Below are 72,089 nucleotides of genomic sequence, written 5' to 3'. Positions count from 1 at the left end.
GTGTCCTACTCTTGTACATTTGAAATTGGTAAGTTGTGATGTTGTGGATAAAACAAAGACCAACTAAGGCCAATTGTGTGAAGTGTTTGTCTTGATAAAGAATCTGCACTATCTCTTGAATATTTGGCAAGATAGTCTTATATGTCAAGAGGATAGTGGGAGTCTTAAAGATCCAAAAAAGAATTTCAAGAACTAATCAAGAATAAAACCTGAGGTTCTTCACTAGCAGACGACTTGAGGTTTATAACCTATCGTGTTGACATATTCTGTGCCCATTCCAGTTAAAGTTGGCTTTGCATAGGAGTTCTGAAAGTTCTCAATTGGTTGCATAACAACTTGGAAGCAATGGCAGGCCCTGTACTGCCAGGTGGCAAGAAGTTAAGATTGCATAAGTTCAGTCCATATGAGTTTGGATTTGTCATTATCCTTGTCTTGTGATTATGGTTTTGACGATTCACATGGATAAGAACACATACACCATAAAATCTAAGGGTCATAAGGTTTCTCTCCGATTCATGAAAATGATGGTGAGGAAACACTTCCACCAAGTAGATTTGAAGCAGATGGCAAAAGGTCTAAACAATTGAGACTATGATTACGACATCCCTTTTCATAGTTCTGAAATTGTTTAGACACACATGCATGCTATCTAAGGAAAGGTGTATGATTTTGATAAAGTTTTATCAAAGCATCTCGTATCAGAAATCTGAACTTTGGTAAGAAAGTCAATAAAGTATTGATTTCTAGAAGTCCAGCTGATTTCTGAGTACATGTCAAAGCTAGTGGGAGCATAAGTGTTATGCTAATAATCATCATGTTAGTGGGAGCATGATAATTATTGTTAGTGTTGCAAGTTAGCAATGTTAATTATAGAAAACAAAAGTTTCAATTCGTGAGGCTGCAGGGATTGAAAAAGTTGTTTTGCTATAATTAAGGGAGAGGATATACTTCATTTCAGTTCTAAAGGCTTAGATTGAGACCTTAATCATCTTTAGTCAAGAATATATATATGAATTTCATGTTGGATTGGTTCAACTTAAGGAAATTCTATATATTGCGTTCTCAAAATTCGATTATGATTACGACATCCCTCTTCATAGTCAAATTTTGAAAACATGGCAAATAAAAATATTGTAGCAAAAGACTGGTCTAGAATCATGTCTTTATGTGAGACATCATGAATCGTGTACCATTTGCTTTGGGTACAGGATCGATTGCATGTGCTATAATATTTGTCATTTCTAAATTTTTGCAAATGCCCAGAGGCATTACGAAGGGAAAAGGTCTAGAATTGGATATGACTAAAATGATTAAGAAATTGTCGAGGACAATCTGAGGTTTACCAAAGATTGGTTGTTCAGGGACAGTTGGAAGTATAGTGCTAATTTTGGAAGGACCATATTGACATATTCTGAAAAGAGGCATCTCTTATTCAGAAGTGATAGTCAAAATGAGAATATGGAGTTGTCTCCATAGGTGGAAGTTATCTGTGTAAGATTAGAAAACTTAATGCAAGAAGCATGTCCAAAGTAATGTACTTTGAATATGAGACTTAGTTTCCATGGAGTTGATCTCCATTGGAATACCTTATAATGACTGTTGACAAGTATTTGTGACTTTGTTCATATTCATTACAGGAGGGTCAGTGCATATAAGTTTAAAATCTAAACAGATTTCGATAAATGATAGGAATTTGAAATTCTCACATTTTTCGATAAGGATTTGGGAGTGTGAAATTAGAATCATTGAAATTATGTTCAATTGGTTTATTTCACAAAGTAAGGATCATAGACAAACATAGAGTGCATACTTGGTGTATGGCAAAGCTATTGTTTAAGAAAAACATAGTGTACATGCTTGGAGCATGGGACAACTAGTGTTTTTAATTCAAGTATAAAGTTGATAAAACCGAAACAATGAATAATGAGTAATCAGTATGGTGATAAATAAAAGTGTTTATTTATATTCATAGGGTTTGATACCATATTTGATTCATTTATTTTTGTGTTTCACTTTGCATGTTTTGACTTCCAGAATAACTAAGTCGCTCTTCCTGAATGATTAAGTTATTCAAACCATCCACAGTCGGTCATATGTTGGAAGTAGATATGATCAAGACTGTCATGGGTTGGTTTGTAGAGGTCGAAGTTGGTGGACAAAGTGGTGCTACAACACTCATGAGTGCTCATAAGTTCTGAGTATTGGATTCAACCCGCGCTCATTTGAATCACTTCATGGATTTTATCACGAGTGATCATGAGACGATAATATCTTATATTCTTCAAACCTAGAGATATGAGTTGTTACTATGAGTTGGTTATACATTGATTGCACGAAAACGCATTTGGTAACTCGATGTTATAAAACATGCCTTTTTGTATGATTCAACAAGTAGTAGAACAAGCCATATGAGTCGAAGTTTATCCATTCCTTTTACCTTCGGGATAAAAGCGATATCTGTGGGCCCCTCGATGATTTAGCGATGACACATGTGAGTGCTTGGCCAAGTCAGGACTAATTTCATTTGTTCAATCAGTCAGTCATCATAAATCGAAAATCGGGAAACAACAAATGGACAGAGAGAATGATTATAATTCATGTCTCAGTCCATATGATATCTAGAATGGAGGAATATATGATCCCTTATCTAATGGACGCGTCATTGATTTGTTCAGAGTTCGACAGCGGCTTTAAGAGCTACGATTGCTAGTCGGGTTATGAAGTCGTACTTGCAATAATAGTTTTAGACTTATCCAAGTGGGAGACTGTTGGATTAGATGTCTAAGCCCATAACTATTATTGGTATGTACTTGACCCGACAGTAGCATGGTCCATTTGGGTTGCATATCATCAGGACAATTTGTTAGGATGGACTTTTGAGAGAAGGTTATTTATGGTTTATTAATATATTATAAGTTATAATATATTAATATGAAATCGTATGTTTTAATTAGTATCGATCAAGAATTAATTTGGAATTTATTTAGTGATCAAAAGAGACTAATTAAATCTATGGGGACTAATTATGATAATTAGTTATATTTATATGTGTTGGGCTTATGATCCATGTTGGACCAAGTTTATGTATGGATACATAAAGAGTTGGGCCACATGAACCATGGATCATAAAACCCATGGGTATGGATTATGGGTTATACCCATGACCCTTGGAATCCTACATATAAATAGGTTACTCCACAGCCAAAATCACCACTTCTTTTCTTAGAGAAATATGGAGGTGTTTTGGTGCATGGAATTCTCTCTCAAGAGCCACCTTTGTCCTAGGTGTGTTGTGATTCCATTTGAGGCATTTCATACTATTGGTGCTAAGCTCTTAAGGCCAAATACATCAAGACTTCAAGTCACATAAAATGTATGTTTCCCTAACTAGTATATTATATGGTTTATGTCAAATGCATGCTAGTTATAGGTTTAATGCCTTGGAAACCATTTGCATGTATAATACAGAAAACATAGATCCAAGGTATTTAGGGTTGTATGTGCACCATAGGATGTTGTAGTATACTAAAACCCAACATGAAGAACTTTAAATGGTCCAATAAACCTTGGACTCAACTTTCCCCTCTTACCAAATCTTATAAGTCCCTTCCACGGTGAGACTTTAAGTAAAACCGAATCTCCAACTTCAAATGATATCGGTTGTCTTTTCTTGTCAGCATAGCTCTTTTGACGATCTTGAGCAGCTAACATCCTTTCCCTAATTACTTTCAACTTTTCAGCAGTCTGATGGACTATTTCAGGTCCCATAAATTGCTTTTCCCCAGCTTCCTGCCAACATGACGGCGTTCGACACTTTTCTCCATACAAAGCGTGATAAGGTGCCATCTTGATGCTCGAGTGGAAACTATTATTATAGGAAAGTTCTACCAAAGGTAAATGTTCATCCCAGTTACCTTGGAATTCCAGGGTACATGCTCTCTGCATATCCTCCAGTGTTTGAATCGTTCGTTCGCTCTGACCATCGGTTTGTGGATGGTAAGCTGTACTTAAACACAACTTGGTACCCAATTCATCTTGTAGACTCCTCCAAAACCTTGAGGTAAAACGACTGTCACGATCTGATACAATCATTAACGGAACACCGTGAAGCCTCACAATTTCCTTCATGTAAGAGTTCGCAAGTTTATCCATAGACCATTTCTCGTTGGCTGCTATAAAATGCGCACTCTTAGTGAAGCGATCAACGACCACCCAAATCATGTCGTGACCGTTCCTTGTTCTGGGCAGTTTAGTCACAAAATCCATGGTGATGTCTTCCCATTTACCCATGGGTACATGCAAAGGTTCTAAACTTCCATACGATTTCTGATGTTGTGCCTGAACCCTAGCACATGTTACACACTCGGCCACATACTTAGCAACATCGAGCTTCATCGTCGGCTACCAGTAATAGGGTTTTAGATCCCTATACATTTTTGTACTGCCAGGATGAATCGAGTACATGGTCTTGTGAGCTTCTTCCATCAGAAGATCTCTTACTCCTCCCGTCTTAGGTACCCAAATCCTATCTTGGAATACCTTCAACCCTTGGTTGTTTGTACCGAATACTAACGTTTTGCCCAAACGTTCTTCCTTTCGGTCATTTTTCTCTAAAGCTTCCTCTTGAGCTTTCTTTATACTTTCCACAATTGTCGAGACAACTTCAATTCTCAACGCTCTTGGCCTTTTCTTTTCAAGGTTTACCTTCCGACTGAGAGCATCAACAACAACATTTGCTTTACAGGGTGGTAAAGTATCTCACAGTCGTAGTCCTTGAGTAACTCTAGCCAGCGTCGTTGCCTCATGTTCAATTCCTTCTGATTAAAGAGATATTGAAGACTCTTATTATCAGTGAAAAGTTTGCATTTAGTGCCATAAAGATAGTGCCTCCATATCTTTAAGGCGAATACTACCGCTCCCAACTCCAGATCATGAGTGGGGTAGTTATTTTCATGCTCTTTCAATTGCCTCGATGCATACGCTATCACTTTATCCCTTTGGGTCAGAACACAACCTAACCCAACTCCAGATGCATCGCTATAAACTGCGAAGTCATCAACTCCTTCAGGTAACGAAAGAATCGATGCTTCACACAATTTCTTCTTTAACTTCTCAAAAGCTTCCTTATGCTTCTCATTCCAAGTATAAGTAGCTCCTTTGTGGGTCAAAGCTGTTAATGGAGTAGCGATCGAAGAAAAGCCTTGGATAAACCTTCGGTAATATCCAGCTAATCCTAAAAAGCTTCGTATCTCTGTAGGACTTTTCGGTTGTTCCTACTTCATCACAGCTTCAATCTTCGCTGGATCAACCATTATCCCTTCTTGGTTAACCACATGACCCAAAAATTGGACCTCTTGAATTCAAAATTCACATTTGGAGAACTTTGCATACATCTTCTCCTTTTTCAGAACTTCTAGCACTTCACGCAGATGCTTGTCCTGCTCCTACTTGCTTTTTGAATAAATCAAAATATCATCTATGAACATTATCACAGATTTATCTAGGTATGGTTTACAAACCCTGTTCATCAAATCCATGAAAGCTGCTGGAGCATTGGTTAGTCCAAACGACATAACCAAGAACTCACAGTGTCCATATCTTGTTCTGAACGCAGTCTTCTCAATATCCTGCTCTCTTACCTTTAGCTGATGATATCCTGACCTCAGATCGATCTTCGAGAAATAGCTTGAACCTTGCAACTGATCAAACAAGTCATCAATCCTTGGCAATGGGTACTTGTTCTTTATTGTTGCCTTATTTAGCTCTCTGTAATCAATGCACATTCTCATGCTCCCGTCTTTCTTCTTTACAAATAACACCGGAGCTCCCCAGGGTGATGAACTAGGTCGAATAAAACCTTTGTCCAATAACTCTTGAAGTTGTGTCATAAGCTCTTTCATCTCTGTTGGTGCTAATCGATACAGTGCTTTTGCTATTGGCGTCGTTCCTGGTAACAAGTCGATACAGAATTCTACTTGTCGATTAGGGGGCAATCCGGGAAGATCTTCGGGAAAGACTTCCGGATAGTCACACACCACCGAAATATTCTGCACCTCCTTCTTTTCCTTCTTAGCATCGATAACGAATGCTAGATATGATGTACATCCCTTGACCAAACACTTTCTGGCTTTCATTAGGGAAATGATTCGAGAGTTTACTCTGCGTTTGTCTCCATACACCATAAACGACTCTTTCCCTGGCGGGTTTACTTTTACTATCTTCTTCCTACACAATATTTCGACATCATTGGCGCTAAGCCAATCCATTCCTAAAACTATGTCGAATCCATTTAACTTGATAGGCAATAATTCCTCGTGGAACTCATTCCCATTCAAGTCAATGAAGATGTTTTTCATACGATGGCTAACAGGTATAAACTTGCCACTAGCAACCTCGACTATTAAAGCATTAACTAGTCTATCTACAGGCAAAGCTAGTTTTCTACCAAATTCATGTGAAATAAAGGAGTAATTGGCTCCAGAATCAAACAAAATTTGGGCAGACAATTCGTTTACGAGAAAGGTACCTGAAGCGACATCAGGTTCTTCTTTCGCAGCTTCAAGTGTCATCTGAAAGGCTCTCGCCTTCGGCTTTGGTGGAATATTGGGCTTTACTGCATCCTTCTTCTTCGGGCAATCCTTCAAAATATGCCCTTCTTCATTGCACCCAAAACAAACGTTCTTATTGAAGGTGCATTCATTGTCATAATGCCCAGGCTTTCCACATTTGTAACAAGTGACTTCCACGCTGCATTTCCCAGCATGTTTCTTCTTACACTTGTCACACCACTTGGCTTCGGCTCCTCCTCCGAATTTCCTCGAACCAGTCTTCGAGAACTTGTTCTTTTTATTGGAATCTGAAGTTCCTTCAAACTTTTGCTTTTCACCAACTTCAACCTTGCTGGCGGCTCTCCCCTTAATCATATCTTCAACAGACTTGGCAGCCCAGACAGCTGCCTCCAAAGTAAGTGCCTGACGTACTGGCACCGCATACTCCCATGGAAGTCCCTTTGCGTACCTGTCAATTTTGGTCAGCTCATCTGGGACAATACGCAAAGCAAACTCCATTTTGTCTGTGAAGTTATTTGTGTACTCATCAACGGTCATACTTCCCTTCTTCAACGTCAGAAATTGGTTTTCTAGCTCTAGCACATTTTGGGCCGAGCAGTACTTGCGCTTGAAGTGCACCAAGAACTCTGCCCAAGTCAGTTGCAGTGGCTCATTAGGGCTTAAGGTTTTCCCCAGAGTGTTCCACCAACGAGAAGCACTTCCTCTGAACTGACGCACTGCAAATGTGGTTTGTAGCTTGCCTTGGCAACCACATGTCATGAAAGCCAATTCTGTTTCCGAGATCCAATCCATTACTCCGACGGGATCTTCTTTTCCAGTGAAGGTCGATGGCTTGCAAGTCATAAAGTCTTTATACTTGCACCCATTTCTCTCCACTCTATCCTCGTGGTTATTTCTCCCAACCACAACCGGTTCACTGTCACACCCCAAAACCGGAACGACTGAAACGTTCTGGGGCGGAGGACGTCATGTACAATATCATAACAATGCATAATAGTAAACAAGCAACAACTTCCATTGCATTAATAGAATAATTTTAATACAAAGCGTGTTCTGTATAGTTTATAAGACACCAAAAAATGAATCAAAATAAAAGATGAGTCTTGAATGTGCTCCATCTTCTCAAAAGCTTCATCGGTACCTGTCTACTGATGACCTGAGAATACAAGTTATTTTGAAGGAGTTTATCAACATTAAAGCTGGTGAGTTCATAAGTATTTAGTGTCATTGTTTGTATGAAAATGTTTGTAAGTTTGAAGAAAATGTTTGTAAGTTTTCAATGTAAATGTTTGTAGTGAATAATTGTATCTCCTAGAAAATCCTATATTTTCTACTAAAAGTGGCCTTCTACCAAGGCATCAATGTTCTGTATGTTTGTTTCATGTAAAAGTGTGTATTTTCCTAAGTATGACTATTATTAACTAAATATAGTTTAAACATTTATGGATATGTGAGAAGATCACAAAGTAAATGTAATAGGGAAAATAATGTTTTACCTCAGCAGTAACACTGCTGGCTATAAAGCGATAAAATTCAGACTCCAGGTAGTATTAAATGTACAATACCCCTCGGGGAGTCTAAAGTAGTCTTTAATCTTTAGTTGGTTAATTAAAGGCTTAAATGTGAACTCGTATGTAACCATGCTGATCGACGACTGAATAATTGATGACCCTCCGGTGTCATATGTAGTGAGGTGACATTTTGTCACCCCTTGGCCTTATCGGTTGGGACTGTAGCTAGTAGTCGGGGTGTGGGAGTGTCTGTCCCGTATAGATCTATACACACAATGCCCGCTCTCCCTCCAGGAGACTCTGGTTACAAAATGATACAACACGGTCTTGTTATATCCGAAAATAGTGTGTCACATTCTAGTTATCATATTCTAATGTTTGTATAGTAAGTCATAGCGTAGTAATGTTCTCTCTGTACTAGTGTATAGTATATTCTCTTGTATAGTGACTAGTATGTATTGTATTTCGTTATAGTATGTTAGTAATGACTTGTAAATATACTGACTCTTGTATGCTTCTTTGTACTAGTAATAGTGAGTAGTAATCTCTTAAACTATACGTATTATAGTTTACTAGTAATGTTGTTTGTATGCCTTTGCTACCCAAAGGTACTGAACCGAAGTAAAAGCTTTTATATCTAAACACATATATATGATATATAACTAAGGTTTCAACGACATTTGGACAAATAACAGGCTACTCTAAGTCCACAACCAAACAAGGAACAGGACATAAAGTGAGCTATCAGTCCTAAGTCCTGCAAATCTTACTTATATAAATATATCTGTATAGACATGAGTTTGACAATAATATAAGTTTAAAAGAGTTTGATAAGGATTTAGCATTTAAAAGAGTTTAATAAAATGTTTGAAGTGTTTGAAATCCATAAGTTTGATAACAATTTGAAAGTAATAGAAAATCTTTCTGTTCGTTCTAGTTATTAATCACATGTGATTAATATAATAACTAGAATGTTTCAACTTGTATTCCCCCCCCCCCCCATAAAAGCATTTAAAATCGTTTCAAAGGTTGATTAAGGGGTATGAACTCACCTGTAGTGAGTGGTTTGGATGGAAGTGCTGGATAGGATGCTAAGTGTCAAGTGAGGACTTAAGTACACACAGATCCTATTTAACATATAGTGACACATATATGTATCTAATTAGTGATTGAACAACTAATTAAGCAAGTATAAACACCCTAGGACATGGAAAACACTTTGATTCAAGTGCTAGAAGTGCAAAGGGTTGTATCTAAGGGTTGTAGGGCCTCACATTGGAGTTTAAGGCCCATGGGTTCATGACCCAAAGTGTTTACGGCCCATGGGTTTACGGCCCAATGAGTTTACGGCCGTAAACTCATGGTATCTTGTACCATTTTGTGTGTTTAAGGTCCTATGTTCTTCCTTGAGGTGTTCTAGACTTAGATCCAAGGCTTAGGAAGGAGTTGTGGCAACATTGCACCACTAACTAGGGTTTACGGCCAAGGGAGATTGCCTTGGCCGTAAACATCCTTTTGTTCCAGATTTCTTGATGTTAAAAAGGTGTTTAACAACTGATTCAAGTATACAACAAGTTAAGGATAGTGTACTTACGTTTTGAAGGCAAATGGGGGTGTTTTCGGCCCAAAACACTTAAGTGTTCTTGGTGTTCTTGAGGATCTTGAAGATCTAGACTCAAAAGATGAGATTTGTGGATGAATTCAAGAGTGAATCAAGAAGAAGAGATGTGTTAACACATTGATGGAAGGATTTACTTACATTTTTAAAGATTGGGAGCAAAAGTCTCAAGATCCTTGTGAGAGAATTCCGAGTTCTTGGGCTTGGAATGGTGAAAATGAAGGAAAAATGACTAAGGCCCATATATATAACATGGTGTTTACGGCCACCATGGGTTTACGGCCGTAAACTCATTGGTCCTGGCCGTAAACACCTCTTTAGAGGGTTTATGGTTTGCTTGATAGTTTACAACTCCAATGGACACTTCCTATCACTCATTCTTTGGATATACTAGGGTCGGAATGCTCAAATAGACTCAAAATAGTGCTAGAAGTTAGCAGGAACAAGTCTAACTTTGATTGGATTGAATGGTTTGTAAAAGATTGAAATTTTGGGTTGTCACATCATCCCCCCGTTAGAGGGAATTTCGTCCCGAAATTAGAGTTTAAGCAACTAAGTTATTACAAATAACTAAGAGAAAAGATGAGGATATTTCAATCTCATTTGATCCTCGCGCTCCCAAGTGAATTCCGGTCCTCGCTTGGCGTTCCAACGAACCTTCACTATTGGGATACGACTTTGCTTCGTTTGCTTGACCTTTCGGTCCATGATCTCTACAGGTTCTTCCACGAAATTGAGGCTCTCGTTGATCTCGATCTCGTCGAGTGGGATTACAAGAGTCTCGTCGGATAGGCACTTTTTCAAGTTCGAGACATGGAAAGTAGGATGTACGTTACTAAGCTTGTGGGGTAGGTTGAATTTGTAAGCTACAGGGCCGATTCTAGCGAGAATCTCGAAAGGCCCTATGTATCTTGGATTTAGCTTTCCACACTTTCCGAAACGTATCAAGCCCTTCTAGGGTGAGACTTTCAAAAGGACTCGGTCCTCCACCTGGAATTCCAAAGGTTTCCTTCGTTTGTCTGCGTAGCTTTTCTGTCGGTCTCTAGAGGCTTTCAATCGTTCACGAATCTGAACGATCTTCTCTGTCGTTTCCCGAATGATCTCCGGACCCATGAGAGTGCTGTCAGGAACTCGTCCTTTAGCTAACTGAGTGTCACCCACCTCAGCCCAGCACAGAGTGGATCTGCACTTCCGGCCATAGAGGGCTTCAAATGGAGCAGCCTTTATGCTCGTGTGATAACTGTTGTTGTAGGAAAACTCAACAAGGGGTAAATGAGTATCACATGCCTTCCCAAAGTCGATCATACAGGCTCGCAACATATCTTCCAAGGTTTGGATAGTTCTCTCACTTTGTCCGTCGGTCTGTGGATGGTAGGTTGTACTCATGTCCAGCCTCGTTCCTAAGGAGCTTTGTAGTGACTGCCAGAACCTCGAAGTGAATATACTATCTCTATCGGAGATAATAGATATAGGAACACCATGCAGTCGTACGATCTCCCTAATGTATGTTCTTGTGAGCTTCTCCATCTTGTCGGTCTCTTTGATGGGTAGGAAGTGCGCGGACTTGGTCAATCTGTCGACGATGACCCAAATGGTATCAAGTCCATCCGTTGTCTTGGGTAACTTGGTTATGAAGTCCATTGTGATCCGCTCCCACTTCCACTCTGGTATCTCTGGTTGCTGTAGTAGACCTGAGGGTTTCTGGTATTCGACCTTGACCTTGGCACAAGTAAGGCATTTACTCACGAAGGTAGCAATCTCTGCTTTCATGTTAGGCCACCAGTATAACTTTTTAAGATCCAGATACATCTTATCTGAACCTGGGTGGACAGAATAACAAGTGTTGTGCGCTTCGGTCATGACCAAGTCTCTGAAGCCACCGTGTCTCGGTGTCCAGATCCGGTCCATGAGATATAAAGCTCCTCCACCCTTGACTTCCAAGTTCTTATCCATCCCTCGCAGGGATTCACCCGCCACATTTTCAGGGTTCAGGGCTTCGAGCTGAGCCTCCTTAATTTGTATGGACAGATGCAAATGGATAGTCATAGTTAATGACTTGACTCTTCGACCAGAATATTTTTTCCGACTTAGGGCGTCTGCTACTACGTTGGCTTTACCCGGATGATAACGAATTTTGCATTTGTAGTCATTGAGTAGTTCGACCCACCATCGTTGTCTCATATTGAGCTCCTTCTGGTTGAATATATGTTGTAGGCTTTTGTGGTCTGTAAAGATAGTGCTTTTCGTACCATACAGGTAGTGTCTCCAGATCTTCTGTAAGGTCCTAAAATGGATCTTTACCAATGATCAAGCAATCAAACAATCACAAGTAATCAGAATATGAGTAAAAGAAGAAGAGAAATCAAGCTTGCACACATTTATTGCTGAAAAACGTCTGGTACAACTCGATATTACTTGACCGTGAACTCTGTGGCATCAACAACCAATAATGCCCTAGACAACCTCTATATATAGTGGACTTGGGCCGGAAACTGGGTTTACGGCCGTAAACAGGCTTACGACCGTAAACTCACTCCAGGGCCGTAAACTCACTAACAACCTACTAAACCACAATAAAGACTCAAAAGAACTATTACAATGAAAGCCTAGACCAAACCACTAACTGGACCCTTCAATCTCCCCCTTGGTTTGGTGCTAGCTTGGACTTAGTCTTTATCAACCACCAGCACGTCTGACTTCCCCATAGCTACATACCACATTTCTTTTCTGATAATTTCAGCAACCATGGCAGTGTACTCTTTAGCAGCAGACTCAAAGATGTCTTCAACAACCTTGATCTGATGCAGACTCAGCTGATGAATATCCCATTTTCCAAACTGAAGTAAATCTCTTTTGTCATATAGACGAATGCATCCATTTTCAAGCTTTATGACAGCAGAGGCTGTAGTTTCATCAAACACCCAGTAAAGCATGGACTTTAAAGATCCATCTGGATGATTCTGAAGAATAGGAATCTGCTTTACTTGATCGGTAGCAGGCCACATCACAGATCGAAGATGTTGATTAGTTTTAGGATCAATTACACTTGGGTATACTTTAATAATTGACTCTGTAGTCTTCATTGAAGGAAAACCCTTAAGCACTTGATCTTCCAAGAAATGCTTGAATTGTGTAGCCTTGGAATTTTGAGAAGGATTCGCAAAAGGAGCCTTTGATAACTCTGAAAGATCAATCCTGATCCAGGAATGAAAATCATGGGCATCTTTATATAATTCTGTGTTGCCACTTTTTCGTCTCACGATCCACATATTTAAAGTGTCGTGAAATCCCCATGAGATGATCCCTGATCTATCACCATATACATCCCTAAAGAGATTCTCTCCAAGATCTGTAACAGTAATGTTAGGCTGATCCCCAGGAGCATTCTGATCAGAGCTCCTTTTGAACAACAGCTGTCTCTTCTCATCAGATTTAGCCAGTTTGGCACGTTTCAAGGCCACAACATTCGGAGCTTGTGCTGGTTCTTTATCAAAACGATCTACAACTCGGGTTGTTCCTACAGGTGGTGGAACTATGGGAGCAGCTTGATTAGGAATATAGATCCTTGGTTCATCGACAGACGACTTAAATTTGTCACAAAATTCTTCTTCCAGCTTCTTCTTTAAGTCATAGTAACTGGCAGTCAACAGACCAAAGTGAGTCTGAAGATCAGTGATCTGCGTAGTCTTCAGAGCTTTGTCTTCTAGAAGATCAGCAACTTGAATGTTGAGCTTGGTGTTTTCAGTCTGAAGATCAGTAACCCGGATATCAAGCTCTATATTCTTCTGATTTAGTACATTGATCTCCTTCTGTAGTCCAAGAATAGTAGGATTCTCTTCTCCTGAGCTGCCTTCCCCAAAAGATATTCGTTTACCACGGGAGGGAGGCGTTGAGAATTGTTCTTCAGCCAAATGCATGGCTAGCCTCACTGAAGCAGCATCATGATCGAGCCTGGGAGGAGAAAATCCTGTGGGGAAAGAAGAACCACCAGCTTCATAAGTGGTGCTAGGACCTTCACTGAGAGATTCTGATGAGACAATAGCAGGAGTGGTTATCGGTGGAGTTGAAAAGCCTTGAAGTGTACCAGGAACAAGAATTCCCTGTCTTGGGTCAAGTCTTCTTCTTTTCATGGGAGGTTGAGAGGTCTGTGTTGTTGTGCGATCACTCTCAAGTGGCTCAGATGTAGGAGAAACAAAATCAAGGGGAGGAATCCCTGACACTGTCACCATAAGAGTTGCTGTTTTAGCCACTTGTTTGGTAGTAGGAGGCGTAGATTCAAAAACGTCTTCAGTTTCCCGTATCTCCGTTGCTGGATGAGCAATATCATTGATATTGTCAAGCAGTGAGTTGAGATTCTCACTTGACAAGAAATCTTCATTACTTCCAAAATTCAGTGGAATTTCATCCTTGTCGAAGCCAGAAAGATCAAGATCTTCGTACAAATTAGTCTCAGTCCCACTCTTTGAAGAATCCTCATTATAATCACTTTGAACTGGAACTGATGTCAGCTCATGTTCCCCTGCCACATGAGCATTTGGAGTTACTGTCTCTTCTCTTTCTTCATGATCTGACACTGTCATGACATTATCTTCTGAAATCACCCTCTCTGAAGAAGTAGGCTCAGAAGATACTTTATCAGAAGATCCATGCGACTCGGATGATACGTTTAGCTCAGCAAATTTTCCAAACTTCACAAGCGGATACAGTCCTTGGAAAATGACCTTTCCCTTGCGATTCTGCTTTATAAGCCCAACAGTATGGGGACCTAATGATTTCATATCAAGGGTATCTCCCTCCTTGATCATCTCCGGAAATTGTATATTGATGAACATTTGGATAAACCTAGGATACATCAAGAAAGTATCCCGGGTTGTTGCGTTGATGTTCACCACGAACTCGTCTAAAATAAACTTTGAGAAATTGAAGTCTATTCCGGCAGCAAGAGAAGCAAAGGCTCCAGTGTTCCTTACATAAATCTCGTCAGCTCCAGACCTTCTCCCAGAAATACACCTCACAAATACATGAGCCAAGAATCTCCAGTATGGTGGCAGAAGCTTTTTCACAGTGGGAGGAAAGATGCCTTCGTAACCCATCTTTTTAAGAACCTTCTGGGCATCTTCAATCCCAATCTCAGTAGGAAAGTCAGATCGGCCATCAATCAGCAACGCTTCTCTGATGAATTGTTCAGTAATAGCAATCTTGCAACCTTTCACAATAGCTTCAACAGTAACTGTTCAGTCATCATCTGTCTTCAGTTTGGCAATCCTCCAAAATTCCCTGATGATATTCTGATAAACCACGGGATTCACAGTAATAGCGGACGCCAAGCAGCAATTTCTCAGCCTGTGGATCATTGACCCGAATTCTCCATGAACAGCAGGAGGATCAGCCAGTACGATAGCCAAGTTGTGTATGTCAGCGAACTTCAAACTTGCCATTTGATCTGCACTAAACAAGCCAAGTAAGAAAACAAAAATATTTGAACAAATAATGTTTTAAGTTTTCTTAATTAATCCATTTAATTTTGGCCTAAAAAAATTTGTTTTGACCAAACGGGAGTTTACGGTCAACTAAGGGTTTACGGCCGTAAACCCATGGTCGTAAATGGAGTTTACGGCCGTAAGCTCATTGGCCGTAAGCTCTTGAAATCCATTTTTCTACGATTGAAACCCTAAGATTCGTCGATTTCATGGTCAAAACACATATATACGATCGGAGGCTGAGTTTACGGCCGTAAGCTCATTGGCCGTAAGCTCCGGCCGTAAACGCCGAAAGAGGTTTTTCTTCGATTAAGGCCTCAAAATCCGTCGATTTGATGAACAGAACACATTCCCATGGTCGTTTTTGTCATACCTTTGAGATGAACCGAGCAATTTCACAAAAACACGAGAATTTTTTTTCGAGAGGAGAGAGAGTTTGCGGCTGGAATTAGAAAAAGTGAAGAGTGAAAAGAATTTCCGGCTGTAAACCCTTCTTTTATACCCTATGCGATTTTACCTGTCTTCCACACAGTATAAGGCACAGTCCAAATCCCAAATAATTTTCAAAAATAAAACTTTTTGAGGATTTTAAAAATAAAAATAAAATTAAAATAAACTAAAAATAAAAATAAAATAATTTCTAAAATTTAAGAATTTAAAATTTTAAATTTTGACAATTATAAAAATAAAATAAAATAAAATAAAAAATAAAAATAAAAATAAAAATAAAAATGAGATAAAATAAATGCAGACTAAAATTTATCTCAAAAATCACTGAAAATAATTTTGTGACACTGGTATCAAAGTTGTTAGACAACCTTAATCCACATGTCGGTACCTTTGTCTTCACGTCTTTGTCTGGTCGATCGTCAGTATTGTGGTCCACTTAAACACGGAAATTTTATGATATATTTGGACAAGCTAAGAAAGACAAGACATTTTGATCCTTTATTCTTAGATAGAATTTTCTAGGGACCATTTAGCTGAGTACGACCATGGATATTGATGTCCACCTAAATTGAGCAGCGAGATCTACAGACAATCTGTAAGTGTTCAATTTTAATTGTACTAGAACATGTTTCCCGCTTCCTGATATGCTCTAGTAATTAAGGACTTCCAGAATACTCCTTACATCGGGTGAGCAGACAATTAATAAGAGAGAAGATAGATTTAGAATGCATATGCTATACACCCAGGTCGGATCTTTTCCAATCACGCAGAGGGTGAACATATGACTAACTGAAGTTTTAGAGGGATTGAGAAGAAGAATGATGCATATACTGTGTACCAGGTCGGATTGTAAGTCACGCAAAGGATACAGTATATGGCTAACAGATAGAAAGAATTGCATAGATAAAAGATGCATAGAGATAGAGTTGCATATGTTACAGTCCAGGTCGGATCTCTCGATCACGTAGAGGAAGCAACATATGACTAACAGACAGAGAGAAAGAAAATAATCTTCTACAGACCTAACTTATCGGAATTCCCCAGTCACCCCATCAATACCGGAATTAAGGACAAAATCCGCACACCGAGGAAAAGTTAATCCACAGTTCTAGATACGAGTTCTTTAAATGTGACCAGTAAATTCCCATGTATATCTCCCTGCTCAACCTATCCAAGCGTCGTATTGTCAGGCTAAACGAATTTAACAAGGTCAAGATCTGTCAAGTCTATGAATTCCTTAAGTTCAAATCTGCATACTCAAGTCCATCTAGAATCTTTCGTGCCTATCAGCGCATCGAACACAGAGCATAGACATTTTAATTTTTGGTACGTTACGCAGACTCAGATTGCCTGTCATCACTTGATAATATCACTTCCTGTCACAACACCTACAAGCAAAACTGTCAGCAACAATATTTTTTAATTTTTCTGATTTTTTAATGTTTTTGGATTTTTTTGAATATTTTCTGAAAAAAATAAAACAGAAACAAAATGTTTTTGAATTTTTTTTTTAATTTTTCAATTTTTGTTTGGTTTTCGTTTATTTCTCCCCCTAAATTTGTGCACGGGTGAGAATGAAATAAAAATGCGCAAATTTAAACTAATTTAAAACAAAAATTAATCCTCAAAACGAATCATTTTCAAAAATCCCACAAGCACATCGAATCGAGCTTTGTTAAAAGGCTTGGTAAACAGATTCACCACATTATTAGCAGAAGGAACTTGTTCCAGCCGGATGAGCGAGCGCTCATAACAGTCTCTGATAAAATGAATTTTGATATCAATGTGCTTGGTTTTGGAATGTTGGATAGGATTTTTAGTAATTTGAATCGCGGCCTCATTATCACAGTAAATGGGGGTTTCTAGATAATTCAAACCGTAATCAAACAGCTGATGTTGGATCCAGATAACTTGAGAACAACAAGCAGATGCAGCAACATATTCCGCTTCTGCTGTTGAGGTTGAGACGGTATGCTGTTTCTTGCACTGCCATGACACCAGCCTATCTCCAAGGAATTGACACCCTCCTGATGTAGATTTCCTGTCAAGCTCACAGCCTCCATAATTACTGTCAGCAAAAGCATATAAATCAAATTCGGAATTTTTCGGATACCAAAGACCCAATTTTGGGCTGCCTTTGATATACCGAAAAATCCTTTTGACAGCAATAAGATGAGTTAGTTTAGGATTAGCCTGATAACGTGCGCATTGACAAACTGCAAACATGATGTCGGACGACTTGCAGTAAGATACATCAATGATCCGATCATCGATCTGTAGTGTGTCTGATCTACAGATTCGCCATCAATATCTGGATTCAGCAGGGGTCTTTCGGCCATTGGTGTCGATGCAGGTTTTGCGTCTTGAAACTCGAACTTCTCAAGAATATCCTCCACATACTTAGCTTGATGGAGCAGGATTCCGGTTGAATTTTGTTTGACCTGAAGCCCCAGAAACATGGTCATTTCTCCTAACAAACTCATCTCAAACCTCTTTTTCATCACGCCTTCAAACTCTTTGCATAGCTGTGTTTTAACTCGGGAGCAAAGTTGACATTCTCAAAACTTAGCACTCCATTTGTAACGGTTCCTCTCTAAGTGATCTTGTCACCTTCTCTGCCTGCAAAGGAAACATATCCCCCATTAAAAGATTGAATGTTGCTCAATTGGGAGATGTCTCCTGTCATATGCCGGGAGCAGCCGCTGTCGACGTACCAAGGGCGGACGACATTCCTCCGCAACTGTCCCTGCAAAATGAGCGGAATCATTTAGATTTAGGAACCCAGGTCATCACTGTCTTGGGTTGCCTTTTCACTTTGTATGATTGATCTTTCAAAGTTTTCAATTTTGAATCCTCATTTCTAATCTTTTCAGAGGATGCTGATGATTGATTGGAAGTTGATTTGGGCATCCAATGATATTTAGGTTTTCTAACAGTAACGGGTGGTTTTGAAATATGTTTCTTATCAGTTTGTGCTGAGCATCTGGATGTTCTACCAGAAGTGGTTGAAGATCCAGAACTGCTCTTTGACGAAACCGATCTTGGCGGAGGCTTGTTCGGTTTTGGCAGACTCTTTGGAACTTTGTTCTGAAAACCATTTTTGTTCTTTTGAAAAACTGCCCTTTTTGTAATTTGACCATCCTTCCAATCATCATCCTGAGAACGAGTTCTTGAGGACTTTCTAATTAAAGACCTTCCTTTAGATTTGTTCTCTCCTCTTGGCGACATATAGTTCACAAAAATCCTATTTTGACGATTCCTAGCTATATGACCACCAATACCACAACTAAAACAAATCTGTTTATTATTATTGGAACTGGTACTGCATTTCTCAGATTTATTTTCTTTAATGACACTCTTACTCTTCTCACAAGAACATGTATGAGAAACAGGTTGTGAGATAAGTGAGGGTGCATCAGATGGTGTGACTTGTGGAATTGATGTGTTTTCATTAGAAGCATCACAAATATCAGGATCATCAAATAATTCATCAAATATGTCAAAGAAATTTAATTCAGCAGAAGCAGATGCGGAAGTATCACAAAAACCATTGTCATTTTTAACATCAGAAACACAAGATTTTTCATAGGAAACAAAAACATCAGGTTCAGACTCAGTTTTATTATCAGAAACAGATCCTTCAACTTCGTGCTTTGACTGATCTAAGGATTGATCTGCAGGGGAAGTAGAAACGTTAGTATTTTCAACATTAATAAATCTTCCTGAAACAAAACCAGATGGCTTCCCATAAACCATGAATGGTTCGTTGGCAATCTCCTCTTTAGACAAGGGTTGATACTGATATGTATGATTAAAAGGAGGAGGTACATTATCGTATCCTAGACCCTTTTGCTGGTTTCGTTTGAACTGCAGGAAATGGTCAATCATGTTGGCAACTACCTCGCTTGATACATCAAATCTTCTAATATCAAAATTTGCAGTTTCAAATTGTCTCTTTAATGTATCAAGCTCAGTAATTAACTCATCATTCTGTCTCTTGATGTAATCATAATTTTCACATTTTTCACTGTAGTCCTGCTGAATTCTCTTAAAGTCCTTTATCTTTGTTTCTAATTGGGCCTTTAGGGGTTTTTGTCCTTTTCTAAGTTGGTAGCCCTCATATCTAAGATCCTCTACTTCTCTACGCAATAATGCTATTTCGTCATGAAGAAGTTTAATAGAATCAGTACATGCTTGAGAACAAGAAGGTAAACTTACCTCGCTTTTCTTGGGCTCAGAAGTAGAAGATACCATCAGTGCAAACTGCATCTCCATCATCTGCTCTTCAGGATCAGCTGCATCATTATTCAAGGGAGCATCATCATTGATTTGGGCTAGGTGAGCATTTTCAGGTTTTGAAATGTTTAGAGCCTGAATATGGTCCTCCCAGTCAAATGACTGAGCAACCATAGCAGTCTCACCATTGGCCACAGTACCTCCACGATTGTTTCCCACCGCAACCATCGTCCTATCATTGTTCAACCTTCGATCCGGTTTTGGGCACTCACGAGCAAAATGGCCTGGCTCGTGACAGTTGAAACATCGCAGCTTTCCCTTGTTGAACCCTACCTTTTTATCAGCATTCATCCCCTAGTTATTCTTCCCTGTCTTTTTAGCAAACTGCTTCGCCCTGAATACTGCCATAGCAATTTGCCACATAATGTCCATCTCTTCCACATATTCTGGATGAATCTGGTCCAGATCAGCAAATGACAACTGAGGTGGAAGCTCTCCAGAAACAAAAGCATTATAGCAGTTAACAAGTCCTGTGGCTAGAGCAAGATTTTCACCACTTTCCTTTTTGTTTGAGGAAGAGGCTACAACTGGCACATTGGAGGAGGGAACAGCGTGTGGAGTGACAAATGGCTGGCTTTGAGAATTAGGCATGGATGACGCAGTAGTAAAGGTTTGAATTTGAGGTTGTTGAACAGCAAATGCTTGACCTGAGGAAGAGATGATTGATGAAAGAGCATGTTAGAGGAAATTCCAAGATTTGCAGTCGAATACGAGCTCACATGGTTAATCTCTCGCTGTTTATCATCAATATCACAAGCTTTGATGATCACCATTGTTTCAGAAAGAGTAAGGCGATTCAGATCCTTGGTCTTCTTAATAACAACAACATTCATGTCCCATGACTTTGGAAGAGCATTCAGTAGCTTTTTATTTATCTCGGACTTGGTCAAGAAAATCCCAGATATGCTCATCTCAGTAGTGAGAGTTGTGAATCGCTGTAGCTGTGCCTCCAGGGTTTCTCTAGGAATGTAGTTAAACATATTGAATTTCTGTCGCAACATATCCTGGTGACTTTCCTTCATGTCTTCATTTCCTTCATACACCTCAATCAAGGCTTCCCACAAAGCTTTAGCTGAAGTATACTCTCTGAAACCTTAAGTTATATCAGGAGATAAGGCCATGGTTAGAGTGGCCAAAGCCCTTTCCTGTTCTTCGACTTTCTCAAATTCATCATCTGTATATTTCTCGACTGCTTTGTCAATCACTTGTCCTCCAACCGTCATACTAATTCGAACAGGACCCTTGATGATACTTTTCCAAACTTTGAAGTCTTTCATTTTAATGTACTTCTCAATCCGGTATTTCCATTCAGGGAAACCATCTGCAGACAGCAATCTTGGAATACGTGTGGTTGTACCCATGACAGTATCCAATTCATGAAGATGTGTTTGACTTTGAGAATCCATTGATGATTAAATTTTAAATCAGAAATTAAAACTGAAATAATGTCAAAAATGAGTTTCCGGTCAAGATGTTTACGGCCGTAAACTGAGTTTACGGTCGGATGTTTACGGTTAGAGAAGCTTAGTTTACGGTTATTGAAGATGCCTTGTTTACGGTCCAAGAACACAGTTTACGGTTTATGAATGTTCTTGAGTTTACGGTTGTAAACTGGGTTTACGGTCGTAAGCCCTTGGCAGTAAACTCCCAGAAGTTCTTCGAAAATGCGATTTTGGAGTAGATTCAATCCCTTTAGCAACGAAAACACCAAACCCAATCTCAAACAGTGAAGAGTATACGTTTAAACAACCGAAAACTCGATTGAATGATGCTTTGACACCGGTTTTGCTCTGATACCAATTGTAAGGTCCTAAAACGGATCTTTACCAATGATCAAACAATCAAACAAACATAAGTAATGAGAATATGAGTAAAAGAAGAAGAGAAATCAAGCTTGCAGACGTTTATTGCTAAAAAACGTCTGGTACAACTCGATATTACTTGACCGTGAACTCTATGGCATTAACAACCAATAATGACCTAGACAACCTCTCTATATGGTGGACTTGGGCCGGAAATTGGGTTTACGGCCGTAAACAGGCTTACGGACGTAAACTCACTCCAGGGCCGTAAACTCACTAACAACCTACTAAACCACAATAAAGACTCAAAAGAACTATTACAATGAAAGCCTAGACCAAACCACTAACTGGACCCTTCATCTTCAGGGCAAACACAACTGCTCCTAATTCGAGATCGTGTGTGGTGTAGTTGACCTCGTGTGTCTTCAGCTGCCTTGAGGTATAGGCGGTGACCTTACCTCCTTGCATCAGAACATAGCCGAGCCCCTGGTTGGATGCATCGCAGTATACTATGAAGTCTTCTATCCCTTCAGGGAGGGATAGTATCGGTGCGGTGCATAAGGCTCGCTTCAGCGTTTGAAATGCCTTCTCTTGTTTCTATTTCCAGTCAAAGGCCACACCTTTCTGGGTCAATGTCGTAAGAGGTTTCGCAATTCGAGAGAAGTTCTGTATGAACCTGCGGTAGTAGCCAGCGAGGCCTAGAAATTGACGAATTTCTGTAGGCGTCTTCGGTGCTGACCCGTTCTCGATGGCTTTAATTTTGGAAGGGTCCACGTGGATTCCTTCTTCGCTAACCACGTGACCTAAGAATTCGACTCTGCGGATCCAAAATTCGCATTTAGAGAACTTCGCATTGAGCTTCTCCAATCGTAAGGTTCCTAGGACTTGTCGTAGATGATCACTATGTTCCTCCTTACTTCGAGAGTAGATAAGTATGTCATCGATGAAAAAGATGACTAACTGATCCAAGTAAGGACGACATACCCTATTCATTAAGTCCATGAATACTGCGTGTGCATTAGTCAATCCGAATGGCATCACTACGAAATCATAGTGTCCGTAACGAGTTCGGAAGGCTGTCTTTGGAACATGCTCCTCAAGAACCCGTAACTGGTGATACCCGGATCTCAGATCAATCTTAGAAAAGTAGCTCGCCCCTTGCAGCTGATCGAATAAATCGTCTATGCGAGGAAGAGGGTAACGATTTTTGACCGTAAGCTTGTTAAGTTCCCTGTAGTCAATGAACATACGGAACGATCCGTCTTTCTTCCTCACGAATAAGACCGGTGCTCCCCAGGGTGAGAAGCTTGGTGTTATAAAGCCCTTGCTGAGCAGTTCGTTAAGTTGACCGGACAGTTCTTGCATCTCTGCAGGTGCTAGACGATAGGGCGATTTGGCTACGGGGGTAGCCCCTGGAACTAAGTCGATCCTGAATTCGACTTGACGTTGGGGAGGTAAACCCGGTAGTTCTTCTGGAAAAACGTCGGGGAAATCGCGTACTACGGGGAGCTCTTTTAGGTCTTTTGTTTTCTGGTTCTCATCGACTATATGAGCAAGGAACGAACGATATTCCTTTCGTAGGTATTTCTAGGCTTGCATGCACGACATGATACGAAGATGTGTACTGGGTTTGTCTCCATAGATCAACAAGGTTTCGTTATTCGGTAGGTTTAGACGGACTGCTTTCTCGAAACACAGAATATCGGTGCGATAAAGACTCAACCAGTCCATGCCCACAATGACGTCGAAACTCTTGATTGCCACGGGTATGAGGTCGATTGAAAATGAATGATTATCTAGTGTGAGGGTACAACCTATGTAAATTTCGTTAGAACTTTCTGTCTTTCCGTTAGCCATTTCTACGACGAGGGTTTCTTTTAGTGCTTGATTAAGTAAGTGTTTAAATTTTTGGTTCATGAAGCTCCTCTCTGCCCCATTATCAAATAGGATACATACATATGAGTTATCGAGGAGAAACGTACCCGTGACTACTGTGGGGGTCTGCTACTGCTTCATTGTGGCCAATAGCAAGTAGTCTCCCTGCTCCTCCCGCATTCCCAGCTTTAGGACAGTTCCTTTTGAAGTGCCCTGTCTCGCCACACCCGTAGCAGGCCTGGCTTACTCCTGCACCGGGGACCTAGGTGATGGGTTTGGGTGGTGCTTTGCAAAATCGGATAGTATGGCCCTTCCGGTCGCAGTTGGTGCAGTGCAGTTCTCGGCAGGGGCCGTTGTGATGGAAATTGCACTTAGTGCGCTTGGGTAGGCTCCCTGCATATGGCTTTGCTGGTACAGGGGCAACAGGAGTTGTGGCAGCACGAACAGCCACAACCTGTTGGTTCTTGGAAGAGGGGTGAGTTGATTTGCCCTTCTTTCGGTTCCAACGCTTTCTCTTGTTGTCGGCCGCTTTGGTTGGTGCTGAGACAACAGTTATAGTTGTTGTTGGAGGAGAAGGAACCTCGTGATCGATAAGCCTTTGGGCCAATTCCTTGGCACTATCAAAGGTCGTAGGGTTCGATGCTAGAACGTTCCCTCGATACGGGGGCACCAAACCCCAGATGTATCTCACGATTTTCTTGCTTTCGGTGGGGACCATGTCGGGACATAGAGTCACCAGGTCGCTGAATCTGGCCGTATAAGCCACTATGTCGGAACCCTTCATCTTAAGGTTCCACAGTTCCTCTTCGAGTTTCTGAACTTCGCCTCTCGGGCAGTACTCCTTTGCCATTAGATCCTTCAGTGTCTCCCAGCCCATAGCGTTAGCTGCTACCAGTGAGAGTGATTTGACATGGCCATTCCACAATGTCAGGGCCCTTTCAGTCAAGGTGCAGGCAGCTAATTTTATCTTGCTTCCTTCAGGACAAGAGCACATCTCAAAGATTGCTTCCGTTCTTTCGATCCATGAGACAGTGCAATGATCCCTCCGGTTCCGTTGAAGTACGCTGGTTTGCAGCTGATGAAGTCTTTGTAGGTACACTCCCGTGTACGTGGTTGGATTTCACCATGGATAGAGTTGGTGCCCGTTCCAGCTCCACTAGCACCACCAGAATTTACTTGAGCCATGGCTGCGGTCACAACGGCGGCCACAGCTGCCTGAAACATCACCGCATCGAACTGCAGAGGGGCTGGTGGTGGTGGAGTTTGATTTACAGGCGTGCCTCTGGTCGGACGCTTGCGAGGCGGCATCTTTTACTGAAAGTTGATAGGGATGATGATAGCAGTAAGAATCAATTGTAAGTATGATGAGAGTGATTCATCGACTAAATCGCCATAGTCCAACCATCAGATAGGGACATAACAATAGAGTAGGGAAACACAATAGTAAAGACTTTCCAATAGATTAGATAACTGCCAATATTACTGGTATTAATGATGTAAATGAGTTCGGAAAAATGACCTAACAGTAGGTCTTACATCAAACCATAAGGGAAAATGTTGACAGCTTAGAAATCCAGTTAAAGTACTTGAAAGATAGGAATATTTTACAGACAAGTGCTACATAGGCACAAAAAAGAAAGTCTATTCCTTAAACCAAAAGAAAAAGACGAGTCGACATCTTCTACCGGCGACGGGTATCCCTTGGGCCAACCCTCAGATCTGCCAGCTGACGTACAACTTCTTGAAGATGTCGCTCATGCGCCCTCTGACGCACTCGGAGTTCTATGACTTCAGCTCGGGATGTAGTTAGTTGTTGCTGCAGAGCCTCATTGGTAGTCCTTTCCATAGCCTCTTCGAGTTGGCGAATGCAGACCGTGTTAATGCCAGAGTTGGCGTCAATCTCCATGACTCTGTCGATGGCTGCTCGGCCTTGCTCGACATTCCGAGAAATCCTACGGACCATGATGGGCAGGACTCGGTCATCTGAGCCTCCCTCGCTTATATTGTAAAAGATTCGATCCCCATTGAAGGGTAAATGCTGACCCTGCTCGTGGCTCCATCTGTTCAAGCTTACTGCCCACATAGGTGTGGGACCTTGAAATGTCGGTCGTGGGTTGTGATTTGGGACTTGACCCTCTTGGGGTAGGTTGTTGACTTCTGGTTCGGAGTCAGATCCATCCGAAAAACCTTCTGCGAGGTGATCATCCAAAGGGATTGGATGGTCCTCTTCTGGCTCTTCATCGAGCCACCCACCATTGTCTTGGTTGGGAAAATACGGATCGCCGGGGAGATGGAAGCCAGCCATGTTATCTACGCGAGAAAAAGGGGGTATAAGAATCTTATAATAATAGACGTACTAATTAAGATAATTATAAGACGATCCTTACTAGTTACTTCAATACTTGCATAGTGCATACCAGTTACATGTAATCAAAACAGGATAGACCTTCGAATAAGTGACCCTAACTCTAAATCCACAACCAAACAAGGAACAGGAAGTAAAGAAAAGGTCACAGATTCTAAGTCTATAACACCTTAGTCACATATACCCTTAGCGTATCCACTTAGCAACTATTGACCTACTAGTAAAGACCTTTTTAGTTTTCAAATAAGTAATTATAGTAACACAAAATACTCCTATAGTATTTTAGGTTTATGTTCTGATCTAATGTTCTCGTTGTAGTAGTGTTGGTAAGTTTTTTTTTTTTTGACTTGTTGCAACCTCACAACCACTCTTAGGCACATGCTAGTCACTCCTTGGAAAATATAGTTGATCAGGCTATATCCTCCCCGGTTTGACTATATGTCTCTAAGCCTAATCGTGTTGTTCAACAATCGTAATACTTTTGTTCTGTTCTAGTATGATACTGACCTTAGTATGAATGCAGGTAGGTATACTTAGTTAAATATTTTATTATTTAAAAGTATAAACTCTTGGTCAGAGTATTTTAATCCCGTTGTGTTTATAGTTTGTATATCTTTTATGGGTTAATATACTCGATTCACTATAAACAATGCTCTGATACCAATATGTCACACCCCAAAACCGGAACGGCGGAAACGTTCTGGGGCGGAGGACGTCATGTACAGTATCATAACAATGCATAATAGTAAACAAGCAACAACATCCATTGCATTAATAGAATAATTTTAATACAAGCGTGTTCTGTATAGTTTATAAGACACCAAAAATATGAATCAAAATAAAAGATGAGTCTTGAAAGTGCTCCATCTTCTCAAAAGCTTCATCGGTACCTGTCTACTGATGACTTGAGAATACAAGTTATTTTGAAGGAGTTTATCAGCATTAAAGCTGGTGAGTTCATAAGTATTTAGTGTCATTGCTTGTATGAAAATGTTTGTAAGTTTGAAGAAAATGTTTGTAAGTTTTCAATGTAAATGTTTGTAGTGAATAATTGTATCTCCTAGAAAATCCTATATTTTCTACTAAAAGTGGCCTTCTACCAAGGCATCAATGTTCTGTATGTTTGTTTCATGTAAAAGTGTGTATTTTCCTAAGTATGACTATTATTAACTAAATATAGTTTAAACATTTATGGATATGTGAGAAGATCACAAAGTAAATGTAATAGGGAAAATAATGTTTTACCTCAGCAGTAACACTGCTGGCTATAAAGCGATAAAATTCAGACTCCAGGTAGTATTAAATGTACAATACCCCTCGGGGAGTCTAAAGTAGTCTTTAATCTTTAGTTGGTTAATTAAAGGCTTAAATGTGAACTCGTATGTAACCATGCTGATCGACGACTGAATAATTGATGACCCTCCGGTGTCATATGTAGTGAGGTGACATTTTGTCACCCCTTGGCCTTATCGGTTGGGACTGTAGCTAGTAGTAGGGGTGTGGGAGTGTCTGTCCCGTATAGATCTATACACACAATGCCCGCTCTCCCTCCAGGAGACTCTGGTTACAAAATGATACAACACGGTCTCGTTGTATCCGAAAATAGTGTGTCACATTCTAGTTATCGTATTCTAATGTTTGTATAGTAAGTCATAGCGTAGTAATGTTCTCTCTGTACTAGTGTATAGTATATTCTCTTGTATAGTGACTAGTGTGTATTGTATTTCGTTATAGTATGTTTGTAATGACTTGTAAATGTACTGACTCTTGTATGCTTCGTTGTACTAGTAATAGTGAGTAGTAATCTCTTAAACTATACCTATTATAGTTTACTAGTAATGTTGTTTGTATGCCTTTGCTACCCAAAGGTACTGAACTGAAGTAAAAGCTTTTATATCTAAACACATATATATGATATATAACTAAGGTTTCAACGACATTTGGACAAATAACAGGCTATTCTAAGTCCACAAGCAAACAAGGAACAAGAAATAAAGTGAGCTATCAGTCCTAAGTCCTTCAAATCTTACTTATATAAATATATCTGTATAGATATGAGTTTAACAATAATATAAGTTTAAAAGAGTTTGATAAGGATTTAGCATTTAAAAGAGTTTAATAAAATGTTTTGAAGTGTTTGAAATTCATAAGTTTGATAACAATTTGAAAGTAATAGAAAATCTTTCTGTTCGTTCTAGTTATTTATCACATGTGATTAATATAATAACTAGAATGTTTCAACTTGTATTCCCCCCATAAAAGCATTTAAAATCGTTTCAAAGGTTGATTAAGGGGTATGAACTCACCCGTAGTGAGTGGTTTGGATGGAAGTGTTGGATAGGATGCTAAGTGTCAAGTGAGGACTTGAGTACACACGGATCCTATTTAACATATAATGACACATATATGTATCTAATTAGTGATTGAACAACTAATTAAGCAAGTATAAACACTCTAGGATATGGAAAACACTTTGATTCAAGTGCTGGAAGTGCAAAGGGTTGTATCTAAGGGTTGTAGGGCCTCACATTGGAGTTTACGACCCATGGGTTCACGACCCAAAGTGTTTACGACCCATGGGTTTACGGCCCAATGAGTTTACGGCCGTAAACTCATGGTATCTTGTACCATTTTGTGTGTTTAAGGTCCTATGTTCTTCCTTGAGGTGTTCTAGACTTAGATCCAAGGCTTAGGAAGGAGTTGTGGCAACATTGCACCACTAACTAGGGTTTACGGCCAAGGGAGATTGCCTTGGCCGTGAACACCCTTTTGTTCCAGATTTCTTGATGTTAACAAGGTGTTTAACAACTGATTCAAGTATACAACAAGTTAAGGATAGTGTACTTACGTTTCAGTTTTGGTTTCAGGTAGTTCGTTTTCAAAGGAAAGGAGCCGGCGATCGCAACACATCACACCATGTTTTTCGCGTAAGAGATCTTTGGGATTACACTCTGATATTATGTATTGATAACATGTTCGACTATTGACACTTTGGTTTTGACAAGAGAGGTTATTATGGATGTTTTTATAGATATGGTTTTATAACAACTTATTTAAAAATGAAATTTTTGGCCTTGAATTTTGGGATGTTACAAATCTAAAGGTGAAAAATCGCAACAGATATAGACAAGCTGACCTTGCTTCTTGTTTTTAGAAAGAAATCAAGAATATTTGAAAATATATATACAATGTTTGGAATGATGGAAGAGATTAGGTTACAACTGCTCCGATGTCCCACCTGTTGATCATCGTCGACGCAATAGACAATATCTAGCACACCCCTGAAACGAAAAATCCATTTGCGGAGTCTTGAACAAAGAGACAGAGCATCAGTGGGGAAGATGAGTATTCATCAAATGGATGTGGAGAAGATGAGGATAGATGATGATTTTGTGATTGATAAGTAGGGTTTGAGAGAAAATAAGGTAACTATCCATAATTATAGGGCATAAATATTTGATTCAATTAATTAAATTATTAATTATAAATTAAGATTAATAAAATACCCTTTATTAGGTTTTTGAAATGATTGACCCACAATCATTCCTACATCCATACAATAGATAGTTAGAATACATGAACCTACCTACATCTCTCTCACTTTCTCTCTCTCTCTCTCTCTCTCTATATATATATATATATATATATATATATATATATATATATATATATATATCGCCTTAATAATACCTCAAGCCCTCTTAGCTGCATATGTGTGTGTGCGGCTTCCAAGAAGCACCGACATGAGAAAGATCAAAATAGACAGGCTGTCAGAGACAAGAGTTAGTGGTGGGGAATGTGAGATTGTTTATTAGTACCAAATGGAAATCTTGAATCCACAAAGTAAGCCAAACATTAATAACACCATATTTAGGATATAAGACTAGCAATACTAGTATTAGCATTTAATTATTCATTTTTTCCAATGTGACATTGAATTAATAGCAACATTATTATTATGCTACCCATTTTTAAGAGGATATCATCCATGATCCCACAGAGCAGTCCAAACAATAGCATCATCCCTTTTTAGGGAGGTTTCTAGCAACACAAACGATGTTCTTCATTTGCAAGAGTTTAACAAGAGAACACCAACATATGAGAAACAATATATTTGTATTCTAGGGGAACTCAAAAATAGTTTAACTGTATGATGTATAACACAAACCAAGATCATCATAACCATTATCATATAAATATTTGATACTTAAGAGATGTACTTAACACATTACATTGAAAAAAAAATATAGGAAGGAGATATCTCATGCATAGCTCATATACAAAGAGTGAAGAGAGAAGAGAGACAAGATTGGGGGTCTCGTTTAACATTGATGGGAAAGAGAAAAAAAAAGACAAGAATGGGGTCTCATTCAGCACCATTGGGACAGAGAAAAGAGTGAAAGAGGGTGAGAGACTGTGATTGACCAATGACAATATTTTCATTAAGATCGATCGAGTTAGTTATAAGTGATCAGAGCGATGTTGATTTTATATAGGGAGTTGTAAGTTATCGAAGGGTCGATGAAGATAAGGAGTGGGAGGCAGAAAGAGAGATGATATGCCAGATATAGAGGGAGGTGATACGGGCAAATGAAGGTGGAAAAAGGGTGGTGGTGGGTGGAGATGTTCGCCCATGTATTTTCGATTTTATTTTTTATGATCAAGAATGAAAAGAAGACGATGGGGGTAGTGGAAAGTGGAAAAGGGAGTATACGGTGCAGTTCATATGTGATGGAGCAGGAAGGTCTCGTCTTATACGGAGAAGAATGACAAAGTAGTGAGTTTTTTTTATCTAATGTATGTGAGAAAAAGAAAAGCAATTTAGGATTTTAGATTATGGTGGGTCCATGTTTTTTAACAATTAAAATAAATATATGACAATAATGAAAAAAATGTGAAAAGGGTATTTCAATCATTTTATCTCGGTCAGAGACCAACAACACAACAAACTGAAACTACATGGACCATCCTCATAGATAAATTAGGAATTAAACGTGTGATTTTTTGTAAAACATATGAGCTGTTATAATCAGTTAATTATAATAAGGAAAATCTCCATTAAAGTTTCATTATTTACCCTATTTTACGAATAAGCTCTAAACTAAAATTTATTTACAAAAAAACATGAATTACCAGTAAAAATGATGATTTGGCCTGTTGTTCCCAATTTACCGATTTCCTTGCTAAATTGGATGCATTAAAGTCTCATTACTTTACGCTAATTTACGAATAAGTCCCACAATAAATTTGTTTACGAAAATGCATGAATTACCGGTAAAAAAATGATGATTTGATCGTTTTCTGTTTTTAACATATATTTAATGATTTCATTGTTGACATGGACGTCTAGTCATTAAATGAACTAATGAGATAGATATGATGAATTATATAATGCTACGTTTGCCATTAAACTTAATATTCATCTCATCAACTCATTTAATGACTAGGTATACATGCCAACAATAACACAAATTAAATTTGTGTTATACGGAGAAAAAGTCAAATCATTATTTTTACCGGTAATTCATATTTTTTCATAAACAAATTTTAGTTTGAGATTTTTTTGTAAATTAAGGTAAAATAATGAGACTTTAATGTGTTTACATCTGCAATGAAACCGATAAACCGGAAAAATAATCAAATCGTTACTTTTACCGATAATTAATATTTTTTCGTAAATAAATTTTACTTTGATACTTATTTGTAAATTAAGATAAAATAATAAAACTTTAATAAAATTTCCCAAATAATAATTATATAATAAAAATTATAACTACTTAAAAATTAGATAGATATATTAATTAGATAAGTAACAGAAATTAGATAAATAGGCAAGTCTTTAATTTTTATTTAATTAAAAAAATATTATTAATATATTTAATTCAAAATTCGGATTTTTGCATGAAACTTGGCAACGAAGTAAAAAAGTCCTATTTAAAGCCTCTGAACCCTAGTACCCTAGTCTCATATAGACAAATACATCAGTTTCTTTCTTGTTCACTCGCAGATCGTCGAATCTCACCGAAGATACGCAAACTACAATGGGTTTACTATTCATGCCGATTACAGTTGGTCGTATCCATCTACACCCCCCTCATCTCCGACCTCCATCATGCCCACACTGTCATCATGAGTTTCTGCTTCAGCAACAAGAAAAGTGCAATCTGAATCTATACAGAGAAATCATGGCTATGAAATCCACCTGGTCGCCCCCACGGTATAATCTGCTCAAGTTAAACACTGACGGGAGTTCAAAAGGGAATCCAGGTCCATCAAGCATTGGGGGTTTAATAAGAGATAGTAATGGAAGATGGTTGTGCGGGTATATCGGGAAAATGAAGGGTAGATCATATACAAGTTTGGAGGCTGAAGTTTGGAGCATTTTCAAAGGGTTATGTCTAATAAAAAAGAAGAATATGTCAAAGGTATTGATCGAGACAGATTGCCAAGGGGTTCTAATGCTTGGGGTACAAGAATTCGATAAAGATCATGATCATCACTGGCTTAAATCTGTTATGGGGGCTATGAAGAAGATTATGATAGAACAAAGATGCACGATGATTCATACAAGAAGAGATGGCAATCATTGTGCGGATCAACTGGCAAAATTAGGTGGACGACAGTTAGAGGAATATGTTGATTTGGAGGAACCACCGGTCCGATTGATGCCGTATTTGCTAGGAGACATGGACGCTGCTGCTTTATAGTCATGAAAGAAATGATCACTTTTAAGATTAGATTCGTCTTTTGTATTGTTTGCTTTCAAATTATTTGAGTTCATAACTACTGTCTATTTTTGTAATGATATATTATATTGTGAAGTTAATTTTGAGGAGATTAACATTTCTTTAATTTGTACATAATATGTTGAAACTTGGAAGTCCATCATCATGTTTATGTTTTTGCATGGTTTGTTTTCTTTTCTACTTTTGTTCCTTTGTAAAATGAAATGTGAACATTAATTATTAAACGGCTTCTTTACGATGAAAATCAATGCTAACCGTGAAGAGAGGGAAAATAACCGTGAAGTAAGTAATTAGAGTGGAATGAGTAAGATACCAAAGTGATAGATTAATATGTCCATCAACATATTTTTTCAAATACACTAGGGTAGCGGTCTGTTCAAAAAGGAGCGTTTTGTCAAACGGTAGAAGCTAGAAGCTCTTAAACGCCCCAAACGCTCCGTGCCGAACACGTCTTAGATATAATTGTAGTTGTTATTTTAGATTTGAATTTTGAAATAAAAAAATCTATTTTGCATCATAGATTTATTTAAAATTGAATATAATAATTATAATTAATCATTTTTGTTAATAATCTTTATTTATATTATGTAAAATAAATAAAGAATACATAGAAGAAATAGAATTGGAAAATGTTGAAGCATACAACCTTGTATCCCGTCAACTAATTAATTATCTTTACTAAATATAGTTTACATCTTCTTCGTGCAATCTAAATATACCAGGAAGTTATAACTTATATTTAATAAAAGGAAATAAAGAAAATATATTTATAGCAAAACATATACTATGTTTTATGACTCATCATTTCACAATTCTACTTCGTACGTAGTCTATTTTTTTCTGTACATTATGCATTTAGACTGACAACATCAGAAATAATTTCGATCGTCATCCACAAAGACTGATAAAAAAAGCAATGATGAGGACAGTGATAATGAAAGAGTAGTTGTATGTTTCATTTATGTTTGTTATGATTTTTGTATAACAAACAACTTAAAATATATCTAGTCGTATTTTATATAAAACGCATTTTATCTGTAATTTATTTATATGGATAAACAGTGTATCTGTGTTTTATAAAAAACTATTTTGAAAAAAAGCAATAGTAACCACATCAATAGGGTTATAGGGCCAACAGGAAGCAACGCCGACAATACTACTTACTACCGACTACGTCTCAATACTAACGACGATATCAAGGGAGACATTACTAAGTGCGACAATTTGATATTAGCGACAATTTTTTAGAATCATTGACAAATCATTTGCAATGACTTATTTGTGGAGACTTATCGCCGTTAAATATCTTGGTGGCGATTTTTGAGGACTTTAACGACGACATTTTACGCCCCACTTATCTTGATTCCTTATTGTGATATTTTTGTAATGGATCGTTTTGTACTCGACGAAAACGGCTCGGACCCTTTTCTGTGGTCTAATCCTATATAGATGGAGCTCATATCCTAACACCTAATTTTTCTGTCCTGTAATGGATTTTTTTTTTACCTATTTTTCATGTATCGGTAACACATATTTCATCCCGACAACACCTACTACGTATTCATACGTCCACCCCTGTATCCTATTGGAGCGCCATTTAGAAAAATTTTGAAAACTTTTAAACTTGAGATTTGTAGTTGTTTTCGAAGAAAGACATGAATTTAACGAACCATGTTAGTTTCATTTGTTTTTTCTATAAAAGTTTTTATTTAGAAAGTGGATATCTATATATGTGTGGAAGCGGAGAAGGATTATGAAATACGACGAACCAATTTGGGAATGTTTCATAATTCAAGGTTTGGATTACAATTTTCCTTATTTTTGTGGTTATATTCATCATTAGAATTCTTGGTCACCTTTTAATTAGCTTAAACAACCTTAGTAAAGCATATCTAGAATATAACACTATTTCGGAATAGGAAGATTTGTCCGGAATACCTACTCCTTAATGAATTTTCCAATTTATTTTGTCTAGCAATGTTTTATTTGCATGTTGTTTGTAGTGCGGAGTTGTACTTATTGAAGTAAGTAGCAATGATTTTCATACTAACACATTTGCGGAATACCGTATCAAATCGGTAATATTTTGAATCGGTCTAGAGATGCACTTTATCAATTTGTGTTAAAAAAGTGGGTTTAACAAATGAGGAGATATTTTTTTCCTAAATGAGCTTTCTAAATTAGAACCACTTAAGGTATGTGCGGTTCTAAATGCATCTTTAGTTTATAATAACATTGTATTATATTAAAAAGCTCATTGTTATTAAAATTTGTGTTCTCCAATGTATTAGTCTTTTCATCTTATCTTCAACCATATTGATTAGGACCATCACTAAAACTGTTGGACACACTTTCGTTATGATCATCTTCTCCTTCATCATTAGACTCTTCACTCTCATCCATCTCTTCTTTCGATCCTTTAATATATATATATATATATATATATATATATATATATATATATATATATATATATATATATATATATATATATATATATGGTTAGGTTATTGTATTCTAACTACTTATTGTGTAGATATAGGATTGATTGTGGACAAATCATTTTAATTATTTTAAGAAAGTAAGTAATAAATATTATTGAATTAAAAATAATTAAAAAATATCATATAATTTCACTATAAGGGTATTTTAGTCAACTGAGATAAATTTAAAATAGGAAAATTCCATATTTTTGGGATAACTAATTCTCTTAATTTAAAATTTTTGATTTTTTAATTAATTCAATTTTAATTCTAAAGTAATTTTTAATTATACCTGATTTTATTCTGTCAGAATGACATTTTTTTAGAATGATATTCTATAAGAATGTGAGGATAAATATTTCTAACAAAAATACATATTTTGATTAAATGAACTTCTTAAAGAAAAACAACATTCTTAAACCATTAGTTGAAAAATAATAAAATTTGTGTATATTCATGGACATCTGAATATAGATTCACACATATTCTTACAAAATAATAGTCTTATACATTTTTATACAGTTGTACATATTCTATTACAATATCATAAAAATGAAATAAATTTTTAAAAAACATAGCATGCTTAAATATATATTTTTTGAACAAATGCACTGTTCAGTAGTGATTGCTGAAACCAGGTTTCAATTCTGCCAGAATTGAATCTTGATATCTAATTCTTGTTCACAATTGTCATGAAGACTATGACATCGCCAAGCATGACATGGAACCATCCTCGCCTTTTTGCAGACCCTGATCCCGGATACTACAATGGGAAGAATGATTGTAAAAGAATAAGACCTTTCTTTTCCATTGTAAAAACAACATACATAAGGAATATACTTAAAGAATTTATATTAATCAAGAATATACACGAGGAACAAAACATGTATTATATATCAATGCGTGTAAAGTCAATGTTACCACAAAAATGTGCCTAAGAAAAAAACAGTTAGATTTAACATAAACAAATACTGATCTAACTTATATACTGCATAATATTTAGTTTTCAGTTAACTTCAAATGTTTGTAATCTCTTTAAGAGAAAATGTAAAGTGAGATTAGATATATATATATATATATATATATATATATATATATATATATATATATATATATATATATATGCAATGATAGTTCTTTTGAAGCTCAAATATTATTTTTACCTCCTTGTGTGGTGCTTAGATATCCCAAATACATAATGGGGGATCCTCGCTTAGATATCCCAAATACATAATGGGGGATCCTCCTTAGAATGAAGAAAAGATGTCAACACATGCTTCATTTATCCGAAAGATTGTGTATATAAACCCTTTATGCTGCCATTTTCAGAGTGCTTTGATCTTTTACTGCAATATAACCTTAGAGTTAGATTTAACATCCGTCCTTATGCTTCTTATTCTGTTATCATGAAGTGATTGACATTGACCATTAATGGTTTTAGATCCTGGGATTGACTTGTTCCATGGGAATGCGGTTGTGTATCCTAATTTAATTACAGGAGGCCATACCATGTTATAATTCAAGAAGTTTCTCAAAGAAACATATAGTGTGAAGCTGAAAAATCCTAGCACAGATAGACAAGCTGACCTTGCTTCTTGTTTTTAGAAAGAAACCAAGAATGTTTTAATATATATATATATATATATATATATATATATATATATATATGATGTTTGGAATGATGGAAGAGATTAGGTTACAAGTGGTGCTTATCACAAAGACGAAATAGATTATTTTCTTACCTCAAGGTCGATGCTTCTCCAGGTTGTACCTTACCCATTGATAGGGTTGCAAGGTGAGGCAGCCAAAGAAGTTTATTCCCCTGAAATCACCACCGTTTACGCTCCCCTATGATGGAAGAAGTAGCTAATCGTGCAGTGTTGGAGGCACAATTGAACGTAAAAGAAGTAGCACGTTGTCGAATAGGGTTCCAATGACCGACGTACTGCTTCGATGTCCCACTAGTTGATCGTTGTCGATGCAATAGATAATATCTAACACACCCCTGAAACGAAAAATCCATTTGCGGAGTCTTGAACAAAGATACAGAGCATCAGTGGGGAAGATAAGTATTCATCAAATGGGGGTGGAGAAGATGAGGATAGCCGATGATTTTGAGATTGATAAGTTGGGTTTGAGAGAAAATAAGGCAACTACCCATAATTATAGGGCATAAATATTTGATTCAATTAATTAAATTATTAATTATAAATTAAGATTAATAAAATACCCTTTATTAGGTTTTTGAAATGATTGGCTCACAATCATTCCTACATCCACACAATAGATAATTAGAATACATGAACCTACCTATCTCTATCTCTCTCTCTCTCTCTCTCTCTCTCTCTATATATATATATATATATATATATATATATATATATATATATATATACACCTCAAGCCTTCTTTGCTGCATATGTATGTGTACCGCTGCCAAGAAGCACCCACAAGAGAAAGATCAAAATAGAGAGGCTATCGGAGACAAGAGTTAGTGGTGGGGAAGGTGAGATTATTTGTGAGGTTAATTACTAATTGTGTAAGCGAGTTGGAAAAAAAAGTAATTGTACCGACCCGACTACTACCAAGGATGGTCATCCACCTAGAATTCCCAAATAACTGGACAACAATTCCATCAAAATGTACACCATTCAAAAGCTTTCGGCCAACATATCCCCAAAACTAAGCTCTCTATAAAAATGATAGTATAAAAGCATCAAGTACAACTTATATTTAATAATAAACCCCACAGAAGACTGGATAAAAGGAATTTTACGCCTACCATACCACTCCCCCCCCCCCTCCCTGAAAATTCTATAAAATAGTTGGTCAATAATGGAAAAGGTAAGATCCTCTATCCCATCATTAACTTATCTAAACATGCAATCTCATCCTAACTTAAGCTTCATAGAGCAATACTGGGGAGACCCCGCAATAGCTCTTGATGTCTTGTTTATGTGAATCAAGCCTCACGTAGAGACACGTTAACTCCTACGCAACTTGCGATTGGAGAAAGGACGTATCATAATTAGTGACATCCAAAATTTTCATCATCCGAGCGTTAAAAACACTTTTACATAGGAAAAAGATTAAAATATGCAAAACCCCGACCACAAGCAGAAATAAATAGGGAATGAACCATCCCATAAAATTCATAACCACAACAAGTTGGTGGAAACTCATATTAACGATGGACTGCAACATTCAACTACGACATGAAAGCACAACAAGTTGTCGGCTTCACCCCTACAATGAAAATCGAACCATACGGGGAAAACATTGTACCAAACATAAACATTGTAGAAAGCTCACAACACTACAACAGATTCATCAACGCCCAACCATCACACATCCCACTAAAATTCTTATGCAAATACAAGCAATGCAAAAAAAAAACAAACAAAACAAAAAAAAAAACAAAAAAACAAATACCACAGTTAGAAAACAGTCTGGGTAACACAACCTAACGATGATTCAAAAAAACAAAGTGTAAAGATCACGAGATAACCAACAACCCTTTTGATATATTATTCGAAGGGTCGAATAGATGACATAAAGCACGCACAGGATGAGCCCATCCTTATTCGAAGAGTCGAATAGAAGACATAAATTTTTCATTTTTAAAGTTGTTAGAACAACGTTCTAGTAGGATCGATTGATTCTAAGCAGAAAAGCAATAAATTACGTAATAAAGAACACAGGAATGGTTTAACTGATGTCGAATGATTAAGCTTTAACACCTCAGAAGAGCTCGATTAAGAACTTCGACTGTAGAGGTGTTTAGGGTTACAAAGCAATAATGATAATAATCACGACTGTATCTAAGGCATACATGCATGCACTATTTATAGCTTAACCCTAATTAATAATCACGGATGGACAGGCCCAATCCGGATATATAAAAACTAAGCCCATGACGCAACATAAAATACCCAACAATCTCCCCCTTTGCGTCAATGGAGCCGAGAGCTCAGTTCGGTTGAGCTAGAGAAGACTTATTGACAGTCTTGAACACCTTCGGTATAATGGCCAGTAGAGTATGACGAAAAGTAATATACCACCGAAGCATGTCAGTGAAGTTCTTCTTGTCCGACTCAGTGTTTTGCTTGCATCGATGGATAATATTGATTATATGCTCCAAGCAGTCAGTTGAGAACATATGCTTATCAACAAGAGCGAAAAGAAATCTATTAGCTTCGCCTCTTGTGAACATCACTGTGAGATGTGTAGAATCAATTTGACCTAACTTCATCTTGTTCACATCTCCAGGCTTTGCGGTTGGCTTCACAGTTGGTTTCTTCTTCAAAACATTAGCAATCTCCTGATCCATTGTAGCAACTTCATGGACATAGGAAGCCAACATCCTCTTCAGATAATCTTGGATCGGCTCATACTCCTTCGCATTAGTGAGCAAAATGTTGTACAATAAGATCCAATCATGAGGATTCAAGTTAGGAAGATCTGCCAGGGAAATCACAGAAACCGAGTTGTCTAAACCTCGGGTTATCTTGAAATTAACATTAACAAACTTCCCTGCAGGCGAAGGTTTCAGCACCTTGACAGTTGTAATCTTCTACGCACTCCAAGTCAGATACTACGGCTGACCGAACTTGAGATAAAAATCAATAAGTTCACGATCAACTTGAGGGTGAGGTGAGGGAACTTGAACTGTTGAATCAAAGCAGTGAAAAGTAAATGCCTTTCGTGTTATAGGCATATCAAACTGTGAATCCCTCGTATTCTCACAATCAAACAAAGCTACAGGTTCCAGCCAGTACACGCTTGGAAACTCTATCGCTTCTTTGATGAGTGTTTCCCTAGTCCAAGGAGGAAACAAAGCCTTTTTGCAATTTAAGGCATCTTGCTCTTCCTTGTTCTTTCGCTCCCTCTCTTCTGCTTCCTTTGCAACTCGAAGGTTTTTATCTAACTCCTTATCCCTTTTCTTCCGTTTCAGGGCATCAGCAATAGTTTCTTCGTCATCACTATTATCAGCAAGTCCTTTCTTCTTTTCTTGATTCCCAGAACCCGAAGCTTCATTACCCTTCGGTTCTGTTTTGACAGTGACCTTCGGTTGAGTTTTCTGAGCACCTTCTCCCCCTTGTTTTGGAGGTACGAATCGCTCCGAAACACCCATCATCTCATGTAGAAGTTCAAGGGCAGGAAGAAGCTTGGAGGTCAGGTGATTCCGGATGGTGAGTGTAAGAATCGGATCATGAGCATTAAGAACATTGTGCATCATATTCTGAACGTCACCAGCACAACTCCGGAAAACAGCACACTCAGTTTTCAACAATGAAATCTCCCACTCAGCTTGAGCCAATTGAACCTTCTGGACTTCAATGGTAGATGTTTGACGAGCAAGATCCTCCCGTAATGCGCTCTCCTTTGCTAAATCAGCATGGAGCTTTTCAAGACGAGAATTCACTGAGCTAAGAAGAGAAGTGTTCTCAGCTTGAATTTCAGAACGAATAGTCTTGAACTTGGCTTGCTCCCCTTGTAGTGACTTTGAGAGAGAGTTAACTGAAGCATTCACTTTAGCTACATTCGCATCAGCATGACCCTTAAGTGATTCAAGAAAGATCTGAGAACTGTGAATGAGTTCAGCAACATCTGTAGTAGCCTTCTGACATAAAGATGTGGATGCTTCAACCGCCTTTGTGGATTTATCAATTGCTCCTGTATACTGTTCAAAAGCAGTTTCCAGGAAAGCCTTCAACACAACATCATTATACTTCGAAGAAGAAGCGAGCAATTGATCAAGTTTTTCATCGAGACTTTGCACTTGTTGTCTGGTTACTGGAGCCTCTTCATCTTCATCAGTGGGAAGTCTATAAGGACTGTAATAGTTTGAGTCAAACTCAAGATTGTGACCACCGAGAGTAGCACCAGAATCAGTTGAGGGTGAGGGTGAAAGAGGTTTGGTTGTAACAGGGGTTTCGGTTTCAGTATTAGCCCCCGTATCAGATATATTGACGTTTACCGGAGGTTCGGTTGGAGTGGTGGAAATAGGTGTAGTTGTGGTAGTTGCTTGTGAAAAGATGGGAGGGGGTAAAGGAGTTATAGAGATTGGTACGGTACTAACTGGTGGTGGTGGTGGAATTGGAGCAACCGAAACTGGAACAGTAGTCTTCGGTGGAGATAGAGGAGGAGTTGGAATTTCGTCATTGAGTGGTTCAGTGGGAGTTGGAGAACAAGGAGATGTATTACCTCTTGGTGAACCGTGATGCTGAACCTCTTCTTCCTCATCAGCCGATTTCTCCTCAGCATGATCTGAACTTGAAGGAGAAGGACTCTTTGATTTCCTAGCCATCTTCTTAACTTTCTTTGGAGCCGAAGAATCAGCCTTTTCAGCCTTTCGCTTTTTGGACTTGAAAAGCTTAGAAGAAGGACCTTCGGTTTCCACCTTTTTGGGATCTGCCCTCTTCCCTCGCTTTGTTGGCTTTTCCGCAGCATCTAAGGCAGCCTTCTGTTCAGGAGTCAGTTCTCTTGGGCCCTTGGGAGAAAGCTTCCCGTAGTCAGCCATCACATTACTTTCGCTCGACACACACCTGTACATTGGTTCATGTATCGAACCAATGTGAGAAAACTTCGTGGCATCTGAGAAGATAATCTTCTTTGTATGAAAAGTAGCCACAGAGGAGACCAATGCATCTTTCATAATTGGATTCTGTAAGTTGTCAATGGCCCGTCGGATGACGATGGTCCAGAAACGACCACAGGAAATCTCTGAATGTCTAGTTGAGGTGTTGAGACTTTGCACCAGTTGCGACCAAATAATCGAGCCATAATCTAGATTAATACCATTGTAGAGACCATAGAGAATGGTCAGAAAACCCTTACTCGTACCATCTGACCCAGCTTCCCGTTCCGCTAAACCTTTGTTGATAAGAGTAAGTAACCCGTTCCATTGTGGCGGCAAACACGACTTCTTAAAATTCGTCACTGTGGTAAGAACATCAGTATACCCCATCTCATAAAGCATCATAAACAACTGGGTTGTAGTGATGAAATCAGGAGAGATGACAGAAGCATCGACGGCAAGCCTTAACAGGGAACATAATCGGCCTTTCGAAATTGATGCCTTGTGAGTGAAGATTTGAAAATAGATACTCTCCTTGTTCATGTCGTAAGACGCAGTAGAATACACTTGTGACAGCAGAGACATGGGAACAGATTCCACCTGCGTAAGAGCGATAACCAGTGGGGAGTACTTGAGACATTCAACAACGTGGAGCATGTACGAATCATACAAAAAGGGGTTTAGTTGAATGATCATGTTCTGATTAGGTTTGATTACGAGCAATGACGGTGAAGCAGTTTGATCCTGAACAGATGATGATTCCGCCATTGTTGATGTAAAGAAGAAGATGAACAGTTGAAGATTGCCTGTTGTATTTGAGAGAGTTTGAAGAAGGTAAGAAGGTACAATATGTGCGAGAAACCCTTTATATACCGTTGCCAGGAGAGAGAAAGAATCTCCGTAATGATGATGCGATCACTGAAACGTCGCCTGAAAAAGCGCGATTTGACAGCTTGGTTTCCCCAGATAGACATCATCAAGCGTGGGTTTAGGAACCGTTTCAAATTCACGCGTCCAATATGAATGATTATCCGATGACGTGATGCAAAATCTTATCCACATATCGTCTTTTCAAATTCACTTTCGCTCCATATGTCAAAATAACCACTGTCGCTCCAAAAAAAACTTTAAAAGGGCCATAAAGAACATCAACCAGAAGTTTGGAAAATCACAAAGAATTTTCGTGTAAGAGTGTGCCAAAAAATAAAGAAATAAAGCAAAATGTGTATAGGATGTGAGTGATGTCTTTAATAAGACATGAAGCAGATGATTCCGGGCAAGAATCTCTTCCTTCAAAGTCAAGAGAGACTTGAAGTGCTTGTGTGGTTCCCAGAGAAAATACGATCGAGTGTTTGTAAAGAAACACCGAAAGGCTTCTTTTAAATAATAAGTCTAAAGGGTGGCTTATCTTCAACCGAACATCGATACTTAACATAAGACCGAACGTTGGATAAAGTACTTGTGAGACTGATGTGGTCTGTTGAACAAGTAGGTTGGATAAAATTTGTTGTGACTAATGATGTTATAAAAATCTCAAAAACAAAAAATAAACTGGATCTTTTTGGGAAGAAATGCCTTGGTGTTAGACAATTTCATAAAAGACCACTCAAAAAATAAAACGAGATTTCGTTAGGTAACAAGTGAGATCTTGAATATTAAAATTCACCGTCAATTCATTATTAGGGTTGGATTTTGGGTCTCACTTAGCACGTGGTGTACGCATCTAAGATCATCAACGCAGATTTTGTGTAACCATAAACCTCAGTGGTAAAATCTGACAGTCTCAAGGGTTACCTTGGTGAACCGAAAGTTGATGGAGAATGTAGAGGAGGTGGTTAAGGAACCGAAAGTACCCCTGCTATATATAAAAGTGACAAAGCAGAAAACTCTTAACTCATTTGAGAAGAGTAAGGTAGCTCATGACTTGAGTGAACTTAGCAGCCTGATTTGGAAGAAACGATAGGTATAGATCGAATCATTAAGGTCTTACTCATAGTCTTAGAGGCTTCGGTCTACATGCAGCAGCATGCTTCTAGGGACACTTAACTAGTTCAAATTAAAAATGGTCGTACCTGCCCCAGCTTCAATGTATGTAGCAACGATGTACTTAGTACCTAGTAAAGAGAATGAGCAAAAAAACGAACCACACAAACAAAACAAACAAAAAAGATAATTAAGAGAAAAATTGTAGCACCTGGTTCTTGGTACGTATTCTTTTATTTAAATCTTTGAGTATTTTGCATTCTGGCCTTGGACTCGGCGAGTCAAAGGCTCGACTCGCCGAGTAGAAGCGGGAAGGGGCACGGGGTTTAAGTTGTGGACTCGCCGAGTTGGGTCCCGGACTCGGCGAGTAGCCACTGTCCGGACAAAAACCCTAATCCAGGGGCTTGCACCCTATTTAAACACTCTAACTCGGCCTCCCTTGTCCCTAACACTTCCAGAAGAGATGTAGAGCGAAACCCTAGCCCCCATATTGTTCTTGTGAGTGATTTTGGCATTGTGAAGGAAGTTTGGAGCTTAGAAGAAGAAGGAAAAGGTTGAAGAGTGCAAGGAGGGGAAGTAGATCCGAAATCTACACTGTGGGAAGCTTCCATTCAGGTAGAAAAGTTCCTACCTTGATCATTAGTTCATTAGATTCCCTTTTTGTCCCAAATTTGTGGTTTTCAAGCCCTAAAACCTCAAACTCCATGTGTTTATGCTCCATGTTCTGAAAGGACTTCAGATCTGGACCTTATGGACATCTTAGAAGTGTAAAGTCTCTGTGGTTGAAGTGATTGAGGTCCCTATTGAGTGTTTGACCTCATAAAGAGCTTGGATTTGCCTTTTGGAGCTCATAGGGCCATGCATGCACGTAAAGTTTGCAACTTTACGTGATAAGCATGCCCTAGGAGCTTAGATCTATGGTTTGGAACCGTTGCATGCCTAAGAATTGGTCTGTTTGGAAGGAGGGTTGAAGGGACTCGGCGAGTGCCAAAGTGCACTCGGTGAGTTCTATGAAGATGGTCTTAGACTCGACGAGTTGGATGAACCACTCGGCGAGTACTATGAAGATTGCCTGGGACTCGACGAGTTGTTCTTCCAACTCGGCGAGTCATATGAACAGTTACTGAGTTAAGAGGGGTTTAAGTGTAGAAGGTCCAACCCTTCGTAACTGCTCGCGGAATTAGCAATTTATCGAGTAGCAAAAGTCCCAGAAACCCAAATCCTCAAGATGGATGCTCTGGTGAGGATTTGGAAGCGAGTAGGAGATCTGCTCGTAGGGACTCGGCGAGTTGTTCTCGGACTCGGCGAGTCGGATCGCGAGCCGGTCTAATCGTCCCAAGTAGTGAGTTAGGGTGACTCAGTGAGTAGGAAAAAGGGACTTGATGAGTTAGTACGGGAATAGTGGGAGAGGGACTCGGCGAGTCTGTGCCAGGACTCGGCGAGTCCAGTCAACTGGAAGTTGACTTTGACCAAGGAGTTGACCTTGGACCAGGGGCAGGTCAGTCATTTGACCTAAGGGTATTTATGAGTAACTAATCGATGTTTATGGATTTATAGCCGAAGGATTACCGGTGCAGCAGTCAGACGTCTAGTGAGTAGACTTCCAGCAGCTACTTTTCGAGGTGAGTTACCTTCCAGTAGCGGTGGGTCTACGGCCACAATGCCGACCCACCAGTAGGAGTTGCATGATAGATGATTGTCTCTGTGATATTCATCTAGGGTTGTTACTACCTGTGATATGTTTATGTGCTAAAATGACATGATGCTATGTACTAGTGACTGTAGGGGGAGATAGTCCCCAGATTACCGGCCAATAGGGTCGAAGGGGCGGTCGTGCCCAGCCATGCTAGATAGATTATGTGATAAATGTGTTATGTGGTAGTAGTAAGGGGGTGAAATAGTCCCCAGTACCCGGTCGAGAGGACCGAAGGGGAGACCAGCACCCAGATATGCTAGTCAGTACCCGGTCGAGAGGACCGAAGGGGAGGCCAGCTCCCAGATATGCTAGACAGTACCCGGTCGAGAGGACCGAAGGGGAGACCAGCACCCAGATATGCTAGTCAGTACCCGGTCGAGAGGACCGAAGGGGAGGCCAGCTCCCAGATATGCTAGACAGTATCCGGTCGGGAGGACCGAAGGGGTAGGTCGGGTACCCAGATATGCCGGACAATATATGTATGTTATGTAACTGTATGGTAGGTGGTATGATGGGGGAACTCACTAAGCTTCGTGCTTACAGTTTACAGTTTTGTTTCAGGTACCTCTTCAGCGAAGGGGAAGGAGCTGGCGCGGTAGCGGCACATCATACACACACACATTGGTTTTCCGCACTATGAGATGTTCTGGGATTGTACTCTGACATTATTATTATTATTTTATGATTTGGTTTCAGACATAAGATATATTTTATGAGATGATATGATCGAATGATGTTTTACTACAAATGTTTTGCAAACCATTTATTTTAAACGAAATTTTTGGGCGTAAAAATTGGGTCGTTACAAAATAAAAGATATAATCTTTTGAAATTTTGAATTATCTGAAAAATAAAATAATACAAAAAAAAAAACAAAATATTTTTGGATTTTTGAAGTTTCTGAAAAATAATAAAAACAGAAAATATTTTTGGAATTTGAAGTTTCTGAAAAATAAAAACAGAAAAATAAACAAAATGAAATTAATACTAAACACTCTTGAAATAAAAATAAAAGAGAAAATAGAGCAAGAAAAAGATTTAAAAGAGAGTTTAAAAAGTATACAGCCGAAACCAAACCTTAAAAGGAATGAAGCGAAATAAGCCGAGCGATCAGTTCATTTCGGTTCCCTAAATTCCAGAGCCGAAATAGACCGAGCGTTCGGTTCATTTCGGTTCCCGAAAATTATGGAGCCGAAATAGACCGAGCGTTCGGTTCATTTCGGTTCCCGAAAAATCCGGAACCGAAATAGACCGAGCGTTCGCTCTATTTCGCTTGTCTAATTTTTAGAGAGAGGTTTGAGGGTTCGGTACCGACTCTGATTCCATCATTCCCAAACCTTGTAGAATTTTATTGAAGCTTGCTTCTGGTAAGGCTGTAGTGAAGATGTCAGCCAGTTGATCAGAGGACCGAATGAAATGTACTTCCACGTTTACATCTTCAACATGGTCCTTGATGAAATGGTATCTTAGTGCAATATGCTTTGTCTTTGAGTGTTGCACTGGATTGTGACATATTCTTATCGCGCTTTCAGAGTCACAATACAGAGGTATTTTCTTCATACTCAGTCTGTAGTCTCTTAGTTGGCTTTGTATCCATATCACTTGTGAGGTACAGGATGCTGCAGCTATATACTCAGCTTCAGCTGTTGAAAGAGACACACAGGTTTGCTTCTTGGACTGCCAGCTAATAAGTTTACCGTCAAGGAATTGGCATCCTCTAGTTGTGCTCTTTCGGTCTAGACCGCATCCTCCAAGATCGGCGTCAGAAAAGGCTTGAACAAAGAATCCGGATCTAGCAGGGTACCAGAGACCGAGAGAAGAGGTTCGCTTCAGATAACGGAAAATATTTTTCACTGCCACCATATGAGGTTCTCTTGGATTTGCTTGAAACCTGGCACAATAACAAACATAGAACATAATGTCTGGTCTACTAGCTGTTAGATACATAAGAGACCCTATCATTTGACGATAGAGTGTTACGTCAACAACAGGTTTTTCCAGAGATGGTGTTAACTTTGTGCCAAACGCCATGGGAACCTTCACCTTCGAATCTCCCGTCATACCGAACTTCGCCATCAAGTTCTTCGTGTAGGCCTCCTGGTTGATAAAAATGCCTTACGGTCCCTGTCTTATATTCAATCCAAGGAAAAAGTTAATTGGACCCATTGCGCTCATTTCAAATTTAGTCTCCATCAACTTCCTGAATTCAGCCGTTAAGCTAGGATTCGTGGAGCTGAAGATGATGTCATCGACATAAATCTGAACTATCATTAGATGTTCGCCTTCTTTTTTTCGGAAGAAGGTTGGGTCAACCGAACCTTGCTTGAATTTCGACATTTTAAGAAAGCGAGTTAATGTTTCATACCAGGCTCTTGGTGCTTGCTTCAGACCATATACAACTTTATCCAACACATAGCAGTGATTAGGGTATTTCTCGTTCACGAACCCAGGTGGTTGCTCAACATACACCGTTTCTTCTAGTTCTCCATTTAAGAAAGCACATTTTACATCCATCTGGAAAACTTCGAAGTTTTTATGTGCAGCATATGCCAGAAAGATAACGGATTACAACCTTGCTACAGGAGCGAAGGTCTCCTCATAGTCTATCCCTTCTTCTTGGTAATATCCCTTTACCACCAACCGAGCTTTATTGCGAATTACGTTGACCTCTTTATCCAACTTATTCTTGAAGACCCATTTTAAGCTGACCACAGAAGCATCCTTTGGAGTGGGAATCAGTCTCCAAACTTGATTACGTTTAAACTCATGGAGTTCATCTTGCATTGCTTGTACCCAATCAGCGTGATCAAGTGCAACATTAACCGTCTTCGGTTCGATTTTCGAGACAAACGGATAAAACATGCATAATTCAACATGAGAGAATAAGGCAGTTTGTTTCGATTTCAATTGAGAACGTGTGAGAACTCGCTCAGATGATTCACCAATTATTTGTGTTTTGGGATGATCCTTAGTCCATTTCATTAGAGAAGGGTAATTTGGGTCATAGACAGGATCCAACTCTGCATTTACCTCTTCTTCAAATTCTGATTGATCACCTTCGTCATTTGTATTCTCATTCTCCCCCTCAAATGGAGAAGCATATCCCATGTCAGGTTCAGGATTTTCACCATCGGTTGGAGTTGGATTCTCCCCCTCGATTGGACTATAATGGGTTGAGGCCGGAGTTGGATTCTCCCCCTCGAAAGACAAATCAGTTGTTTTTGGTACAGATGAACCCTCCCCCTTGAACGTTGAGCTGTTGTTTGGAGGGTTAGTTGAGGGTTGACCACCAGTCGGTTTAGGAGGTTCATTTTCCATTTCATTTGCAGCTTCATCGATGATCTTTTTCAGATTGCCAATTTTGTTGTCTGCTGCTTTCGCTTCTGAGTGTATGGCCTTTTCTGGTTCATCAAATAGTCTTATGTACTCTTCAAACAAGTTGGAAATGGGAACTAAGACTTGTCCGGATTGTGGAAATATTTCCCCCAGGGTACTTTCGCTTGTTTGAACTTTCTTCATGTAATTGTCATCAAAGGTTACATAGTAGGATTCTTCAATACGTTTGGAGCGTTTATTCAAAATCCTATATGCCTTTGAATTGAGTGAATAACCAAGAAAAATTCCCTCATCGGCTTTGACGTCGAACTTGTTTCGGTTCTCTTTAGAATTGAAGATGACGCATCTTGAACCAAACACGTGGAAAAACTTAACGTTGGGCTTTCGATTGTTCAGAATATCATACGGAGTGATGGAGAATCGTTTGTTAAGTAAGGGTCGGTTCTGAGTATAGCACGCGGTTACAACTGCATCGGCCCAGAAGTATAGCGGAAGAGAAGCGAAGCTCAGCATGGTTCGGGCTGCCTCACATAAGGAACGGTTTCGTCTCTCAACAATTCCATTATGTTGTGGTGTATAGGGGGCCGAGAAGTTGTGAGATATCCCCTTTTCAGCCAGAAAATCTTCAAAATCTTTATTCTTGAATTCAAGCCCATTGTCGCTTCTAATATTCCTCACTAGCTTTCGCATCTGCAGTTCCACTTGCTTGATAAACGCCTTCAACTTGGGAGTCACTTCTGATTTCTGTTTAAGAAAGAAAACCGAGGTGAAGCGTGAAAAATCATCTACTATGATAAGAATCAACTTACTACCACCGATGCTTTCGATAGCCGAAGGTCCACATAAGTCAATATGCAGAAGTTCAAGAGCTTCAACAATCTTTGTATTGATACGTGTAGGATGGCTCTTTCTGCTTTGTTTGCCCATATCACACGCTGCACACAAGTGTTCCTTATCAAACTTGAGAAGAGTAAGGCCTCGAACATGATCACCAAGCACCAACTTATTAATGTCTTTGAAGTTCAGGTGCGATAGGCGTCGATGCCATAACCAGCTTTCATCAGAGTTCGCCTTTGACAGCAGGCATATTGCTGGTGTTCCTCGAATTGGGTTAAGATTTAAAGGATACATCTCTCCCTTGCGTTCAGACTTCAACAGAACTCTTTTGGATTGCTTTTCAATAATTTCTGATCCCTCATCATCGAATGAAACTTTCAAACCCGTTCCCACAACCAATTGAGATACACTGATGAGGTTGTGCTACAATCCTTCCACGTAAGCCACTTTTCGAATTGTGAATTCTCCGTTGGTTATCATTCTATATCCTCTGATTGTGCCAAAAGAATTGTTTCCATACTTCACACATCCACCATCCTTAAGGGACCGAAACTCCCTCAGCTCTTCCCTCCTTCCTGTCATGTGACGAGAGCAGCCACTGTCAATGTACCATTCGTCATCGAACTGCTCGTCACTTATAACCTGCAAATTCAAGCAGATTTAGGAACCCAAAGTCTCTTGGGCCCTGGTGAGTCTTGTACAGAAACAGGAATAGCAAATGAAAGATCAACCAAATAAGTTCTTTTTATTAGAGTGGTTTCGTCTTTTCTTTTGATAGTATACACCTTGATTTTGTTTTTATCTTGTTTAAATTGTGGTGTATCAGATGGTGTGTTGTTAGATGGTTTTGGAATCTTCTTTTGAATCCTAGGGTTAGATGACTTTTTCTTATTATTGATATCAGAATTCGAATCAAGCTTTCCCTTTCCTTTGATGTCCTTCATTAAATTCGTCTTATGTTGGTAGCAGGAAGGATCGAAGCTTGACTTTCGGTTGTTAGCCTTGATGTTGTGACCGAAACTGGATGTTCAGTTCTGAGATCTGAAGCTTGACTTTCGGTTGTTATCCTTGATGTTGTGACCAAAACTGGATGTTCGGTTCTGAGCTTTGGTGTTGGAATCGAAACTGGATGTTCGGTTCTGAGCTTTGGAATAATAGGAGCTTGGACTAAAACTTTCCTTTTGGTTTGGCTTGTCATTTTCTTTGACGTTTAACTCTTTCTTGGAAGGAACGTAGTTAGGGTTTTGAGACTGCCAAAACCGTTTTTGCTCATTCAGATTCTTCATGTATCTCTGATTTCTTTGGCGTTTCTGTTCAGCCATCTATTTTTGAGATTTATGAATATTGAAGCTTGATTTTGGCTTCTCCTTTTGAGTTTCGGTTGTCTTGGAAGGTACATTGGATACTTTCTTTGGTTCTTCTGGTATCTCTTTTGTTCCACTCGTGCTTGGTTTATCAAAACTTGAGGGCTTGTTGATGGGTTCAGCAACGTATCTACCTTTTACCCTCCACGAGGTTTGCTGCGATAAGCCGACGGTTTCATCTGCATTATCGATAGGGGCAGACCAGAAGTAATCGTCGCATCCTTCAGCATTGTCTGTGTCGACCAAGATTTTCAATTCTGCTGTTTGTTTTTCAGTGACCCCTGTAACAGCATATACTTGATTTGGCACTGTATGAACTTTCTGATAGACCATTGCTTTCTCTTTGAGTTTCTGCGGTTTGTCCTTCGACAGACGAGCATATTCAACCGAGTTCTCAGATATGAGTGGTTTATCATTCTCGGTTTCGCTCTTCATAAATTCAGAGCAATCAACCACATCTTCCACCGAGATTTCACTCATCTCACTTTCCTCATCAAATTTAGACGTGTTTTCTATATTCATTTTATGTTCTAAAATTAATTTGGCGTTAGATGAGTCAAATGTTTGAATGGTCTCGGACTTAATTTTCAACCTATCATTTTCATCTAAAAGATTTTTGAGCATACATTTATGTTCCTTAGAGTCAATAAAGGTCTCTATCTTGTCCAGTCCGATTTTATAAGTGATGGAAGTCTCTTCTGAGGACATTATGGATTCACACTCAGCGATGACCTCATCCTCCTTAAATTCAAGGAAGGGTAAGATCATCTTATGAATCTTTTTCCCTATTTCACAATTTAAGTGCAACTGACTAATATTTGTATATAAGCGTTTACCAATCAAGCAAAAAACATTCCGTTGTTTTAAAAACTTTAAATTGTCTCGTTGCAAATAAATAATCTCATCATCTTACCCTGACCACTATAAGATCCATGACTCATGGCTATAAGATCATCTGAAGAGTCCCTGACCACTATAAGATCCATGACTCATGGCTACTCGCCATGGAGACACTCGCTCTTTCCTGTAAACGTACCATATGCATCATCTTGCTATGCACCTTGCCTTGTCCACCAATAAACTCAAGTCTCATATGTCGGTACCGCCGATCCCATAACCAATTCTTCTAACCGCAACTTGAACAGATTGTTGATCTTCTTAACAGAATACTCAGTTCTCCCCCACTCAGGGTTCGACCATCACCAATTGACATATCAACAGTCTACTCCACCGACAGTTTCACCAGATACACCACACTTGACTCTTGAAACGTACTACGTAACACTAGATGATATTCCAAATAAAGACCAAGCAACTCCATATCTCCCGAATCTCATATTAAATCCTCCGAACTACCCAATGTGACTGTCTCCAGTCACCCAAAACCTCGTCCGGCTGCACATGAAATTACCCCGACGGTCCTAGAATAGCACCATCCCCTTTCCTGGAAATAATGGACTATCACACACTTCGTTCTCTGAATCCTCAATCATCACCCCACTGCAAGAATCGACATAGCACGTGAGACCTCATCCTCGCAGTCGATCCGCTGCATTGCCACGAAAGCCGACAACTCGATATACTCCTCTCGTTTTCCTGAAACAGTTGCTGGTATACAACTTACCAAACTTAAATAAGGAATACTCGAGCCCTCGCTAGTCACAGTACTCAGTAACGACCCTTCCCAACATAAGAATGTAACTCAATGCTCTCATACAACAAAATACTCTTGGTCCCAATATCGCAACTCCCTGGTGCCCCACAAGGTCTTCTTCTAATCTCTGACATCAGAAACTTACTCACCCATCCTCTCAAAATGGGAAAAAAGAATAATATAGTCCCCAAAATAGAACCTTGACATCACAGGCCATCGCCCGACCACTCAACTCAGACTGCAATCCTCCAAGACGCATCATCTCCACCCCTATTTGAGTCTGGTGACTCCATATGGCACCTCACCAGTCAAAACCCTCGAGATCTAAACTCAAATTTTCCCACCCAGGGTATACTCCATTTAAGCTCAACCGACATGGCCCTCTGGCCCCACAATCTCCCATCTCCACTCCCAGTCGGAATAATCACAACCGGGTAACTAATAAAGGCGAAAACAAACTTTGCTACGAATCATGGTACCCGAACCATTTAATTTCTCCTCATCCGGCTACTTAGAACCTCCAGAATCTCCCTGTTTCGAGTATGGGTCCTCTGCTTTTAGTAGTATGGGCCCATACTACCTGCCACATCTACCCATACTTTCTATACGGAGCGTCCCAGATTTTCTAAGTAACTGCTCAACCTTTTCGATTACCATTCCCATTACACATGCTCACCCTCTAGCGAATACTCACCTCTAAACAGCGTACTCATCGGACTAGGATTACTCTCTAGGTTCTCACACTTCTCTGCCATCAGCTGCTGAAGAAGTCCTCGTGATGCCAGCCATCTACCTCCTGAATATCGTCATATTCACTTAGTAGCTGACTCCCATCAATCGAGAGTTCCACAAAGCACAAAGCAAGCAACATTCGAGCATCGAATAACCAGCACATGAAACCACTCTAGCATACCACTCCACTCGCTCTTCTCATAACTCAAAAGCCATCACCGAACACCGACAATTCTACCTCTTGTGGATCTCTAGCTACTCTCTCAGTAGATTCCTCAAATGCTCGTCTAGGTATCTCTCCTAGATTACTTCTCTACTCAAGACTCCCTGTAAAAGGTTCCTGCTACGTACTTCTACTCAGCACATACAAAGAAAATAGCAGATAATATCAATTAATAACATCCCCTAGGCTAAGGCATCATGAATTAGGCAACTCTAGTCCTAATTTATGAAATACCTAGCCTATCATCTAGCATGCAGCTCTAATATTTCATAAACATCTCATAATAACAAATAATGGTATTTTGGGAAATCACCGTTCGGGCTCTGGCTGATTGTACACACTGCTCCATCTCGTTTTCTCTTTAAAACTCTTACTCGTTTTAGAAAAATCATTTCTTTTTACAAAATTTTCTCAAATCCTCAGTTTGAGTTCAGAGATACCTGAGAGCACCTCTGAATCCCTCAAACCAAGGCTCTGATACCAACTTGTAACACCGTAAATTTTCATATAAATTTTTCGTTTTTAAAGTCACGTAAATATCATCAACACATCTCACAAAATCTCAACATATCATTTGTCAAAAACACATGTTCATAATTATTAGAATAAAATCCAGGATCCTCGAATACAACTCCATCTTGTGTGTACAATCAAGCCGGCGCCTTCCCGTGATCCTGAGAAGTACCTGAAACATATAACACATAACACGGTAAGCACGAAGCTTAGTGAGTTCCCCAAAATTCCACATACAACCCATTAGCCACTCGAGGCTATAACTCTGTAAGACCCTCCGGTCAATGAGTCTCAGTGGGTCCCTCCAGTCCCACAACTCTGATGGACCCTCCGGTCCTAACTCTATGGACCCTCCAGTCCTTACTCTGATACTCATAATAATACATGGCATAAATCACACAATGCAGGATATCACAGTACTCAAATAAACACATAAGATCAACATATACACAGACTACTATAACAACATAAGTCACAAAGACAGTATGCACGATAACACATTTTAATAAGTAAGACCCTCCGGTCGATAATGTACTAAGACCCTCCGGTCATACACAAATCACCACACAGGTAGGTATAGTGAGAAGACTCACCTCGGATGGCGAACAGATCCTATAAACGCTGCTGCTGTACTCCGGCCTCTAACTCTGAACCAAACCCATAATTAACCCCATTAGGATTTAAGACCAACCTTCACATATTAGGTCTAAATATGGTCCACCAATCCGGTCCATAAATAACTCAAGCCCATTGGGCCCACCAAGGCCCAATTCCAAATGGGCCCACAAAGGTCCGCTAAAGGTCCAACTATGGACTAATTTTCAATATTGGGCTCAAACCCTCATATGGGACTTACCTTAAAGCCCATCAATAGCCCAATCACCAAAGCCCAAAAAGGAAGGCCCAACTCAAAGCCCAAGCAACATTAGGGTTTTCACATGAAATGATGATTAGGGTTAAGTGTTCTCACTTAACCTATTAAGTCCATTATTCCACTAAGCCATTATACAATGGAATCGGCATGAGTCATAACTCTAGTCCACTGGTCCAAACGTGGGTCCCAATAGGTCCAAACCCACAAACCCCAAAATTAGGGTTTTCTAAACCCTAATTTGGGTTTATAGCCTAATAACGAACCAGACCAGTCCAAGGTTAAGTGTTTGGGTCCATTAGTGTTCCACTAGGTCAGGAACCGCCCACTGCCACCTCGGGCGGTGGTGATCGGCGACGGCTCATGGCGCCAGGCGGCGGCAGTCACCATTCCAATGGTGGTGGTGGTTTATGCCCAAAAATCGCATGTAACCCATCACACCCTAAGAATACACACTTTCACACAATAACACACACACAACCACCCTCAACGGTGGCTGGTGGTGGCAGAAGACGGTGGCAGCTACCACCTTGAGGTGGTGGCGGTGGATTTTCTAGCCAAAATACTTATGCCTACGCATTCAACTCGTGGCAGAAACACATTCATGAGGACGACTCGAGATCGAGCCCCCAACAGCCGACTAGGAGACTGTGGTTGTCGGAAAACCGCACACAGCGGCCCCATGGCCGCCAACGTCGACAGCTGTGACGATTTCCGGTGTCACCGTCGCTGAAAAGAACAAGTGAAGGAGAAAGATGCATTGCAAGCTAACTAACCGTGCGTTTCCGGTGGTTCCCGATCCTCATATGACGAAAATATCGCCTCCTTAGATCTTTGACGCACCTCCCAGTTATGCTCGTCGTTGCTAGCAGCAGGTGGTGGCGGTTCAATAGTCCGGTAGCGAGCGGCGGACGGCTCAACAAATGTGGCGGTAACTGAGGGAGCTCCCATGGTGGCGGCTGGCAAAAGTCACGCATGACGGCTGGAGGTTGACACTTAGGTTTAGGGTTTTAGGATGTGACGTGGGAAGGGATACAGGTATAACACGTGTCTTATTTCAAACATTTGCCCATTAAGCCAATATTAGTCCCTCCTCCAACAATCTTTTTCATTTTAAATCCAAAAATACCCCTTTAGCCCGTGTCTCCAAAAGTCCCTTCATAATAGGTCCCGAATTTTCCAGATCAGCCCCCTACGCCTTCAATCTTTTCAATTTAAGTCCATTTATTACCAAACGTACACTCACTTCCGAAATCCTATTTAAATTAATTTTAGGACTTACACTTTTAACCCCCCACTTTTAAAATTTGCACAATTAACCCTCGAGACCAACACCTTGCTATATTATTAAAGATTTTAGGGTTTCTACTCATATGAACCCTTATCTATTTATTTATTTAATATACGGGATGTTACAAGTAATGAAAGCCTGAGACACAAGAAGCCCACTCAACAGCCCACCTGCACAGCCATGTGCGGCCCACACAAGCTTTGTAGGGGGCATTTCTTGGATTTTTCATTTTGTTCTATTTGATGGTGGTTTGGTGAGCACTTTCCACCATATTTTAGATCCGAGTTTGGAGCATTTTCTTTAAAGATTTGAGAGCTTTTGAAGACTTGAAAACCTTGAAGAGCTTTTCCTTTCATCCTTGATTCTTAGCGTATGTTTGGTACTTCTAACTTTCATTTTAGTTTATTGATTTTAGCCATGATATGCTAAACTCTTTTGGTTGATTTTGGTGAAATCTATGGATGAGTAGGTTGTTTGAAGACTATGACCTTTTGGGGATTTTTATGAAAGTGTTTTGTATTTGAACTTCCTTTTATCTATATGTCTTTATTCATGAGTTTAGATGTATATGTAGTGATTACTTGGTTAATTTCTTGATTAAGTAATGGTGTAACAATTGAAAATTGTAAGGGTCGAATTGTTGTAATTAGTCGAAATGTATTTTGAACTCTTCGAATATTTTGTAATGTATTTTACTAGGGCGCTTTTATTCGAAGCTTAAGTGTCTAGGCCTTAGTATATTTTTTGTACGCTTTCGGTTCCCTATAAATAGGGTTATTTACTAGAGTTAGATAAGAGTTTTTACAGACCTGTCTATTGTACTCTGTAAACATTCGAAAGCGTAATCAAGCTGAAACACGATCATATTTACATCCTGTGTTCAATCTCGCATTCTTACCTGAATTCATACTCTGATTAATTCAATACTCGATTCTTTGATTCATCAATTGGTATCAGAGCAGGAATCACATCTGTGATCTGATTTTCATTCATTCAAAAAGTTTTTGAATCAAATTTTTGGTTCAAAAGTTTCCGCACTTTTTGATCGTGAAAAATTTGTCTAGATCTTAGTCTGTGATTTGATTCTGCATTTGAATTGTAGAATCGAGTGTTCTTCTAGCAATTTCGATTTGATTCAACTAATTTGATTTCAAATTTCCAAATCTTCTTAAGAATTTTCAAAATCAACTTCCGTACAACAATGGCGAGTTTCAATCTCAATTCGATGACCTCGTTTTCTCATCTGTTAGGATCATCAACCAAAATTCCAATGCTAATCCCTGAATACTATGATCAGTGGGCTGATCGTATGCAGGATTATCTGAATGGTCTTGATGAAGAATTATGGTCATGTATCACTGGAAATGTCAATGTTCCAGTGAATGTTCAACCAATTGGATCTTCTTCCACAAGTTCTGGTGTTGATAATCAATCTGATCATCTGAACAAACTGGAGAAAAGGTGTATGAGGGAACTGCGAGGTGCTTTACCTCCAGTTGTGTACAATTACGTAAGGAGTTGTACAACTGCAAAGGAGATCTGGAATAATCTGAAAGATAAGTTTCAAGGAAGTGATAAGACGAAAATCAATTCAGTCAAACAGTGTTTGGTTGAGCTGAAAGATTTCAAACAAAAAGAAGGTGAAACAATCGAAGTCTACTATGATCGACTGAACGAGTTAATCTATCGATGTAATCGCTATGGAATTACCAGGATTTCAATGGAATTCAATCTCATTTCTGTGATGGGTCTTCGAAAAGAATGGAGAAGCGTAAGTATGATGGTGAAGAATCAGCAAAGTTTTGATACATCAACTCTCAATGATTTGTACAATCAGTTGAAAACACACGAAACTGAGGTTAATGAAATTGCTGAGGAGACGAAGCTGAATTTGGGAGGTCCAATGGCACTTGTATTAAAGATATCTGAGAAAGAAGCTGAAAATGGTGATTCTGAGGAAGAAGAAGGATTCATCATGAATTCGGATGATGAGGCAATAGCTTTTTACTCGAATAATCGGGTTAAGAAGTTTTTCAAAAAGCCATTCAATCCGAAGACTAAGCTTGCTGAGGTAAAAGGAAGTGCTGTGAGTAAAACTGCTGATGAGGAGAAAAAGAAAGTTGAGAAGAAAGATTCGAAAATGTCTGAAGGAAAGATTGAGAAAAAGCTGAAAGGTGATGCTGGAATAGATTGTCATTATTGCAACGGTGCGAATCATCTTGCGAATGACTGTATGCTTCGAAAGAAGGATGAGAGGAAGAATAAAGTCAAGGATGAGGAGTATTATGCAGAGAGGCTTGAGGAGGTTCGTGCGAAAGCCAAGAATTTGTCACTGGTTGCAAAGGGTGAAAATGAGGATGAAGATGGAACTTATCAAATCTGGTCATCCGGATCAGACGATGAAGAAATGCGAAATCCAACACATGGAGCGATGTATGCGAAAATGGAGGAGGATTCAGATGATGAGGAATTCGAAGGGAAAGGACGATGCTTCGTATCCAAATCGGCAGACAAATCTCCAATGACAACAAAGGTACGTAAAATTCTCGAATCTTTTAATATTCCTACACATGCTTATGATTCTTAACTAATATCTTTTGATGAGACGGTTACTTATTTTGATTCAATTGTTGTGTCTGCTAGCAATGAGGCCAACAAATTGTCCATGGAGTTATTAGAGACCAAAAAGAGATTAGATTTGAAAATAAGCAAAATTGAATGTTTGGAATTACAAATTACAAATATTATCTGTGATAAGGATACTTTAACGAGTGAAGTCAAACTTTTGCTAGCACAAAGAAACATTTATTGTAATTCTGCAAAAAGACTTTATGGCAAATTAACTGATTTACATCATTCATGTGACATAAGTAAAGAGCAACATAGAAAATTACTACCTTTTCTAGCATTCGAAAGAGCTAAGGTAGATAATATTCCGTATGATTGTGAGCAAATAATAGCTGATTTTGACAAAGTTCCTGATGATAGATATAAATATGGAATTGTCAAAATTGATGAATGTCTTGATGCGAATGAATTAGTTAACATCGTGAATGATACGTTGACTAAATCTGAACAAATTCAAATTTTGAAAAGACTGAGAATTCAACATCTGATTCTCAATCTAATTTTGCTGATATTGAAGATAATTCTGACAATATTAGTGAAATTAGTGAACTTGAAGATGTTGATTGTTCTCAGTTGTCTGTTGTTAATGTTGCATCAACATCTAAAGGGAAAGAAAAAGTTAAGGATTTGATGATTGAAAATAAAACTGATATACCCTCAACTTCGAAAGTTTAGGATATGAACTTCATGGATCTCAAAGACAGTCAAACTGATGATAGTGATGATGAAGATGAAGAGAAAATTCCGAAGGAAAAGAAATCTTCAAAGGAAGAAGAAAATCCTTGAATAGTGGTTGATCAAGTGTATGGTGATACACAAAAGTTCGAAAAAGTATTGAATGAAAAAGGTGAACACTATCTTGAAACGAATACAGTGGTTTATCCAAATTTCAAGTGTACAGATGATGTCATTTTTCCAAATCAAGTTTTCGTAACAACTGGAAATGTTGAGAATATCAAACCAGAGTTAAAGAAGTTAGTTGAAGAAGATAATTCAAAAACAACTGATGAAGGTTTTTTCGCAAATCAAAGCACAGTTGACAACAACTTAACAAAGAATTCGTATGTGTTCCAACGTCAAAAACCACAAAGAAAATGGGTTGAAAAATCAAAAATTGAAAAAGAGAATTCAAAACAAGTTGTAAAGGAAAATGAATCAGTTGTCAAACTAAACTCCAAGGAATTCAAAGATCAAATTGACAAATTTTCGAAGGAAAACAACATTTCAAAAAGACAAGCAAGAAAGAAAATATTTTGGCAAAATGTTGAGTCTCAAAAGGTGTCTGAATCACAATCACCCAAAAATGTTTTCAAAGCTAAAAATTCATCTTTTTCAACAAAACCTCAACATTCATCTCAATCAAATCATTCAAAGTCTGAAGTGAATAAACAAACAAGGTTTTCAAAAGTTTTAGAAACTAATATTTCAAGAAAATTTTCAAATAACTCAAATCCAAATCAAAAATTTCTTCAAAGTCAACATTTTAATTCAACAGTTGATAAATCATATGCTCAAACTTTCATAACAAAACCAAAAGTTGATTTTGTTCCTCAAAAGCCAAATTTTCCAAATCAATCGAATAAAGAAACTATGAAAATTTGACGAGAAAAAGGAATGACTTTTCCAAATCAATTGAAGGCAAAGGAAAGATGTATCAGTCGAATACATTTTCAAAGGAGCAAATTCACGAAGCTTATGAGAAGTATGTGAATACTTCATCAAACGGCAGTTCATCTTCTAAGGATTCGAACATTTCAGTCAAGCCTTGGAAACCAGTAATAAAAGCAAAGAATGTTCATTCACAAACTCAGAATTCGAAGTGTAATATCAGTGAACATTCGAAACCATCAAAAACTTATGTTTCGGTCCTTTAAATGAAGATGTAAACTTAATTGATAGTCTCAAAACCAAAGTTTGTGATTGGGTTAAAAGTTCTTCATTTCATTCGAAATTGAAATCTAATTTCCAAGGACCCAAAAAGCCTTGGGTACCTAAATTTTTCCATTGATTATAGGTACTATGTGACGAGCAATATGATAATAAATGGTACATCGATAGTGGTTGCTCTCGTCACATGACTGGGAAGAAGGAGAATTTACGTGATTTTCGAAGTCTAAAAAATGCTGGAGTTGTGAAGTTTGGGAACAATAAAAAATGTCAAGTCAAAGGATATGGGAAGATCACGAACGGACAATTCACAGTGAATCATGTGGCGTATGTTGAAGGTCTTCAACATAACTTGATAAGTGTTTCCCAACTTGTTGTGGGCACTGGCAATCAAGTTCTTTTTAACGAAGAAGGAAGTGTTATTTTGAATGTCAACACAAAAGAAGTGTTACTGAAATCCAAAAGGAAAGGTGACATGTTCACTTTGGACATCAATCCGATAGTAGGGAAACCTGCTATATGTCTTCTTTTGAAAGCAACATCAGACTTAAGTTGGCTATGGCATCGAAGACTTTCTCATCTCAATTTTCGAAACATCAATAAACTAGTGGTACAAGATTTGGTAAGAGGTTTACCTGTAATTAAATTTGACAATGATTCTTTATGTGCAGCTTGTGAAGTTGGAAAGCAACATAAACAAGGTCATCCAATTACGATTGATTCGAAAATTGTTGCACCTTTGGAGCTCTTACATATTGATTTGTGTGGTCCTTCGACAGTTTCAACTCTCAACAAGAAAAGGTACATTTTAGTTATTGTTGATGACTTTTCCAGATTTACGTGGGTTTATTTTCTTAGGCTTAAATCCGAAGTTGCACAAATCATGATTGACTTTATCGAAAAGATGGAAACAACATTGAAGAAGATTGTTCGAAAAATTAAGAGTAATCATGGAACTGAATTTAAGAACAAGGTCCTTGATTCATTTTTGGTGGACAAAGGAAATTCGCATAACTTTTCATCCCCATACACACCACAACAAAATGGTGTTGTTGAACGAAGAAATAGGTCTCTATGCGAAGCGGCAAGGACTATGTTGGCATATGCGAATCTTCCACAATACCTTTGGGCTGAAGCAGTATCCACCGCATGTTTCACTCAAAACAAATCTATCATTCATCGTCGTTTTAACATTACTCCATATGAAATTCTCAACAATCGAAAACCTAACGTCAAATTTTTTCATGTTTTCGGATGCAGGTGCTTCATTATGAATCTCAAGGATAATCTTACGAAATTTCAAGCTAAAGCAGATGAAGGGATTTTCTTGGGATATTCGCATAATTCAGTCGCATATCGTGTGTTGAACAAAAGAACACGAAAAGTTGAAGAAACGTTTAATCTTACATTTGATGATTACTACATTGCAGTTTGAAAATCATCCTATTATGAAAAACACAGAAGATGAATCTGAATCTTCACAAACATTAGATATTGATTATGATTTAATTTTTGGAATTTCAGATCATGCTGTTGATGCTGAAATAAATGCAAATGATAATCATCTCTCAGAACTAACGAAGCTTACTGACGATTCAACATCAACTTCTCCAGAGAAAGGCGAAAGCATGCAAAATAATCCAGTGGAGGGGGAGCAATTAGATTCGAATACTCTAGTTGAGGAAGAGCATTCTTTCGAGGGGGAGAATGGAAAAGTGAATGCTAATGTTGAGGGGGAGCATGATGTTGAGAGGGAGCATAATGTTGAGGGGGAGCATTTAGAGAACATTGAGAATAATAATGAATTTGATGATGTTTGTTCGATTGCAGGTTCAGAGAATGATGATATATACGAAGATGCACCTTTGGAATTTGATCCAGCATATCCACCAATGGAAAAATGGACAAGAGATCATCCGAAGAATCAAGTGATTGGGAATCCACAAGAGGGTGTTTTAACAAGAGCTCAAATTCGTGCAAAGAATGAGGTATTGAATACTCATCAAGAATTTTGCATGTTCAATGTTTTCATATCTAAAATTGAACCAAAAACAGTTAAGGTTGCAATGGAACACTCAGATTGGGTTGTTGCAATGCAATCTGAATTGTCTGAATTTGAACGAAACAAGGTTTGGAGATTAATTCCTAAACCTGAAAATGTTTCGATTGTCGGGTTAAAATGGATTTATAAAAATAAAACCGACAAAGATGGAAATATTGTTCGAAACAAAGCCAGACTTGTTGTTAAAGGATATTCACAACAAGAAGGAATCGAAGATGAAGAAACTTTTGCCCCTGTTGCAAGACTCGAGGCGGTTCGTATATTTCTGGCTTATGCAGCTCACAAAGATTTTGATGTTTATCAAATGGACGTGAAGTGTGCATTTTTAAATGGAGAGCTTGAAGAAACTGTTTATGTGGAACAACCCCCAAGTTTTATTAACGAAGAATTTCCAAATCATGTTTATATTTTAGATAAGGCAGTTTATGGTTTGAAACAAGCACCACGAGCATGGTATGCAGCTCTTACTTCATTTTTGAAACAATCTAAATTTAAACAAGGATCTGTTGATCCCACATTATTTCGAAAGAAAGTTGGGGATCATCTAATGCTTGTTCACATTTATGTTGATGATATTATTTTTGGCTCAACTGACCCTGCTATCTAGAGAATTTGAAGATTTGATGAAAAGTAAGTTCGAAATGAGCATGATGGGAAAAATCAATAATTTTCTTGGTTTGAATATTCGTCAAAGCAGAGAATGAATTTTTATTAATCAAGAATAATATATGAAGAATCTGCTAGAAAAGTTTGGATTGACGAATAGCACAAAGTTACGAGTTCCAATGGCAACTGGCATAAAGTCGACACCTTCGTTAGATAAACCTGCAGTTGACATAACTCTTTATAGGAGCATGATTGGTTCATTACTTTATCTTATAGCAAGTACACCTGATATCATGTTTTCTGTGTGTAATTGTGCAAGGTATCAGTCTAATCCACGAGAACCACATCTCACTGCTGTGAAGAATATATTTCGTTATCTTAAAGGAACAATTTCGTTAGGATTGTGGTATCCTTCAAAAACTGGGTTCTTTGTACAAGCATATTCGGATGCAGACTTGGGTGGGTGTAATCTTGATCGAAAAAGCACAAGTGGTGGATGTCAATTTCTGGATGGCAAATTGGTGAGCTGGCAATCGAAAAAGCAAACATGTGTATCCATTTCAACAGCTGAAGCAGAATATGTGGCTGCTGCTGCTTGCACTTCACAAATTATATGGATTCAAAGCCAATTGCGTGATTATGCAATTAATATGAAAAAGATTCCGTTATATTGTGATTCTCAAAGTGCAATAAGAATTTGTCATAATCCTGTGCAGCATTCGAAGACTAAACATATTGCACTTCGTTATCATTTTATCAAGGATCACGTGGAGGATGGGAATATTGAAGTACATTTCATAAAAACAACTGATCAGTTAGCTGATATTTTCACGAAACCTTTAGATGAAAAATCCCTTGTGAGAATAATAGAAGGACTTGGAATGATTGATGGAAATTCTGTTTCATGCGAAAAAGGAGAATGATGAATGATCAGGAATGATTCAGAGGCGCTGAATGAAAGACAAAGCAATATCTGTCAGCATTAAGAGGTTACTGTTCATAGTCAACGCTTCGACCCCTTCGAATTCGTAAATTTATCACTAAATTTAAGGGTTGATTCAGAGGTTACTGTTCATAGTCAACGCTTCGACCCCTTCGAATTCTTACATTTGTCACTTATCAGGGAATGATAAAATTTCGTGTTTTTGCAACAAGTACAGTATATTTTCATTTTCGAAAAATTAAAAATCCAATAAGATTTTCTTTTGTTTTGTTATTTCATTTTCGAAAATTCAAAAATCCAAAAAGATTTTCGTTTGTTTTGTTATTTCATTTTCGAAAATTCAAAAATCCAAAAAGATTTTCTTTTGTTTTGTTATTTCATTTTCGAAAATTCAAAAATCCAAAAAGATTTTCGTTTGTTTTGTCATTTAATTTTCGAAAATTCAAAAATCCAAAAAGCTTTTCATTTGTTTTCTCTTTACTTTCGAAAACTCATAACAACAAAAATATTTTGTTTCTTATTTCTTTTTAGTATTTTGTTGCAGATAATCATGAAGATACAGAGTGGATTATGCTTGCACTTCTAGGGTCAGGTACATTTTTCGTATGAATCGATAAATTTTTCATCATTTGAACTAGTTAAGTTGTCCCTAGAAGCATGCTGCTGCATGTTGTACAAAAGCCTCCAATGACTCAATGTGTGTGTACGAAAGCCTTAATGAATTTTTTCATACGAAAATTTCTTCCCAATCAGGCTTATATTCACATTAGTCTCTGAGCTACCTGACTCTTCTCAAAATGAGTTAAGAGTTTACTGTTTGGTCCAAAAATAATAGAGGTACTTTTCGTTTCTTACATCAGTCTTTTTCATCTATAAAATTCTTACACGATCACACACGAAGACATATGTCCGAGAGGTCTCTGATCAAACCCATCGAGACTTAGACATATCAAACATCTGTGTTTATGATCTGACATCATGAGACCGTGATGAAAGTGAAACCCAATTTTCAATATACTTTTAAGGAGTTGACGGGCAACAATGTTCCAGTTTTTCACGAAACATTTGTTTCAGTACCAAAATTTGAAACTCCAAATCATATTCATTTCAAATGAGTGGTCTTGATCAAACATTCGAAAACCATGATGTTTGTTACCCAACAAGATCCAGCACAAATTTTTTTTTCTTGAATATGTTTTCCGTGTGAGTTTCATTCGAAAATCCATGTCACTTCAAATTTTCCAAAACACACTTGTCAATGACTACACTGGTTAACCAAGTAATTTCTGTTACAATTTCTCACCTTATGTTTAGGTTGAAATGTAACGAATTTTTTTCTTACCCACGAACTAGGAAATTTGTCTTTTCTGGCCGAAAATTTAGGGGATGTCACAGTTGGTATCAGAGCATTAGTTTAAGCGAACTAGGAAATTTGTAGGATTTCTAGACTTAAACTTAGAATGCTAAGCGATGATTGTGAGTTGAGTGTGTCTATTATATTTTAGGTAGTACACCTAAATTGACACGAGCACTAGTTTATTTTAGGAAAGATGCCTAAAATGCTTTTATGTGCTAAATGCTATATGTTTGCCATATATGCCATTATTTGTTCGGATCTATGGTCTGATGCCGACCGGATCTGGAAACCTTATGTGTGTAGGATTCTAAACGTATGACTACGATATTAGAACTAACATATAAACGTTTCAGAGTAATAACGAAGATTTAACGCCTATCGAAAATAAAGATCTAAATTCACCTACGAATGGTGTATAGATCGAAATGGCGAGTACTCAAAGTGGATTCGGAAAGGATAATCCACAGCCTGAGCCAATCACGATGGCTGGGGTGCAGGCAATGGTGCGTACGATGTTGGATCAACAGATGGAAGAAACAAAACGTTTACTTCAACAAAGTAAGGATGATCTTACTATGCCAGTACGTCAGGCATCTGTTCTTGAGGCAACTATTAGGGTTGCTAAGTCTATTGAAGAAATGATCAATGACAGGACCGCCAACAAGGTTGAAGTTGGCAAGAAGAGGAAATTTGAGGGGTCTTCAAGGCCTAATAAGAGCAACATATCCTCAAAATCTGGCAAAAGAGGAGGTAAAGGAAATTGGTGCGGGAAATGCAAAAATAAACACTCTGGGGATTGTGACAGGAAGGTGAAGTGCTTTAGGTGTGGAGAAATAGGGCATTATGCCAATAAGTGTACGATTCCCAAGGAGGTGTGTTATGTATGTAAAGAAGAAGGCCATATTTCTAAGAACTGTCCGAAGAACAATGAAGTAACAAGGCCAAGTGCACCATCAACGCCAAAGGAATTTCAGGATATCCTTGACGAAGCGATTAATAACGCTAGGAAGTAGAAGTAAAGACTTGATACCCGAAGATCAAGTTACGAAGTAGTAATGTGAATAGTAACAAGTGGTTTAGCCTATTAGAGGTATAGTATAGGGTAAACTTGAACCTTTGTGTAATCGTTTCAAGGAAATAATATAAACCCTGGTTTTGTCATCTGATGAATGGAATGGTTGGTGTAATTTTTGAAGTTGTCCCAATCGTCTGGAATTTCTATCACCAACCAAGTTGAAGCAGAATTGATGATTGAAGATACGAATGGAAGAAGTCCTAGTAGAGTCTAGGAAAATTTTATGATTAATTGGACACATTCGTATGTGTTAAATTGTTTTGTGATTTTAGGACTTGGGGACTGCGAGACAGTACTTGGGACGAGTATGAGTAGGTGTGAATAGTAGTAGAGATCCATGCTACTGGAAGCACAGGACTCACACTTGGATCAGGGAAAGTCACAAGGTTACCAAGGAGCTAGTAATTGATTCTGTCTTATTCTAGTATGTCGTTACCATCGTTTCGGTAATGACTAAGAAGATGATTGTTATTCCGACCTTAGAGGTCATATCGAATCGAGTCCGACTAAGATGAGTTTATTATGTGGTTCAGAGAACCAAGTTCGATGTAGTATTTGACTTAAGCCAGAAGATTGAAGTGAGAAATGATCAAAGCGATCAATAGAAGTATCGCACTCATTGTTAAAGAAGTAGGTAGTTAGAAATAATACATGTTGAACTGTGATTGTATCACATTAGAACATGAAGGAAGGTATAGTTTGCTCCGAAATTTGTCCCTAGGAGATCTGAGTCTAAGTAGTGCAGTATACAATGAGAGATCATTAGAACATGACCCATCGGTCTGTTACAATAAGCGAAGGAAAATACTTATTCTAAGAAGAAGAAGGAGTCAATAAGGATTTATTTTGTAACTCGAAGGTTACGATTGAAAGTCCTATGGAGATCTGAAGCTTTTTAGGATTAGCTGGATATTATCACTAATTTATCCAAGGCTTTTCTTCGATCGCGACTCCATTTACAGCTTTGACCCACAAAGGAGCTGTCTATACTTGGAATAAGAAGCATAGGAAGCTTTGAGAAGTCAAAGAAGAAGTTGTGTGAAGCACCGATTCTTTCGTTACCTGAAGGAGTTGATGACTTCACATTTTATAGTAATGCCTCTGGAGTTGGGTTAGGTTGTGTTCTGACCCAAAGGGATAAAATGATAGCGTATGCATCGAGGCAATTGAAAGAGCATGAAAAGAACTACCCCACTCATGGTCTGGAGTTGGCAGTGGTAGTGTTCGCCTTAAAGATATGAAGAAGGAATTGAACATGAGGCAACGGCGCTGGCTAGAGTTACTCAAGGACTACGACTGTGAGATACTTTACCACCCTGGTAAAGCAAATGTTGTTGCTAATGATCTCAGTCGGAAGGTAAATCTTGAAAAGAAAAGGCCAAGAGCGTTGAGAATTGAAGTTGCCTCGACAGTTGTGGAAAGTATAAAGAAAGCTCAAGAGGAAGCTTTAGAGAGAAATGACCGAAAGGAGGAACGTTTGGGCAAAACGTTGGTGTTTGATACAAACGGTCAAGGACTGAAGGTATTCAAAGATAGGATTTGGGTACCTAAGGCGGGAGGAGTAAGAGGTCTTCTGATGGAAGAAGCTCACAAAACCATGTACTCGATTCAGCCCGGCAGTACGAAAATGTATAGGGATCTAAAACCCTATTACTAGTGGCCGACGATGAAGCTCGATGTTGCTAAGTATGTGGTCGAGTGTGTAACTTGTGCTAGGGTTAAGGCACAACATCAGAAACCGTATGGGAGTTTAGAACCTTTACCTATACCCATGGGTAAATAGGAAGATATCACTATGGATTTTGTGACTAAACTGCCCAGAACAACGAATGGTCACGACATGATTTAGGTGGTCGTTGATCGCTTCACTAAGAGTGTGCATTTCATAGCCGCTAACGAGAAATGGACTATGGATAAACTTGCGAATTTTTACGTGAAGGAAATTGTGAGGCTACACGGTGTTCCGTTAACAATTGTATCCAATCGTAACAGCCGTTTTACCTCAAGGTGTTGGAGGAGTCTGTAAGAGGAATTGGGTACCAAGTTGTGTTTGAATACGGCTTACCATCCGCAAACCGATGGTCAGAGCGAACGAACGATTCAAACATTGGAGGATATGTTGAGAGCATGTACCCTAGAATTCCAAGGTAACTGGGATGAACACTTACCTCTAGTAGAATATTCCTATAATAATAGTTTCCACTCAAGCATTAAGATGGCACCTTATCACACTTTGTATGGGGAAAAGCGTCGAACGCCATCATGTTGGCTGGAAGCTGGGGAAAAGCAGTTTATGGGACCGGAAATAGTCCATCAAACTGCTGAAAAGTTGAAAGTGATAAGGGAGAGGATGTTAGCTGCTCAAGATCGACAAAAGAGCTATGCTGACAAGAAAAGACAACCGATATCCTTCGAAGTTGGAGATTCGGTTTTACTTAAAGTCTCGCCGTGGAAGGGACTTATAAGATTTGGTAAAAGGGGAAAGTTGAGTCCAAGGTTTATTGGACCATTTAAAGTTCTTCAGAGGATCGGGAATCAAGCTTACAAGCTAGAATTACCGGAAGAACTGGAGGATATTCATAACACAATTCATGTATGTTATTTGAGAAAGTTCACGGGAGGTGTGCCCGACATAATTCCCATTTCTGAATTAAGGTTGGATGAGAGCAAGAGGTTAATTGGAGAACCTGAGGCAATCGTTGACCGTAAGACTAAGAAGTTGTAACGTAAGATAGTCGATTTAGTGCTTGTACGATGGAAATATATAAATGGGCCAAATCCCACCTGGGAAACGGAGAGAGACATGGTGAGTCGCTACCCGTAGTTGTTTGTTGTTGTGTGATTCCGGGGACGGAATCATCCTAAGGGGGAGAGAGTTGTAACGCCCGTGTTTATAGACTAGGCATTAATATTGACATAATGGTCTAGGTTAACCTTTGTGACTCATTTTGAAGAAATGAAAAAGGAATTATGTGAATTCTATGTGTTTTATGGTTAATTACTAGGAGTTAATTAATTAAGAATAAAAATAAGCGTCAAAATTAAATTTTAGATAAAGCCGATATCTATTGAGAAAGTTGTAGCGGTCGTGACAAGGATTACGGATATATAAAGAATGCCGAAATCCGAGTTATAACGAAGAAGTTATGACCTGTCGAAGTTTCACGACAAAACCGGCTCGGTGCTGAATGTCGTAAAAAGTGAGTTTTTGATAAACTACTTTTTAGCCTTAGTAATCTAAACGAAACTTGTAGTGTTGGTTAAACCGAGAATTTCGATAAAAAGAACGCCCGAATCTGACTTCGTATGAGGAAGTTATGATTTTTCGAAGTTTCAGCTTAGTAGTAGACAGCTAAAAACTCGAATTTTAGATCGAGTGATTTTTAGCCGACACAACCTAAATGAGAATCGAAGGTCTTGTAAATAGTAGCACAACGGTAAAAAGTCTGACGAAAACGGACGTCGGATGAAGAAGTTATGAATTTTTAACGGATTTCCTGTCCCGATCTGTTAAAAATAATAATATAAAAATTAAAGTCAAAATTAGCCGACGAAGTCTAAACGGAAGTTGTAGAGCGTAATTTTACCTACGCGTGCATATAAAGAACGTCAAAAACGGAGCTCTTATACGAAAGTTATGGATTTTAGAAGTTTTTGCACAAAAACCGAGAAAATTCGCATAGTCACGAGTTGCCACGTCACCCTCGCCTCGCATGTGCCACGTGTCCGAAATGGTGAGTCATGCGAAACCAAGTGTCAGATTCTGATTTGACCGAAGGTAGGCCCAATCCGAACCTCGCACGCCACGACTCTGAGCCTCACACATGGACTGCGAGTCCGCGGTCCAATCAGCAACCGCCACCGAGGCCCTCGCACGTGCTGCCATCTGCGCACCCTCGCCTGCGGACCCCACCACCAGAACCGACTTCGGTCCAGTAGGAGGCTGCCAGCAAGCCTTCGCAGGTGCGAGCCTCGTGCGAGCCTTCCCCTGCGAACTCCGGATCAGCGACGCGTGGCCTCTTCTCAGCGGTTGGATCAGGAGCTTCGGCCCCTATAAATAGGGGGGTGCGAGACCTCCCGGGGGTATTTTGAAAACTTGTGACTTTTAGCTCCTAAAACCATATTTCTTTCATATTAACATCCCCCGAAGCCCCGATATCAATTATAAGCCCCGGAATACGCCACGAAGTGCCCGTGAAGCCCGGGAAATTTATATCTTCGGTTCCGAAGCCCGACTTTTGCAGAGCCCGATTTCTCAATAAAACTCCCGGTTTTATTAGAAACGAACGTTTTAGGAAACGAATTGCTGCTCGATTATCATCAAATCATGTGAGTGTGTAGTTACTTTCACCTTACACATAGATATGAAGTATTTTACATAAAATATGTGTTGTGTGAATATATATTGTTTGTTTATTTGAGATGGGTGTTGAAGAAATGATTTATACAGGTTTTTAAATAATTTAAACTGTATATGTATTTTTATCTACGAAAAATGTTGGGTAAAACATGGGTAGATGAAATAGTGGGTGTGATGAAAGGTGAGTTGGATAAAGGAGATGATTAGTAATATTGATCATGAGTTGAGGGTGAGTGGTGAAATTTGAGAGAATCACTTACCCAAAATGTTGGCCCCCGTCATTCAGCAGAGTATGGATGACAACCATGGACTATTCTAGACAGTCTGTGGAACACTAGTAGGCCCGCAACCTGTAGGTGTAATGAACTATATGTTCATTTGATGTACTCTAAAAACCCATTGACATGTATTGCAGGGGGGAATACCTGTAAATAATACTGTCGATAAATGAGAGCTATGGACTTAGCACATGTTGAATAAACCTTGGCAGCTATGGACTTAATGCCTGTTGTATAAACCCTGGTGATGGTGTGACCTTGTGCCTATTCCCTAAGATGAATCCTTAGGAAGGAGTGATAGTTGATTCTTAGGTTAAACCCTTAAGAAATAAATAAGATAATGGGGTTGGGGTAATTTGGTTGATTGTTTGATGTTTAAGTACAATAAATTTATTTATTGTGGGTTGAAAACCCTATATGCTCACTAGGCTTCCAAGCTTGACCCACTCAGCTTTTTATGATTACAGGTAGTGGACCCCGAGCATAGTCGGATGATGATGATGAGTGATTTATGGATTATAGGCCAGTAGTTATAAATAACTGTTGTAAGGCTTATAATGTCTTGTTTATGCTTTTGATCTGTATCGGAACAAAACATCCCGAGGTTTTAATATAAAA

The sequence above is a fragment of the Lactuca virosa genome, chromosome 4, assembly GCF_052849685.1.
Source record: "Lactuca virosa cultivar CGN04683 chromosome 4, Lactuca_virosa_CGN04683_v6, whole genome shotgun sequence".
NCBI lineage: Eukaryota > Viridiplantae > Streptophyta > Magnoliopsida > Asterales > Asteraceae > Lactuca > Lactuca virosa.
The sequence above is the reverse complement of the archived record's forward strand: the minus strand, read 5'-3'. Positions refer to the sequence as shown.